The sequence below is a fragment of the Mustela nivalis genome (genome assembly GCF_964662115.1).
Source record: "Mustela nivalis genome assembly, chromosome: X".
NCBI lineage: Eukaryota > Metazoa > Chordata > Mammalia > Carnivora > Mustelidae > Mustela > Mustela nivalis.
The window spans coordinates 34,749,554-34,821,642 of record NC_139040.1 but is presented as its reverse complement, the minus strand read 5'-3'; the positions used below and the strand labels follow the sequence as shown (position 1 = coordinate 34,821,642).

At 38.1% G+C, this 72,089-nt stretch overlaps 1 pseudogene across 1 annotated transcript; it reads left to right on the top strand.

Annotated features, from left to right (window-relative positions):
* The first annotated feature begins 44,664 nt into the window (after positions 1–44,664).
* Positions 44,665–67,807, top strand: LOC309855871 (proteasome subunit beta type-1-like; annotated as a pseudogene). Its single transcript has 4 exons — positions 44,665–44,705; positions 53,545–53,623; positions 54,576–54,697; positions 66,985–67,807. The product of its transcript is annotated as a proteasome subunit beta type-1-like (transcript).
* The last annotated feature ends 4,282 nt before the right edge of the window (positions 67,808–72,089 follow it).

Sequence of the window (72,089 nt, the reverse complement as noted above, 5' to 3'; positions counted from 1 at the left end):
ATGAAGAGGCTGCATACCCCATCTTGCTAATAATAGTATGTCTTCCAGCAAATTAATAACACAGCATCTGGCTCAAAAGGAAGTACTCCCATCAGTTTGCTGGAAGAAAGACATGTCTTCTGCAAAGCATCTGAAGCAATTCTGGGGAAGAAGGTAGCATGACACAGAGGGCTACCCATTTTGGGGGACTGCCTGTAAAGCAGTTGTCACCTGGCATGGCAAGCTTAATAGAAACTAGGCTACTGAATGGCTAGAAAGTAAGAGTTTCTATGAGCACTCAGACATGAGAAGTCGTTGGGTCTTTTCCAGTCCAAACAGTCCCATTCAGATGTACTCTTTTCCCTTTTGCAAGGAGATCCTGCCACCCCATTCACTGCTTGACAGTGGGAAAGGCCCCTGAGATCAGGTCCTATGTGTCTGGGTCTGAGAAGTTTTACATATGACTTGCCTAACAGTGGAAAACTTTTAGCAAGGTTGCTTATTAACAAAATAACAAACAAAAAACAGAACAGTAAACAAAATGTATCTCTTAATGGTGTATCATTTTGTCTTTCCTTAATGCTAAAATTAATGATGATACCGTTTCCTTGAGGATGTTGATGTCAGGTGTGGACACAATCTTTGCCAAATCATTAATCTCTTAGTAATAGTGTGAGGAAACAGTAGCATGCTATCCAGATTGGAAAATCATTTATTTTAAGGTATATTTACAAGTGTGATGAAAATTGCAGGACATCTGGTGCTGTAGACCGAATGTTTGTGTCTCCTTCAAATTCAGATGTTGAAACCATATTCCCAATGGCATTAAGAGGTGGGGACTTTGGGAGGTGATTAGGTCATGAGGGAAGAGCTCTCATGAATGGAGTTATTACTCTTATCAAAGGGACTCTAGAGAGCTCCCTTGCCCTTTCCACCATGTGGGCACACAGCAAAAGGATGGTCATCTATGAACCAGAAAGAAGGCTTTCATCAGACACAGAACCTGTAGACACCCTGATCTTGGATTTCCTAGACTCCAGAACTGTGAGAAGCACATGCTGTTTAAACCACTTGACCTATGGCATTTTTGCTATAGCATCCCGAAAGGACTAAGACATGTGATTTCCAGTCCAGTGTTTAAGGAGCTTAGAAGTTGCCACTACATCTTAGCAAGTGAAATGTAGAATAAACTGAAAAATTATCAACTCTTCTTAGATCTGTCGGAGAAGTAGAGTTAAAAGGCAAACTGCTACCCCCAAAATTGGAGAGACAGACAGGTGGATACAAATAATCATATCTTACCTCAGAGCAGAAGCCTGTAAGCAGAAACCTCTGCAAGAACTAGTGATGGGGTAGGAAACCCTGTATTATAAAGGACAAATTTCAGGATTCTTAATGTAGACAAATCAGAAAGTTAAAAAACTCCAGGAGGACCCAGTCATAGGGAGGGATCCTCGCTTTTGTGAATGTTTGACCTGGTTTTAATAGTAAATATCAGAGAAAAATTCCCTCATGCTTTTGCAGGGGGAGGAGAGAACTAACCATTTTGAAATAAGCCAGAACATTCTATTTTTCTTAATAAGGTCTTCCCTCAGGATAAATTATTTCACCAGAGCCTCAACTATTGTTTTTTTTTTTTTTTTTTTTTTTTTCCTGAGACTAATCGACCACAAGGAAGGAAAATAATGCAATTCCTCTCTGGTCTTCCACATGGTAAAAGGGAAGGACCTAATTCTAGCCCTCTGAATCCATCCTGTGCCACCAAAGGGGTAAAATAAATAGAGAAGCATTTGTGGAAGTTCACAGTCCAGAAGTCTAGGCTCACTAAAAACCAGAAATCTAATCACAGGGCTATAGTACACTTGCACTCTCCCTCCCCCACAAGTTACCACTACATTACTAAAGGCCTATTTAGAGTAGCATCTTTTACCCAGTACATCATGTCCATTTATCAAGGAAAATGTCAAGTTAGCATAACAGGATGCAGATATGGCAGGGACAATGGACATGTTGGACTGGGAATTTAAAACAACTATGATTAATATGCTAAATGCTCTAGTGGGTAAAGTAGACAGCCTGCAAGAACAGTAACAAAAATGAAGAATGCCATTGATAGGCACAGTAGTAGACGGGACATGGCTGAGGAATAAATCACTGAGCTTGAACATATCTTAATAGAAACCCCCAAAATGGAAAAGTAAAGAAAAAAATACTGGGAAAAAAAAAAAAACCAGCGCAGGATATCCAAGAACCATGGAACAACTACAAAAGATGTGTGTATGTGTAAAGTGAATACGAGAAAGAGAAGAAAGAAAGGAACCAAACAAATATTTGAAGCAATAATGACTGAAAATTGCACCAGATTAACCACAGACACCAAACCACAGATCCAAGGAACTCAAAGAACATCAAACAAGATAAATAACAGTGAAAACAACCAAAAAACTACACCTAAGCATATTATATTTGAACTGCAGAAAATCAAAGATAAAGAAAAAATCTTGAAAAAAGCCAGAGGGGGAAAAGCACCATATCTATAGAAGAACAAACATAAGAATTTACATCTGACTTCTCAGAAGCAATAGAAATAGAGAGTGGTGTTAAATATTTAAAGTATTGAGAGAAAAATAAAAACAACCCCGGGTCCCCTAGGTGGCTCAGTTGGTTAAGCATCTGACTCTTAATTTCAACTCAGGTCATGATCTCAGGGTCATGGGATTGAGCCCCACATCAGACTCCATGCTCAGTGGAGAGTCTGCTTGAGATTCTCTCTCTCCTCCCACCACCTGTCCTTCCCCCAACTCAAATGGGGGCATGCATGCACTCTCTCTCCCTAAAAAAATAAATAAATCTTTTAAAAAAGAAAAAAAAAACAACCAACTTAGAATGATGTATCCTGCAAAATGATTCTTCAAAAGTGATGGAAGACTCAATATTGCCAAGATGTGAGTTTTTCCAAACTTCATCAATAGATTTAATGCAATCCTAATCAAAATCCCATTGAGTTCTCTATTCTGTTCCATTGATCTATGTGTCTGTTTTTGTGCCAGTACCATGCTGTCTTGATGATGACAGCTTTGTAATAGAGCTTGAAGTCCGGAATTGTGATGCCACCAACGTTGGCTTTCTTTTTCAATATCCCTTTGGCTATTCGAGGTCTTTTCTGGTTCCATATAAATTTTAGAATTATTTGTTCCATTTCTTTGAAAAAGATGGATGGTACTTTGATAGGAGTCGCATTAAATGTGTAGATTGCTTTAGGTAGCATAGACATATCAGATAAAGGACTAGTGTCCAGAATCTATAAAGAACTTAGCAAACTCAACACCCAAAGAACAAATAATCCAATCAAGAAATGGGCAGAGGACATGAACAGATATTTCTGCAAAGAAGACATCCAGATGGCCAACAGACACATGAAAAAGTGCTCCATATCACTCGGCATCAGGGAAATACAAATCAAAACCACAATGAGATATCACCTCACACCAGTCAGAATGGCTAAAATAAACAAGTCAGGAAATGACAGATGCTGACGAGGATGCGGAGAAAGGGGAACCCTCCTACACTGTTGGTGGGAATGCAAGCTGGTGCAGCCACTCTGGAAAACAGCATGGAGATTCCTCAAAATGTTGAAAATATAACTGCCCTATGACCCAGCAATTGCACTACTGGGTATTTACCCTAAAGATACAAATGTAGTGATCCAAAGGGGCACGTGCACCCGAATGTTTATAGCAGCAATGTCCACAATAGCCAAACTATGGAAAGAACCTAGATGTCCATCAACAGATGAATGGCTCAAGAAAATGTGGTATATATACACAATGGAATACTATGCAGCCATCAAAAGAAATGAAATCTTGCCATTTGCGACAACATGGATGGAACTAGAGTGTATCATGCTTAGCGAAATAAGTCAAGCAGAGAAAGACAACTATCATATGATCTCCCTGATATGAGGAAGTGGTGATGCAACATGGGGGCTTAAGTGGGTACTAGAAGAATAAATGAAACAAGATGGGATTGGAAGGGAGACAAACCATAAGTGACTCTTAATCTCACAAAACAAACTGAGGGTTGCTGGGGGGAGGGGGTTTGGGAGAAGGGGGTGGGATTATGGACATTGGGGAGGGTATGTGCTTTGGTGAGTGCTGTGAAGTGTGTAAACCTGGTGATTCACAGACCTGTACCCCTGGGGATAAAAATATATGTTTATAAAAAATAAAAAACTAAACATGCAAAAAAAAATCCCATTGAGTTATTTTATGGATATTTACAAACTGATTCTGACGTTTATAGAGAAACAGAAATTCCAAAATAGCCAACACAGTATTATAGTACAGAAACAAAGTTGGAAGACTGATACTATCTGATTTCAAGAGCTAATATAAAGTTACAGTAATCAAGAAAATGTGTTATTGGCAAAAGAATAAACAAAAACAGGAAAAGGGTAGAGAGCCCAGAAATAGATTCACATGTATATAATCAACTGATCTTTAACAAAGGAGCAAAGGAAATAAAATGCAGGAAAGATAGTCTTTTTAACAAATGGTGCTAGATCAACTGGACATTTACATGCAAAAATATGAATCTAAGCACAGACTTTATACTCATTACAAAAATTAACTCAAAATGGATCAGAGAGCTACATGCAAAATGCAAAACTATAAAACTCCCAAGACAATAACATAGGTCAAAATCTAGATGACCTTGGGTTTAGTGATGGCTCGTTATATACAACTTCAAAGCAAATTGAATCCAACAATGAGAGTATTCAATTAGTCCAAAGGCACTAACTATGGGACTAAAGGTATGGCCCATGAGAGAAATAATTGGTATGTTGGACTTTCTTAAAATTAAAAACTTATGCTGTGTCAAAGACACTGTCATGGGAATGAGAAGATAAACCACAGATCAAGAGAAAATATTTGTAAAAAACACATTTATTAAAGGATAGTTATCCAAAAAATATATCCTAAAGTTCAACATTAAGGAAAAAAAATCTGATTTAAAAATGGGCTAAAGCCCTTAACAGATACTTCACCAGAGAAGATGTACAGCTCGCAAAGAAGCATATGAAAAGATGCTCCATATCTCTCTCAAAATAAATAAATAAAATCTTTAAAATAAACTTTAAAGTTTTCTATGTTTTAGATTTACAGAAAAATTGTGATGATAACACAGAGTTCCCATATGCTCAACGCTCAGTTTCCCCTATTATTACTGTCTTACAACAATATGGTACATTTGTCACAATTAATGAAACTATACTGATACATTATAATTAACTCAGTCCAGATTTTAGTCATATTACCTTAGTTTTTTTTTAATTGAATGTTCTTTTTTATTCCAGGATTTATGTAGGATACTAAATTATAATTAGTTGTCATATCTTGTGCTCCTCTTGGCTGTGACATGTTCTTAGTCCTTTTGTTTTTGATGACTTTAAAAGTGTTAAAGAGTATTGGTTAGGCATTTTAGAGAATGCACCTCTATTCTGATTTGTCTGATGTTTTTCTCATGATTAGACTGAAGTTATGGGTTTTAGGGAAGAAGATCACGGAGGTAAAATGCCATTCTCGTCACGTTATCTCAGTAATATATAACATCAACATGATTTATCACTGTTGATGTTGACCTTGATTGCCTGGTTGAGGTAACTCAGCCCTCCCCTCCCCCCCGTTTCCATACTGCAGTTTTTGGAAGGAAGTCATTGTGCATAGCCCATACCACCCTTAAAAAATGGGTAGTGCTACTCCCTTTCCTTGAAAGTAGAATATTTACAGAAAGTATTTGGAATTCTTATGCATGTGAGATGTGTTTCCTCTCCCCCATTCATTTATATCCATATGGACTCATGAATTTGTATGTAATCTTTGGGTTACAATCCAACATAATGTTTTTATTCTGTTGCTCAAATTGTTCCAGCTTTGATCATTGGGAGCTCTTTCAGTAGTTTCCTATATCCCTTTGGCATTCCTGATCAGACTGTGTGTGGGGGTGTGTGGGGGTGTGTTTGTGTGTGTATTAGTACTTACTTTCTGGCACCAAAAGATGCTTTAATCTCACCTCTATATTTTCTGCCCCAGGCCTAAAATTAGTCATTTCCTTAAAGATCATTAATTATGGTATTAGAACCCAAGATCTGAGCACTGGGTGTGTTCCCTGGTGTTATTTTATGACTCACTTTTCTCTTCCTACTTTTTAAAAAATATTTTTTTAAATGTTTCTTTCTTTATTTGAGAGAGAGAGAGAGAGAGAGAAAGCAGGGGGGAGGGGAAGAAAGGGTGGGAGAGAGAGTCCTAAGAGGATTCCACGCTGAGCACAGAGCCTGACATGGGACTTGATCTCACGAGTTCGTGACCTGAGTTAAAATCAAGAGTCAGTTGCTTAACTGACTGAGCCACCCAGCATCCCCCAAAAAAGTTTTCTTAACCTTTGCACTACTGACATTTTGAACCCCAAATCTTGTGTGTGTGTGTGTGCTGGATTGTCCAGTGAATTGTAGGGTATTTAACTGCATTCCTAGCCCCTACCCACTAGATGCCAGTAGCTCTCAGTTGTGACAATCAAAAATGTCTCCAGACATTTCCAGATATCTCTGGGAAGCAAATAATCTCCATTTGAGAACCAATGCTCTACATGTACTTGTTTTTCAAGACCTCATATTCCTGGCTCTCTTCTTTTCTCTCTTCTTAGGAAAGAATATTCATTGCTATTCTTGCTATTCTTAAGAAAACTCAGCCATTCTCTTTCTTTTCATTGCCACCTATAAACTAAAATCTTTCAAATATACATCTCTATCTCTGATTTCTTTCCTAGGGGCAGGGATTTATCTCCATTTGGATATCTTATACTCTTATAGGCATGTCAACGAAACATGTTCAAAGTGTATCCTATTGTTAGGAAAGAATCTATCTCATAGAGAACACCAAGGTATAACAAAACTCCAAAAGAGATGACTGAACAAGCAAACATATTGGCTTGCCGTAGTGCCGTATGTGTCAAAAGAAGACAACTTCAGGGGGTGCCTGGGTGGCTCAGTGGGTTAAAGCCTCTGCCTTTGGCTCAGGTCATGATCTCAGGGTCCTGGGATCGAGCCCCGCGTCAGGCTCTCTGCTCCGTGGGGAGCCTGCTTCCTCCTCTCTCTCTGCCTGCCTCTCTGCCTACTTGTGACCTATCAAATAAATAAATAAAATATTTTTAAAAAAATTTTTTTTATTTTTTATAAACATATATTTTTATCCCCCGAATGTTTATAGCAGCAATGTCCACAATAGCCAAACTATGGAAAGAACCTAGATGTCCATCAACAGATGAATGGCTCAAGAAGATGTGGTATATATACACAATGGAATACTATGCAGCCATCAAAAGAAATGAAATCTTGCCATTTGCGACAACATGGATGGAACTAGAGCGTATCATGCTTAGCGAAATAAGTCAAGCAGAGAAAGACAACTATCATATGATCTCCCTGATATGAGGAAGTGGTGATGCAACATGGGAGCTTAAGTGGGTGGAAATAAAATATTTTTTTAAAAAAAAGGACAACTTCAGTTGGTTTTTCAGAGAAGAGTTTGGCAAATTATATCCCCTGGCAAAATCCAGCCTACCATCCGTTTTTATACATTAAAAATTATTTTTTACCCATATTTACATGGGTAAATGGTTAATGGTTAAAAACAAGTCCAAAGGATAAAATTTTATAAAACATGGAAATGATATGATAGGCAACTTTCGATGCCCATAATGAATATTTTTTTGTAACACAACCATACTCCTTTGTTTCTATGTTGTTAATGGCTGCTTTCATAGAACAATGGTAGTATTGAGTAATTGCTATAGACGGCTTACAAAATTATAAATAAGTATTTATTATCTGGCCCTTTACAGGAAAAGTTTTCTGATATCTGGATCAGAGCAAGATAGTTGCAGCACAGCATGCAGAAGTTGCATCCCCATGGTAGTGCTTCTTGTCCTGCCCTAAGTCCCATGCGATGTCACACTGGGCCTACTTGGTGATTATGCATGCAGTGACTTGCACTGCAACCTGAGGAATGGGGGATGAAGGGCTCAGCACCTTTTGTAGCAAGCAGTAAACAAGCCAGACTCTCACTTCAGGGTGCAAGCAATTGTACGGTAGTGACATGGTTGTTAGACCTTGACCTACTTCATCATTTAAGTAACCAGCTACAGAGAAAGCTCAGGGACAGAGGATGGTTAGGACTTGCAGTTTGACATACCGAGCAATGATTTGCAGGAGCACTTGGGCCCATGGCAGACTGTCCTCTACTCCTGTCATTTTGCCTCCATTGCCACTCCTCCTAACCTTCGCTTCCTTCTCATTTTTGCTAACGGTATTACCATCCCCTTTATTGCCTGCTACTTTTGATTCTTCAATCTTCCTGATATCTAATCACTTCCCAAGTCTGTTATCTTTGAAGTCTTTCATATTAATCTCATTCGCCTCCATTGCTGTCAGTTAGTCCAAGGCACCAGCATCTGTCTCCTTGATTACTGCAATAGAGTCTTAGCTAATTTCCCATGTTCATCTTTGTGTACCTATCATTCGTTCTCTATACGACTGTCACACGGATCATTCAATGAGCATATTTGACCATATAACACTCAAGCTAAAAGAATTATAAGGGCTCATTGTTGCTTGTGCTTGGATTGGAAGAAAGAGATATAACCAAGAACCCCATCCTCTATTCCAATTATTTACTCTAAGGTAGCAGTATCAGTAGTCACATCTCTTTATTGAACATTTATTATGCACCAGGTACTATGCTAAGTAATTTGCATGTATATTGCCTCACTGAATACTTACAACCTTTCAGGTCGGTGATACTATTTTATCTGTGCTATAGATGAGGAATCTGAGGGTAGAGAGTTCTGATGACACAGGCCAGAGTACGAAGCTGAAACTGGAGCAGGACCCTCTCTCCCTTCATTACATTCCCTCTGAAGAATGTGGGACAATAGAGTAGAAGAGGAGCCTGGGTTAGCGTTGAGAATGAGAAAGGGCTTCTTTTGAAAAACTACATTAAAAAAAAAAAAACAAAAAACAAAAAACTACATTTTTTACCAGGATCTTCCACTTAGTCTGAACAAAATATGCTATTAACCATTCAGTGCTTTCATTCTTTCTTCTAGGATTAAAGTAGGTTTCAAAAAAGTGATGCCACTCAGGTGGCATATGTTCAGCCTTAATAGAGGAACCTACATAAGCTGGAGGTAAGAAGATCTGGGAAAACAGAGAGAGAGAGAGAGAGAGAGAGACACCTGTATTTTCAACCCAGCAATAGAAAGGAGAGCTTAAACAACTCTTAACTGCAGTTAGCTTTTAAGAGCTGGACAGTAAGGAGTACTTTATATGGAAATTCTCATTTGGGTCTACTTTTTTGACTTTTGGTGAATTCTGTTCTGTGAAATTTGTCTAAGTCAAGTATATTGGGAAATGGACATCCACTACGTGGGCTGAGGTCCCCCCACCTCCCCTCAGTAGTTCTCAAAATGTGATCCTGGGACCAGGAGGAGCAACAGCATCTGGGAACTTCTTAGAAATGCAAATTCTTGGGCCCCAGCTTGAAAATCAGAAACTCTGGATGTGGAACCCAGCCGCCTGTGGTTTAAGAAGTCCTCTGGTGACTTTGGTGCACATTATAGTTTGAGAACCACTGGTCTGAGCAATCTTTGGGGCAAGGTCCTATGTCTTCTCTCCCTGATGTGCTTATGAGGACAACTGTTTTGTATAAGTGAGTTGTTAATAGGTAATTTGTTGCATAATTCTGAGATACAGCAGTCCTCAGAAGGGAGTTTTTTATTGTCTCAATTTCACAGCCCTGCTCTCAAGAAATTTGTAAATCATCCTCCTAGGACTGAGTAAGAAGACAATTAGGTGGTACAACACTGATGCATGTGAAAATTCAAGAATCACTACTTCAAGTCTTTAGCTAACAATTCCAGTAGCTGCCCCAAGTGGATGGTGTTAAATTAGCTTACAGGTCTGGTACAATAGTGAATCTACCCAGAAGAGGCCACCTTAAAACACACAAAAAGTAAGAATTTAGGTTCCTCTCCTTTTCTATAGAAATATGACTGGTTCTAAAATTACTGTGTAGGTATGGAAATAAATCATTTGCTTGGGCGGGGGGAGGGGGAGCAAATTGCAGAAAATCTGTAGAGTATGTTCACATTAAAAAAAAACAACAACAACCTGTGTTTACATGTTTGCATATGCAAAGGAAGAGTCTTAGAGAATACACAACAGACACTTAACAGTGAGTACCTAGGAGGAGTGGGACAGAATGTGTCATCCAGTTTCAAACTTCATGTTACACACTTTACTATTTTTGAATTTGTCACAATGGAGATATATTATTAGCAAAATATTTTTAAATAGGGCAGTTTTTTAAATTGAAAAAGTAATACCCACATGATAATCCAAATAGTACGAAAGAGTAGGCAATGCTAATAAATGTTCTTAAGCTTTCAAACTTAAATATTTAAAACATGCTTATTTCTTTTATAAGCAACAATAGTTCATATGGAGAGAGAATGCTTCTAAATACCAAAATGCATTATGGAAATATATCTTAAATTAGAATGAATAAAGATCTTGTACACAAGAGGAAATAAAGCAGGGTAAACATTGAGCACTCATTATATCAAACCTAGGTATAGAATATGTATGAAATAAAAAGAAATACTACCGCTACTTAGGCTGGCCTTTTTCTATGTTCAACTGTTATTAATCAGCGAAATAAAGCTTGGTGTTTCTTTCTGCGTTCAAGAAAACGTTTACCATTCTCAGCTACAATGCTTCCAAGCACTGAAAAGGTCTGGCACTCTCTATTTTCACAGCATCCTGCCAAGGGCCAGCAGTTTTCTTAAGCTACTACTTTAACTAACAATCCTCAAGCTAACAATGGTCAAATACCCAAGCTCTGCCTCCCTCTCCTGCAGGTTTCAAAAGCTGTTAACTGTCGTTTCTTTCCTTTCTGGAAACAACTTACTTAGTGCTGCTAATTAGATTTGGAGAGCAGTGGCAGTTCTTTGCCTTCTTTTCTTTAATATTCACAGCAAAGAAGGCTTTCTGGTTCTCTCTTCTTTGTGTTTATTTTCCTCCTAAATGCCAAGCCTCTAATCAGAGAAAAGCTCCAGTGGAAACCAAGTTACCAGCTCATTCAATTGACTTCCCCTTCTTTTCGGTGAATGGCTCATATCCATAGAAATAAGGTTCATTACCATAATGCTTCAGGTTTAATATTTTGCAATCTGCTACAGACCTTAACTAGCCCTACTTTTAATTTGGGTTGCTTTTAAAATATACTTTGACCTTTACCTTCAAAATGTTTAAAAAGACTTAAATACAGCAGGCCATTTTTATTTGAAGACGAACGCAGTCCTCTCTTCCACCGCACATGTGCTAAACTTGGAACAATGGGAGAAGAATGGACTTTGAGTTCACAAGGAATAGCACTTATTTTCCTTACAGGGATGGTAGATGTCCATCCTGAAGTAACAGCTAACATCATATGCAGTGGCAAAATACCCTCACGTATTCCTATTAAAATCAGAAACTAGAAGAATGGCTGTCACCATTATGATTTATTTATTTTCTAACCAGAGTAGTAAAGCAGGAAACAAGTAAGAGATAGCACTTCTGGAAATCAGGAGATACGATTAATACCAGCAAATGAGATGATTCCCTAACCCCAGAGAATCTAAATGAAGTGCATTTAGAATGAGCCTTTGAGTTTACCAGTTTCCCTAAAGATTTCAAGAACGAGATATAAAACACAGTGTGGAGTCCATTTCTCATAACACATAAGCAGAAAAGATCTAGGCATAATCTCAAACGGTAACTGTGCTGGACTTAATGGAGAAAAACACAAAACTTTACAAGAAACACTTGAAAATTGGGAAGTGTGGGTGGCTTAGTCAGTTAAGCATCTGCCTTCAGCTCAGGTCAGGATCCCAGGGTCCTGGGATTAAGTCCTGCATTGAGCGGGAACCTGCTTCTCCCTCTCCCTCTGCCTGCTGCTCCCCCTGGGTTGTGCTCTTTCTCTCTGAATAATAAATAAATAAAATCTTAAAAAAAACACTTGAAAATGGATGAAAATGCAAAAAGTTTGTACTTATAAAGTCCTCTCAAATTAATACATAGTTTTAATAAAATTTACAGTAAAAACACCAGAGATTATTTTTGTATCGGGATGAAGCTAACTCCATGCTAAAATATATATAGCTGAGAATAACAAGTATATTCTGCAAATGAACGCTAATGAGGTAGACTTACCCTAACAGATCATAGAAACTGGTTCAAAAACTACCATAACTAAAACAGTACGGTACTTGTACATGGAGTTTTAAAAAACCAGCAAAGAAATGTAGCAGACCGTAGAGCCCCCAGATCATAAAACAGAGCTTAGTATATTTCACCCCAAGTTCAGGTAGGCGCCATTTTGGACCTGTGTTAGTATAGTGATAAAAGAATTTTTGCTGTGGTAGCTGTTGCTTTCCTGCTGGGCTCCTGGATTATTTTGAAGGCAACACTGCCTGAATATCAGAGTCCTTGACAATATGTAAACTCCTAGGGAAAGCTAGTGGGCATAGTTTTCGTGGACAGTTTTCACTTCTCTTTAAGTGAATGTATATGCAACGAGGGTTGAAGTGCTTATTTTGGCAGTTAGCCTTAAATATTTAGGAGGTTAGCGCTACCTCTGGATTTTCCTTTTGTAGGTCATTCACCATTCCTACTCTCTGATCTATAGAATCTTTTAAAATGTAATTCAAGATTTTATTCCCTTGAAGTAGTTACCCACATTAGCACATCTGTTAATGCAACATCATAGTCATCTTTAAGAGCCAAGGAAACAAATAGTTCCTAACTACAGATCCTTAGCTTTAATCTAACTACAATGTATATAGGACCAAATAAGTGCCTTAAAAATAATTTACAATATACACAATTATGTCTATATGGGAAAAAGCAGCTATTTTCAATCAATAAGCACTAAATGGAAGAGAAAGCATTTTTTAAATGATTTTATTTATTTATTTGACAGAGAGAGAGAGAGAGAGAGAGACGGTGAGAGAGGGAGCACAAGCAAGGGGAACAGGAGAGGGAGAAGCAGGCTTCCCGTGGAACAGGGAGCCCGATGTGGGGCTTGATTCCAGGACCCTGGGATCATGACCTGAGCCGAAGGCAAATGCTTAATCCACTGAGGCACCCAGGTGCAGCAAAGAAAGCATTCTTAAAAGCCTCCCATTATATTTCTTTTACATTAATTATCAAGAAATACTTGATGTTAAAAAAAAGAAATACTTGATGCTATCTAAAATTTTATTTGCTTCTTTCTAAAACAGTCTATAGTTGCACTCAAGTTTATAATCATGGTTGAAATCAGGTCCTTATTTTATGCTGGTTAATTTAGTCTTATTTTCCATATATTAAAAAAACTATAAATTTTTGCAACAAATTATCTGCTTATCATTTATTTAATGGAGAAATATTTATTGATTACCTACTAGCTGTCAGGTTCTGTATTAGATAATACATTGTTAGAGGCACCCGGCTGGCTTAGTCAGTAGAGCATGCAACTCTTGATCCAGGGTCGTGGGTTCAAGCCCCACGCTGTGGTAGAGATTACTTAAATAAATAAATAAAAACTTAAAAAAAGAGATAATATACTGTTACAATAAAATAGATACATTCTGTGCCTCATGAAACTTTCAGTCTGAGGGAGACAGACAACAGACATTTAAATGGCCAAATAGATATATAATTTTGCAAATACTGATAAATTCTATGAAAGAAACAGAGTACAAAAAGAGAGAAAATTGGGGGTGCCTGCCTTGGTGGCTCAGTCGTTGAGCATCTGCCTTTGGCTCAGGTCATGATCCCAGGGTCCTGGGATGGAGCCCCTCATTGGGCTCCCTGCTCAGCGGGAAACCTGCTTCTCCCTCTCCCACTCCCTCTGTTGTGTTCCTTCTCTCACTGTGTCTCTCTCTGCGAAATACATAAATAAAATATTTAAAAGAGAGAGAGAGAAAAAATTGTTGGAATTACATTCTTTAATTTGACTTTTAGCTTAAGTGTAAGGGCAGCCTTTCCTGTGAAGGCAATATTTAAGCTGAGATTTGAAGACTGGGGAGCCAGCCCTGGAGATGGTGGGTAGACTAGTGTTCTGTGAGGAAGAAAAATCTCTATGAAGGTGTAAGGCATGCTGCAGTAATGGAACATTTCAGTGTGGCCAGAGCTTAAAGTGATAGTTGGCCAGTAGTACAAGATGAGATGGGAATCGTAGGCAAGGACCACAATATGTAGGGCTCTTAAAATATTTCTAATTTATTTTTAAATGCAAAGGAAAGCTATTATAGGTTCTTAACCAGAGGAGTCATAGGATCAGATTTACATTTTTGAGAGAGAGAGTACATGCTTGCAAGCTGGTAGGGAGACAGAAGGAGAGGGAGAGAATCTTAAGCAGGCTCTGTCCGGAGGCGGCGGTCACTCTCACAAAATCCAGAGTCAGACACTTAACTGACTGAGCCACTCTGGTACCCTCAGATTTACATGTTTTTAAATTAGCAATTTGACTTTAGTGTGGACAATGGATATAAGTGGAAAAGAATGGATATTGGGAGAAGTCAGCTAATAATTTCTGGCTGTTGAGAGGTGTGCAAACATAACCAAATTATCCCTTGAAAGGCAAAACAATTTGATGTCAAACTACCATATTTTGCTGTACCCACACTGCACTCATCATGGTTCTCTTTAAGGAATTATGTTTATGTTTTGATAGGATTACACAAGCTAATAAACTGACAACATGCTTATTTATCTTTGCTTATTTATCTTTCCATATATTATATTAAAATATGTTAAACATACTACTCTACTGAAAGGTGCGTTTCTTAAGTAGCTTCTATTGTGAAAGCTAAGTTCACAAATTATTTAAATTTAGGTTATTTATATTCATGAATAAGTAATGAGGGCTACCATTACTTTTTGACCAAACTACTCTGGATTCAGTTTTGTAGAGTGTTTCCAAGGAAAGGATGAATCAAAGTGTTAAGAAGAAATTTCTGTGATACCCAACCACACTAACCAACTCTCTGGGTGGATTTTCTCCATAGGCCTCTTCTAGCAATCTAGCTATTTATGTGTTAACAAAACAGTCTGAATGAACAAATGCCTAGGTGACTTATAAGTTCAGTAGAGTGACAAATGTGGTTATGAGTAAACATTAGTTTTATTAAGAATTGTTATATTTAATGAGTATGTAGAGAGTTTTGGCTTCATAAAATTGTGATCATGGTTCTGGATGATTGCTCCCTGGGAACACAGAGAAACCCAGTAACCTGGAATGTCCTAACCATCCATCCGGACGAGGGTGTGCCAGTGAGCTCTACTCTGCCAATGAAGAGAGGTCAGATGGAACTTAGTGGGTATTTCCCACTAAGAGCACAGAGTTCTATCTAAAAGAAAGAGGTATATAGTCCCTGATAATTTGAAAGATCTACCGTGACTAAAAACATTAAGAGAGGAATTCAGTGGGTGATGAATCTGTTTTAAAAGAAGTGAGCAGGAATGAGAGAAATGAGTCAGAAAACTGTAGTCAGAGAGATCACCAAAGAGATCTGTGAAAGATCAACAATGGACAACCTGCAGCTTAATGAGAAATCTTTGAGACATAACATGAATTCCTGTTGCTTTGAAGAGCACCAAGAACTAGTATGGCCTTAGCGGGACAGGACTCAAGAGAGTTTGGGCATCTGCCAAGTGGAAGTCTAGGATAAGCAAAGGTCAGAGGGGATAAGATGGAGGACTACTGTCCAGAAAGGAATGTGAAAAAGTTCTAAGAGAAAGTAAGGATCCCACCCATTGGAAAATGGTGTCAACTCAAATCTACTCCAGATTATAAGATAATAGGTTGTTCTAGCATATTCTTTTTTATTTTTCCTAGAAAGAGTAAGGCAAAGAAAATAAACATTTTGTTTTGAAACTGCACTAGCCAAACTGAGCTAAAGTGAACTTTCCGTTAGAATAAAAAGCTTGCTCTGAGAGATTATTTCTTGCTGTATTTCTGTTTTTGCTTTATTTTCCTTTATAAATGTTCTGGTTACAATGAGTAACCTTATCTTAACTGAATCCAAAGTTAAAGGACTTTCCAGACAAAAAGCAGGACAGATGATTAGAGAACTAGGCATCCAGCATGGACAGTAGAAGTAGCAGAAACCACCCAGAATGGAGTAGTACACTGTGGGATAGATGGAGGTCCTAGAGCTAACAAAAATTCTCAGCTAACCGTGGATGTGAATGTCTGCCCTCCTGGGTCATTTGGTCACCTCATTTCACAAATCAAACAGACCTAAAGCAGAAATTCAATGCTGCCTCAAAAAAGGAGAGGGAAAAAACAAACAAACAAACAAACAAACAAACAACCTGGCGCAGAAGAATCACAAACCTGTCTCAGGCTGCCTAGTATTAAATCCCAAACAAAGAAGTTCAGCTTCAAGTGAAAAGTCATTCTTGTGGCTGTGAAACTCCTGACCACAGGCCAACTGAGGGCCATTGAGAAGGAACACATGAGAGTAGAGGTGAAGGCAAAATCAGTCCGATTGATTCTGTGTCTTAAGAGACCATGATTATAAGATCCCGGCAAGGGGAAAAAAAAAACCCCAGCTTTGATCTATTGCTGCCTTTTATGAACAGAGTCTGAAATGAAATGATGAGATTGTTTTGGTCATTGAGATGCCCTAAGGCAAACCTATTCAATTTTTTTTTTCTCTTGAAAACAAAGGTACTAAAATGCAAGACTCTGGGGTTTGCTGTAAATAAAGGCTACAAACTTTACAGGGAGTCACATATTTTTACATAGTTCACAGCTTAGTGTGACCAAATACACAATAAATATTTTGGTAATATTTTTTCTACAAAGACAATTAAGTTCCTAAAAATACCTATGTCATATGTACCCAAAAAAGGCAATGTTTCAGTTGGCATATTATGGATCCTTTCTGAAAATGCCAAGGAATGCCACAGAATGTTAATCAGAAAAAAAGCAAACACAATTTGTTTTATGAGTGGGCTTGCATTGTGCTAGGTAACTGATTTTGCCAGGATATAAAAACAAACTGTATTAAATGTCTTAAGACTGACCCTAGTTGGTTTCTAACATTGTGAACACGTCTCTGAAATAAACATCACTTACATTTATGTATAATCTATATTCCTAAATATTTCTTTACAATAAAGTTTTTCTGATTTGCTGAAGCTGCTCAGTGAATTAGAGATAGCAATGTCAAATGCTTATTTGAGGAAACCAAGGAGGGCCACAAGACATGAGGCAGGTGATGTAGTGATGCATACGCTTAGGAGAAAAATCTAGATTGACCACGGGAGACCTTGGGCTGGATAATATTCTGCTTGGGGATGTCATCATCCAAGGGTGTGGTCCAGAGTCCTGGAATTCCTTACGAATGCCTTAGAGATGAATGTGGTGGTTATGGGTAATCAGAGGGGAGTTCTAGATAGCCCCCTTAATCAAAATGGGTTTCTCTGACTTCAAATACTGATCTTCTGCATAGGATTCAATTTGAAGCTAGGCCATGGGCAAAACAATAAAAAATAAAAAATAAAATATAAATTACGGGATGAAATGTCTCTCCCATCAAGATCCCTTAAGGATTTCCCATATTTTGACATACTGGATTTCAGGTCTTTCTTTTGGACTGCAATCATTTGAATATTGGGACTATTCATTTCCCCTGAGGCGAGTGGAACATTCCCCCCCTAGCCTTCTGAGTCAGGAATGTGTCAGCCATCGGGGTGACAAATGGGTAGTTCAGGTGCATCTTGCTTGTTCGCCATGTAGTGATTTAACTCCTGCCATCTTCTTTTCCACAATCATCTTTCCCTCTCCTTTCCTGTCACTGTGAGTGACACGCCAGCTGACAGTGTTATGAATAGGAAGGTTTGGGCAGAGTGACTGTCAGAAATATTTTTACCGCGTGAAAGGACATTTGTGGAATGTTATGGCATCGTCGCCTCCTGCCCCTCCGAGAATGTGGCATTGGATATTGGGCTCTTGCCACTGTCCCCAGCATACCAAAGTGAGTTCCTGGCCTCACCGTACATTGCAAAGTATTTACATAATATCCTCACCTCATATATCCAAATGTATTGATTTTCATGTTCTCCCTTAATGCCCTTAGATTTTACACTTTGACTTAGATATGATTTAGCTGAAGTCCTCAGAACACTTCAGTAAATGTTATTACCAGAATTAGAACACGCCCCCTGAGTTGCAGTGAGATTTGTGCTAAAGTTCACAATGCGAATTTGATAGCTCTAAACATGAGATATGTACTTGCTGCGTTTACTGAAATCCCTCAGTCCCCTATCACTTTCCTTCGATTTCAAAGTTATGGAATTGTCCAGTATGTTTGCTCAGAATGACCTGATATGACTTAAGTGTTATTCTGGGCATGATTCTGTTGCCAATTATCTTGGTCTACATGTTTTAATGTGATTTCGGTTACCACTATAAATGACTTGATTGCATTCAATTCCTTTGTATGTACTATTATAATAATATTATATTTCTTTTCAGACACTTCACTGTATCAGATTACAATATAACATCTTGATACAAGGCAGTTTTAAGTGGACTTGATCATCTCTCAGTGCTTTAATTCTAAACATACAAGATTTTAAATTTGGAGCATGTTTTAGTGGCACATTCATTAACCTCTAACATTTCTTGGATCGTGTTTATAATTATTTCAAGGCTTCCTTCACTCCAAGCCAGGACAACCACGTGATAATTTGAAAAACGTTTCTACTTTTTGGAGCTATTCATTATTTGGGGAGGGCGGTGATTTATGGCTCACCATGACTATGTGATTAACCAGATCTCAGAAAATACATTGTTTCAGACACAGATTTCCAGCTAGTTTTGTCCATTGGTGAATTAGGTGGTTGTGTCTATTGTGAGACTTGAGGATTCCTACTTTTAAAAAATATTTCTCGGGGCACCTGAGTGACTCAGTGGGTTAAGCCTCTGCCTTTGGCTCAGGTCATGTTCTCAGGGTCCTGGGATCAAGTCCCACACTGGACTCTCTGCTCAGTGGGGAGCCTGCTTCCCCCCCCCCCCTTCTCTGCCTGCCTCTCTGTCTACTTGTGATCTCTCTCTCTCTCTCCTTCTCTGTCAAATAAATAAATAAAATCTCTAAAAAACAATATTTCCTTCACTAGCTCATTTGAAATTAGAAGGTCTTTGGTCTCTATGAATGGTCCATTGAAATGAAAATAACTCTGGGTGGGTAGTATATGGATCTGCCATCTGTCATTAGCATGTTAGCATGGATTTATTTAGCAGACCTCTGATAATTAGCTGGAAGGGACTGCCAAGATCAAGATTGGATATTGGTTACGGTGGATGGCACATTTTCAGGATTTGATATTGGTTTAGGTTGGGGAGAAATCTGTTTACAGGAATAGTTAAGTTTTGGATAGGCAAGGGAAGCATGATGGCATCAGGTGTCTGAGTGCAGGCAGAGAAAAGAGAAGTAGCACATTTCAGAAAACAAACTGAGAATTGCTGGAGGGGAGTGGGGTGGGAGGGATGGGGTGTCCGGGTGATGGACACTGGGGAGAGTGTGTACTATGGTGAGTACTGTGAATTGCACAAGACTGATGAATCACACACTTGTACCCCCAAAACAAATAATATATTATATGTTAATTATTAAAAAATGAATTCTTATACCAGCTTTACCAGATTGCTCCATTTTCCCGAAAGTTAGCCTTTACCTGTTGATTTCTAGATAAGGTTAGACTGCCTGGTTGCCATTCTGCCATCCATCCACCAGAGTAACTCTCAAGACTGCCTTGGGTGGGATGATCTGTACACAAGTGGCATAAATATAATTCTGACATCTTGCTCGGTTCACAACTTTCTTGGGTGTCTTTTTGTCATTTTTGGAAAAGCTTTCCTTAAAAAACTCCTTGTTGCCTAGCATTCTTAGTGCTTTATCCTTTAATCAAGACAGCCCTATTCAACCTTTTTTCCTACCAAATGTTCTTTAAAGTAGTTTATATCTGGTTTAGCCATGGGTGGGAGGGAGCTTTGTGCAGGTTCCACAGCTTCTTAGGGAAAGCCCTGAAAACCTTTCTCGATACTATTTGCCACATATTCTTCCTCTTTTGTGGTTTGCTCCTTTATTTTGATTGAACACACCTCCAAGAGCTTCCTGTGCAAGGCTATTTGAGAGAGAAAATATTCAGTGAGAACTTTTATGTCTGCAAATCTTTTTATTCTACCATCAAGTTTGGTGGGGTATAGAGTTCTAGTTTGCAAATAACTTTCCTTCAAACTTTTGAAAACATTGATTCATTGCTTTTTAGCTTCTGGTGCTGCTGTTGAGTCAACCCTGCCATTTTGATTACATGGTAGTCTAAAATTTCATTATGGTGTGTCCTTTGTGATCTATTTTTATTTATTATACTAGGTTCTAGGTAGTATTTTAGTCAGGAAATTAATGTCCTTTAGTTTTAGGAAACTTTCTTGCATTATTTCTTGGATAATTTCCTTTTTCTACATTTCTCTGTTCTTTCTATAAACATTATTATCCAGATGTCAGACATCCTAGATTGATCCCCAAATTGTCTTTTCTCCTTATTCTCTTTTTATTCTAGCTTTCAGAAGGATTCCTTCAATGTATATCCCAATACTTCTATATTTTATCATTTTTAATTTCCAAAATATTTTTCTTATCCTCTGAATGTTATTTTTTATACCCAATCATTAATGAATTCTGTTTATTCTCATCTTTCTGAAAAAGAAGTCTTTTAAAAATTTTCTTCTATTCCTTCATTTGTCTGTTTCCCACAAGCTCACTTATTCTGTTTTATTGTTTTTATGATCTTTTTTTGAAGATTTTTTTTTAAGTAAACTCTACACCCAACATGGGCTTAAAGTCACAACCTCAAGAATGAGTCAGCCAGGCACCTCTGCTTTACTGATTTTATCTCTCTTGCTGGATGGCACATTTATATATAATAGTAAGAGACTAACGCTGATTAGAAGTTCTTTGTATATGAATAGGCACTGTGTTGTGTGGTACATTTCCCTTTAGGTTGAGAAGGCTGCAACTCAGCTTTTTCACTAGTCCAAAATGTCAGTATTTTTAGGTCTTTTCCGCCAGACAATTTAGTTTCCACAGAAAAGAATAGTCCAATTTCCTGTAAGGTGTTAATAAGCCTGGATGCAGGTGTTCTGGGATATATGAAAGGAGTGGGGACAGACGGAAGATGATGCTATTTAATATGCAGATTTTTTATCTTCGCTTTCAGTGTGGCAACTCACCCCAGTTCTTAGGCATGTAAATTTGTCCAGCAAGAAGAAATCCCCAGTCTTCTACATGAATTGTCAAAGAGAAATTACTCCATGGTGTGCATGACTGAACATAGGAGGGGCTGCATACTCCTCCTAGTAACTGTCCACCTTTCCATTTTCAGTCCTGCCCACACCCCTGCCTCTAGAGGTGCTTGGTGTTCCCAAATGCCATGTCTTTCTCTGGTTCTGCAGTATGGATTGCCTTGCTTTCTTTGTTGTTGTTGTTGGGTTCTCCCCAGTTTCAGGCTTAGGTTTCGGTATTATCTACTCTGCTAAATCAGTTACCACCTGTCCATCTGCTTTCCAGCTTCCAAAACTTGTGTTGACATTTCTCTTCTGCTGTCATCTCTTGTGTTCTCTTTGTCCTTTTGGGTTTTATGACTTTTAAAATTCTTTGCTGTCATTTTAGTGAGGTTTCAGGAATGAATGAAGATAAATGTCTTTGTTCAATCTGCCATGCTTACTTGGAGGTCCGTTTATTCATTTTCAATAGCTGTATGGTATTCTGTGATATGTACAGACCAAGGAGTGATATAAAAAGTATTTAACATCTGATAGAACATGAGTTCTGACCAATCAGAATGGGCACCAGTCATAGTGGTAAACCATGGCCCCCGAAGCCTCCTGCTATGCAAATGTTAAATTTGTTAAAAATGTTAAATTTAGTTGTTAGATTGTGTAGTGCTTCAAGGTGTCCTAGAGAAAGGGCTAAGATGGCCAGAGTGCTGGAGGGCTGTACTTGGTACGGGAGTCAAGGCAGAAATTATTAACAGGCTATTTAGGAATTATTTCAATATTTTACCAACCGGTTTATTTGCATTTGCTCATGCTGGCTAAATATCAACCAGGTATGGGCCATAAACTATTTAATCGATCCTTTACTGATGCACATTTAGATTATTTCTCATCTTTGTTGAAATTTACAATATCTGCATGACAACCTTGAACATACTTCTTTCTGTAGCTTTTGGAGTATTCCTGTAGCATTGTTTTTTGCAGTAGTAGATTTTTTTCATCAGTCACTTTGAATAAAACCAATACTGATTTTATTTTGAGATAACCTATAATTCAAGTTAATTCAACCTATTCATGTTTAAAAGTAAGTTTTGAGGCTTCTATTCCAGGGACAAGGATTAGACAGACTTCTCCCTGTTCCTTCTGCTAAGAACAACTAACAGTTCTGCAAATTATATATAAAAAAGATAAGCACTACATCATACTAAAAAGATCAATATGCCAGGGAGTTATAATGATCTTAAATGTGTACAAACCAAACAACATAACTTCAAATTACATGACACAATAGATGACAGAGCTGAGAAGACATAGACAGATCTATAGTTGTAGTTCAGAAAATCAAAACTCAAGTCTCAGCAACTAATAGAACTACATTTAGTAGTTTTCTAAATTTAGCCGATTTTCTGTTTAAGAAAATCATCAAAGATATAGAAGATCTAAACAAAACAACCTCAGGTATCTAACTGACATATATAGAACACTTCACCCTAAAACAGCAGAGTGCACATTCTTTTCAAGCACTCATTGAATATTCACCATGATATGCAAAACCCTGGGTTATAAAACAAATCTCAAGAAATGTTAAAGAATTTCAATTATAGAGTATGTTCTCTGACCACCACAAATCTGAATAAGAAATAAATAACAGGAAGGCAAGGGAAGATCATTCAACACTTGGAAATTAAATAGCACAAATATAAATAATTCATTAATCATAGAGGAAATCTCCAGTGGAATTTAAAACAGATATAGAGCTGAACAAAAAGAAGGAAAAATTTCAAATTAATAATGTAGGTCCCTACCTCAAGAATCTAGAAGAGTAAAATAAACCAAAAGCAAGAAGAAAGAAATAGTAAAGAGCAGAAATCAATGAAATTAAAAATCGAAAAACAATAGAGAGAAATCAATGAAACTAAAAGTTGGTTCTTTGAAAATAATCAAAACCATGGCTAAATCTCTAGCTAGGCTGACAATAATAAAAAAGGACATATGCAAATCATCAATATCAGAAATGAGGTGAGGATATCAGTAAAGATCCTATAGCCATTCAAAGGCCAATAAAAGACTAGGAACAACTTTGTGTTCATAGATTTGACAGAAAATACACCCATTTCTTGAAAACTCACTAGCTATAAAATCTCAACTAAGATAAAACAGATAATCTAAACTGTCCTGTAACTATTTAGTACATTAAATTCATGATTTAAAAAAAGAACTCTTCAAAAGGAAAACTTCTGTTATGGTTTCACTGGAGAATTCTATTAAATATTTAAAGAATTCAGACTAATTTCACATTATCCTTACCAGAAAACAGGACAGAATGCTTCCCCATCTATGCTATGATGCTAAAATTTGGCAAAGATATCATGAGAAAAGAAAATGAGAATAATAGAATAAAGGACAAAAACACATCATCCCAATAGACATAGAAAAATCTTTTGACAAAATTGAACACCTGTTCACGATAAAAACTCTGAGAAAAATAGAATAGAGGGCAATTTCCTCAACTTGATGAAGAACATCTGCAAAATACTATAGCAAACATTATACTTAATGATGAAAGACTGAATGTTCTTGCCCTAAGCAGAAACAAAGCTAGGGTTTGTTTGGAACGATCTCATCATGCTTATTCAACATTGTTCTGGAAATTCTAGCCAGTGCAATAAGGCAAGGCAAGGAAATAAAAGTTATTCAGACCAGAAAGGAAGAAATATAACTTTCCTTAGTTGAAGATGACATATTTGTCTATGTTGAAAATCCCAGAGTGTCGGCAAAAGAAATCCTACAACTGATGAGTTCAGCAAAGTCTCAGGATATAAGATGATAAATGTACAAAAATTAATTGTATTCCTATATACTGGCAACAGACAAATGGAACCCAAAATTAAAATATTGAAATTAAAAGTTAAACTCACAATTGCTTAAAAAATGAAATACTTAGGGGGAAATCTTATAAAACATATACAGGACTTCTATGCTGAAAACTACAAGACATTGATGGAAGAAATCAGATTCTAAATAAATAAAGACATTCTTTCTTCATGGATTGAAAGACTCAGTACACAGAGGTATCAATTCTTTCCAAATTAATATTCAACTTCAACTTAATCCTTTTCAAAATCCCTCCAAGGTTTTTATAGATATAGACAAGATTATTCAAAACTTTACATGGCAGAGTGCCTGGGTGACTCAGTTGGTTAAGTGTCTGCCTTTGGTTCAGGTCATGATCTCAAAGCCCTGAAATCAAGCCCTGCATTATACTCCCTGCTCAGTGGGGAGTCTGCCTCTCCTCCTCCCCTCCCACTGCTTGTGCTCTCTCTTGCTATCTCTCAAATGAAGAAATAAAATCTTTTAAAAAATTTGCATGGAGGGGTGTCTGGGTGGCTCAGTGGGTTAAGCCTCTGCCTTCAGCTCAGGTCATGATCTCAAGGTCCTGAGATCGAGCCCTGCATGGGGCTCTATGCTCGGCGGGGAGCCTGCTTCCCCCCCTCTCTCTGCCTGCCTCTCTGACTACTTGTGATCTCTCTCTCTCTCTCTCTCTGTCAAATAAATAAAATCTTTTAAAAAAAGTGCATGGATAGTGATTTGAATGGGCATATATACCCCATTGTTTGTAGCTTCAATGTCCACAACAGCCAAAATATGAAAAGAGCCCAGATGTTCATCAACAAATGAATGGACTATTACTCAACCATCAAAAAGAATGAAATCTTACTATTTTGAACCATGTGGATGGAACTAGAGGACATTATTCTAAGTGATATAAGTCAGTCAGAAAAAGACAAATACCATATAATTTCACTCATTTGTGGAATTTAAGAAACAAAACAGAGTGACATGAGGAAGGGAAGGAAAAATAAAATAAGATGCAAATTGAGAGGGAGGCAAACCATAAGAGACTCTGAACTCTAGGAAACAAACTGAGAGTTACTGGAAGGAGGTGGGGGGATAGGGTAACTGGGTGATGGGCATGAAGGAGGGCTCTTGATGGAATGAGCACTGGGTGTGATACACAACTGATGAATCACTAAACCCTACCCTTGAAGCTAATTAAAAAATTTACATGGAGAAGAACAGGATCTAGAATAACTTAATACATAAAAGAGAATAAAACAATCTTGGAAATAAAATAGAGAGGAATTAGTCTACCTAGTTTTTAGACTTAAATAATTGAGATGAAAGCTGTGTAGTATTAGTGGAGGCATAAACACATAGATCAGCAGACAGAATAGAGAACCCAGAAATAGATCCACATAAATATTCTCACCTGATATTTGACAAAAAGGCGAAAGCAATTAAACAGAGAAAAGGGAACCATTTAAACGTATGGTATTGGAGAAACTGGACACCCAGAGGTAAAAAAAAAAAAAAAAAGAACCTTGATCTAAGTTTGACAACTTATTAAAAATTAACTCAAAATTGATTATAGACTTACAGGTAAATTGTAGACTTTAAAGCTTCTTTAAAAATAAAGGAGAAAAATATTTGACTTCTATGGGTAGACAGGGTTCTTAGATTTGTCACCAAATGCACAGTTCATAAAAGGGAATATTGATATTGATAAAGTGGACTTGAGCAAAGTATAGAGCTTATCTTTTACCAATTGTCCTGTTAAGAGTATGAAAACCAAAGCTGTATTCCGTGAAGAAATATTTGCAAACCATATAATTGCAAAGGACTAGTACCTACAATACATATAGTACCTACAACTCACAAAATTCAATAGTAAAAAAAGAAAACAACAACTAGGAAATGGGCAAAAAAACGCATGGAGACATTTTGTCAAAGAGGATATACAGATGGCAAATAAACACATGAAGAAAGTGTTCAACATCATTGGCCATTAGGGAAATGCAAGTAAAACCACAGTGAGCTATAATGACACACCTATCAGAATGTATTAAAACAAGTGACAACACCAAACGCTGGTAAGGGCATGGAGAAACTAGACCACACATACATTGATAACGGGAATGTAAAATGGTACAGATATTCTGGAAAATAGGTTAGCAGTTTAAAAACAAACAAACATGATTCAGCAGTTGCCCTTCTGGCACTTCTCCCAGAGAAATGAAAACTTTATACAAAAACATGTATATGAATGTTGACAACTGCTTTATGTGTAATAGCCCCACTCTGGAAACAACAATCCTTTAATAGGCACAAGGTTGAACAAACTGTGGTACGTTCGTACCATGGATACTTCTCAGTGGTAAAACTGAGCTCTTGATACACGGAGCAACCTGCATTAATCTTCAGAAGATTATGTTGAATGAAGAAGCCAGTTCTGAAAGGTTATATATACCATGTGATTCTGTTTACAAATTTTTGAAATGACAAAATTGTGGAAATGGAGAAGGGAGGAATGGTTGCCAGTATTTAAGGAGGGAACTGGAGGAGAAGGAAGTGGGTCTGGCTATTAAATGGCAACATGGAGGGACGCCTGGGTGGCTCAGTCTGTTAGGCATCTGCCTTTGGCTCAGGTCAGGATCCCTGGGTCCCCTGCTCACCAGAGAGCTTGCTTCTCCCTCTCCCTCAACCCCTTCCCCTTGTTCATTCTCTCTCTCTCTCTCCTTCAAATAAATAAAATCTTTTTAAAAATAAAATGGCAATATGGAGAATCCTTGGGGTGATGGGACTATTCTGTATCTTGACTGTATCAACGGAATGGCAATATCCTTGTGATATCCTCGTGATAACTGTGGTTTTGCCAGATGCGACTCTCTGCACTGTTTCTTGCAACTGTTTGTGAATCTACAATTATCTCAAAATAGAAAGTTTAATTAAAAATCAAGAATTTGGGATAAAGTCCCCCAAAGTAGATTTTTGTCTGTAAAAGGTAGGCAATCTAAACTAATGCATTTTTATTTACTCAACTTCAAAAGAACAGTAACATTGCTCTCTTTGATGGGATTCAACAGTACCAACTGCTCCAAGTGAAGTTTAGAGTACTATAATTTAAATAATTTAGAGTACCATAATTTAAGATATGAAACACTGGAACAAACCCCCTCCGAAAAGAAGGATTTTGTTAAATAAACTAGGGAACATTATTTGATGAATAATTTACAATCATAACAAATTGCATTTTCAAAAAATATTTTATGCAATATGGACATTGATAATGAATTTGTTAACAAAAATTAAGTAATAGTACTAAATAATAAAACATGCTCGCAACTTGTAAAACCAAAATGTGAATAAAATTACTTAGGCATGATTGAAAAATTAGTTTTAAAAGTGCTAAAATTAAAAAAAAAGTGCTAAAATTCTGTCTTTTCCAAATGTTATGCAATAATAACCTAATAACGTATGACTTCTATAAATGATTTTAAAAAACCTATTTAAAAAATTTTTAAAGATTTTATTCATTTATTTGGCAGACAGAAATCACAAGTAGGCAGAGAGGCAGGCAGAGAGAGGGGGAGAAGCAGGCTCCCTGCTGAGCAGAAAGCCGGATGCGGGGGGGCTCAGTTCCCAGGACTCTGGGATCACAACCTGAGCAGAAGGCAGAGGCTTTAACCCACTGAGCCATCCAGGCGCCCCCATTTAATTTTTTTTAAAGATTTTATTTATTTATTTGACAGACAGAGATCACAAGTAGGCAGAGAGGCAGGCAGAGACAGAGGGGAAAGCAGGCTCCCTGCTGAGCAGAGAGCCCAATGTGGGGTTCGATCCCAGGACTCTGGGATCATGACCTGAGCTGAAGGCAGAGACTTTAACCCACTGAGCCACCCAGGCGCCCCCCCTATTTAAATTTTTTTATATTTAATTCTATTTTTCCAGTGTTGCAAGTTTCCTTGTTTATGCACCACACCCAGACCTATTTAAATTAAAAAAACTGTTTTTTAAAAAGAGTACTTTCAATTTAGGTTAAAAGTGATGAAGCCTTCTATATACCCAAAGCCTCCAAGAAATCAGTTATGTAAAAAGTTATACTTTTCATGCTAACGGAATATAAACTGAATTCCTTGGCATTGTTGTTGAAATAAAAACAATGCAAAATTAAATTATAGCTACAGCCTGTTATGTCTTAGAATGAACAGAGTTCTAACAGTTATATATTTTAAATATATCAATTTCCGTGAAATACACACAGAAGTAAAATCAGGCTCACTTTTCTCAATTACATGGCAGCACATTCATTCTCAAAGGAGGCAGCAAAGAACAAGCATGGTCTTTGGAGCAAGAAGCCGTGGCTTCTAGTTTTCTGGGCCACAACCTATTAGCCGTCTGACTCAGGTCAATTATTTTTTCCTACCTCTCATTTTCTCTTCTGTAAAATGGAGAAAATAAGAATTTCTCCTTTAAACTTCTCATGTGGATCAGATTAAATGATGCACAGGAAAGCACTATGCAAATTGTTAAAAGCTATCTACACTGTTCTCTATGATTCCTATTTCAAAGAAGACAAAGAGCACCTTTTGCATTGCTTAGTGAATTCCTGCATGCGTGTTACAAACTAGAAATCTGCAATCGGACAGTACTCAGCTTGCAGAATGTTTTTTATGCTTCAAATGTATAAATATTTTACAGTGGTCTCTCCTTTCTTCCCATTAAAAAAAAAAAAGTCCCTTTAAAATAATGCATCAGAGAGCTGCTTGTGTGATGACATTGGTTTATGCAGACACCACAACCTTCCCTCCTTTTTTATGAGGATCATTTCCAGTTTCACAGGCAGAATTGCATTTTTGAGAGTTTCCCAAGCTAGGTACGGTGTTCATTTCACATCTGAGTTAATGCCCAACTTAGAACCTTGCTCAAATCTGATTGACGGCCTCTCCAGTGGCCTTTCAGTCTGAGGGAAGAAAGGAGTTAAAACAACCACTATTACGTTGTGTGTGTGTGTGTCTGTTTTATAGACCTATTGAATTGATTTGTGTTAAAATGCTCAGAAAGGACCTCAACTAGATCTAACCAAGGGTACAATTTTTGCAGATTTGGATAGGTAACTGTAAAACTCTTGCCAATATAAAAAATAGGAAGTAAAGGGTTTTGTAAAATTGTTCCAAAAAATCAGCCATTTCACATAATAGCTTCTGGTTCCCAGCTTTCTTTGGCAATGCAGTATTTATGTTTTTTGTTTCATTTTCTGCTTGGGGCTAAAATGGCCTGGTCTTCACCTTGATATAATGACAAATAAGGCATTTTACTCTCCAAGCGCCCCAAAGCAAACTCTGCCTATGGGACATACTATGAAATGCAGAAAGAGAATGACTCTATAGCAAGCACCAAACAGTGAGTGGATTCGTTCTGTTGCTCTGAGATTCGTTTCCTCATAGCCATCTTGTCATCCTGTGTACCAGTGCCCTCTTGTGAAAGATACTGTTATGGGTGCACACTTCGAACTATTTTCCCTATTCTCAGAAAACAAAAGAAAATGTATATTAAGCAGTGATAGAAACATCTTTGGTCCAACCCTTTATTTTTCTTCCTATTCCTTTTTTAAAAAATTTATTTAGCTATTTTTTTTTTTATTTGAGAGAGAGAGAGAATAGTCTTTTTGTTTTTATTTGGTTTTTCTTTCCATTTCTTCTCCTCTTCACATACTCTCTCCTCCTTTGTGTTATGAAATATAAAGGAGCATGGAGTTGGTTAGGGTTAGTCTTTCTTTCCCAGCTGCCACCAAGAATACAGAGATATTGGAAAATACAGAACCATTTGGGTCTTTAGACATTTCTCAAATTGTTCTCCATGGCATGAAGTTATCCAGAGCTGAGAAGAAGCAGTATTATCTGGGGACTAAAATCAAGTTACTGTCTGTGCTTAGCTTCAAGGCTTATTAGAAGTTGCTGAGCCAGAAGTAAAGCCGTAAAGCTCTTTTCACAGCGTGATGTTTTTCTTTTTCTTTTTTTTTTTTAAAGATTTTATTTATTTATTTGACAGACAGATCACAAGTAGGCAGAGAGGCAGGCAGAGAGAGAGGAAGGGAAGCCGGCTCCCTGCTGAGCAGAGAGCCTGATGCGGGGCTCAATCCCTGGATCCTGAGATCATGACCTGAGCCAAAGGCAGAGGCTTTAACCCACTGAGCCACCAGGTGCCCATGTGATATTTTTCTTAACTGCATGAGCCTTAGTTTCCTTGTCTGTAGAATGGGGAGTGATCCTACTAATACCAAATGAGTATTAATTATAGGAGAGAGGTCACCAAAGAAGAGGCAGGATTTCATCCCAGACTGTGTGGTTCCAGAACCCTCATGCTTAAACACGGTGGTATACGGTCTTTAATGTGTCAGTCAGGAACTCTCTTAAGTGCCATCCATGTTCACCCATTAGCAAAGAATAGTTGACAGATTGGGGATTTTCTATGTAGAACAATTAGTCAGTTGTCTTACATGATCTGAGTATTAAGTGTCTTGGATTTGTGATTTTTTTTTTTTTCACAGAGAACTGAAGCTTTATCCCCCAAGCATTTTTTTAAACAAGATTGTTTACAGTGGAAATCTCACTAAAATACACTGTAAACTTCACTGCATTTATAAAGAGATTTTTCAACTATGATTGACTCAGGGTTTTCATTACAATTCTTTTTTTTTTTTAAAGATTTTATTTTATTTTATTTGACAAAGATTACAAGTAGGCAGAGAGGCAGGCAGAGAAAGAGAGGAGGAAGCAGGCTCCCTGCTGAGCAAAGAGCCCGATGCGGGGCTCGATCCCAGGACCCTGGGATCATGACCTGAGCCGAAGGCAGAGGCTTTAACCCACTGAGCCACCCAGGCGCCCCATTACAATTCTTTTTTGTTTCTTTTTCAAGTTTTTAGTTAAATTCCAGTTAGTTAACATGTAGCGTAGTACTAAGTTCAGGAGAAGAATTTAGTGATTCATCCCTTACATACAACATCCAGCGCTCCTCACAGTAAGAGCCTTCCTCATTTAACCCCCCCCCCCACCTCCTCTCTTCTGAAAACTAGAGAATGCATAAAAAAGAAATGTCGACTCTTTTACTTTGGAAAAGAAACCTTTGGAAACTATTAAGTTTTGGAATATGGTGTGAAGCCATAGTGAGTGACTATCTTCAGATTCATTGGCTCTTTCTTTCTTTCTCCCTTCCTCGTTCCTCCCTTTTCCCTCCCTTCCCTCCCTCCCTCCCTTCCTTCCTTCCTTCCTTCCTTCCTTCCTTCTTTCCTTCCTTCCTTCCTTTCTTTCTTTCCATTCCCCAGCTCGGTGATTTTTCTCAGCTTTAGTGAGTGCTTTTTTTCCCCTTTGGCTGGTAAGTCCCCGGACAACTAGGAGATGCTTCTTTTATCTTTGTGATCTGCTGCCTCTGATCACAGATACCAGTGGATCTGCTGCTTGCTACCCTTTTTGGTTTTTGCAGCATACATCCTTTGTTCCCTCTGCTTTTATCTCTTTCCATTGTTTTTCTCCGATCTCTCTCTTTCCCTTCCTACCCTTCTCGGTTTTGCTGTAATGGAACTAGATATTGCCATGCAGGCTAATCCATCAGCCATTTCTTTTCCCTGGGCAAGGAGTGGGGTGTGAAATTGTGCTCCTTTTCTCAGGCCAGTGAAATAATCATTAACAACAACATCTATAAACTGCACTTTTGCTTCTTTATTATTTTCATGATTTTCTCATTTGGAGGATTCTTGTTTGCTTTTAAAAGCTAAGATTATGAGACATCTGAATCTGGAAAACCTCAGCTCTATTTTATTTCTTAATAAATAAATCATGCATTTAACTGAAAAATCTAAGTTGTATTACCTTTGAGTTAATTGTTTCAATAGAAGTATAATAGTGATGTGGCAGATGTATTTAAAATATTTGTAAGTTGAATAGCCTAGTCCTTCAGCTATTTTCTGTTTTAAAATTATGTAAATTCTGAAAAACTTATGTCCCCACAATAACCTGTGCATGGTTGTATATAGCAGCTTTATTCATAATGGCCAAAACTTAACAGCAGCCAAGATGTCTTTCAGTAGGGTGGATGGATAAACTGGTACCTCCAGACAATAGAATTTCATCCAGTGCCAGAAACAAATGAGCTATAAAGCTATGAAAAGACAGGGAGAACTTTAAATGGATGTTGCTGAGGGAAAGTAGCCAATCTGAAAAGGCTACATCGTGTATGACTCCAACTATGTAACATTCTGGAAAAGGCAAAACTATGGATACAGTTAAAAGATCACTGGTTCCCAGGGGTTGGGGATGAAGAGGAGGTATGAATAGGTAAAACACAGGGGATTTATAGGGCGGTGAAAATATTCAGTATATCATTGTAATGGATACATATCATTTATACATTATCCAAACCCACAGATTGTACAATACCAAGAGGGAACCCTAATGTAAAATACGAACTGTGAGTGATTATGATGTGTCAGTGTAGGTTCATCCATTGTAACAAATATATTGCTCTGGCTGGGGGAGGGTGTTGATATTCAAGGAAGGCTATGTATATAAGGGGGCCGGGAGTATATGAGGAATTTTTGTATCTTCCCCTTAGTTTTGCTGTGAACCTAAAACTGCTTAAAACAATAAAGTCTGTTTATAAAATTGAGATATAATTGATATGTAACGTTGTGTAAATTTAGGGTATAAAATGGGTTGACTTGAGACATTTATATATTGTAATATGATTATCACCATAGTGTTAACTAGTACTTCCATCATGTCACATAATTATTATTTCATTTTCTGGTGAGACTAAGATGTATTTTCTTAGCAACTTTGAAGTTTATAATACAGTTATTGCTGACTATAATTACAAGGTTGTACATTAGATCTCCAGAACTTATTCATCATCTAACTGCAACTTTGTACCCTTTGGCCAACATCTCCCCAATTCCTTCACCCCCCCAGTCCTTGGTAATTACCATTCTATGCTCTTTCTAGGAATTTGGATTTTTTAGATTCCACAAGGAAGTGAGATCATTTTTCTTTGTCTTTCTCTTTCTCACTTATCTCAGTCAGCAAAAAGCCCTCAGGGTCCATCCATATTGTCAAAATGGCAGGAATTCCTTCTTTCTCATGACTGAATAATATACCATTGTATAGTTATATCGCATCTGTTCATCCATTCATATATTGATGGACACTTAGGTTGTTTGCATATCATGGCTATTGTGAATGAGGCTGCAATAAACATGAGAATGCAGATATCTTTTGGATTCCCTGTTTTCATTTCTTTTGGATATATACTGAGAAGTGGGATTGCTGGATCATGTGGTTGGTCTATTTTTAACTTTTTAAGGGGTGTTGATACTGTTTTCCAGAGTAGCTTCACCAATTCCCATTTACATCAACAGTGTACAAGGATTTCCTTTACTCCACCTCCTTGCCAACACTTGTATTTTTTACATATTTTGGATATTAACCCTTTAGCAGATATATGGTTTGCAAATCTTTTCTCCTGTTCTATAAGTTATGCTTTCATTTTGTTGATTATTTCTTTTGCTCTGCAGAAACTTTTTAGTTTGATGTTGTACCACTTGCCTATTTTTGCTTTTGTTGCTTGTATGTTTAGTGTCATAGCCAAAAAAACAGTTGCCAAGACGAATGTCAAGGAATTTTTTCCCTATTTTTTTTCTAGGATATTTATGGCTTCAGGTCATATGTTAGAATCTTTGATTGATACTGAGTTTTTATAAGTGGTGTATAACCAACTTAATTTCCTACTTGTGATTATCTAGTTGTCCCAACACCATTATTGAAGAGATTACCCTTTCTGCATTGAGTAGTCTTAGCCTCCTTGTCCTATAATAGTTGACTGCATCTATAGATTCAATGTGGCTCCTATCAAAATTCCAATGGCATTTTTTTCACAAAAAGAAAAAAGAAAAAGCTAAAATGTGTACCAAACCACAAAAGACCCAGAATATCCACAGCAGTCCCGAGAAAGAAGAACAAAGCTGGCATTACCCTTCCTGGTTTCAGACTGTATTACAAAGCTCTAGTAATCAAAACAGTATGGTACTGGCATAAAAATACACATCAACCAACAAAACAGCATAGAGAGCCCCCAAATAAACTCCTGCATAAAGTCTTAATAAAAAATTATGTAAATTCATAATTATCAGATGATATTTTTTAAATTGTTAGTTACTCTAGATACTTAAAAAGTGCAGCTCAAAACTCTCAACAGTTCTAGTATTGTTGAATATGCTCCAGTTAATGCTCACTGTAGTTGTTTAGAAAATATTTGAATCATACTCAAGATCTGTAAGGACCATTAACTTTTGAAGAGAGTTCATTAGCACTCAGGATGTATTTGGGAAGTAGAGGGACTTCTTTTTAATAATAAAACAACAAAATGAAACAGTAACTCTAATTCTTTGAAAGAGGCTTCTTTTCCATAAAGTAAAACTGCTTATATTTATAGATGCAAATACTTCCTAATAAAATCATCTCCCTTTAAAACTGTTTTCCAAATACTAAAATTTACAATCTTTTTTCCTAGATTAAAAAGAAATACATATCTTTCTGAGGACCTCTCTACTTTTTGTTTAATTTCAAATTGATAAATGTTATCAAGGTTCATCTAAATTAAAGGTAGGAAAAATAGATGCTTCCTGTGCCTTAAACTTGTATAGAAAACATTAGGCTGTCTTATCATTAATGGATTTTCTTCAGCACAATCATGCAAAATGGCCTATCACTGCTCTACTTAACAAGTTGTTTTCATTTATTTGAGAATCTTCAAATGAGAAAGGGGGTATATTCCAGTCTGTTTACATGGCTTGTAAATCAGGCAAGGAGACTGGAAGCAAATATTCTCCAAAAGAAGAGTTTAACTTAATAGAAGGAACTCTTTTAAGTAAGGCGAACCTTCTGATTCATACATTCCATTGGAAAGGTGCCACTGCAACCAGCTTCTGGAACTCTTTTGCCTGAAGAATTACTAAGAAGGTAATAACTTTTCAAGAATGATTTCTTTAGGAAATTGGATCGCTCTAGAAAAATGGAAAATGTTATGAATAGCATGTGGAATGGCCCTGCAGAATTAAAACCTAAGACTCTATCCATTGTGCCTGGGCCAGCAGGGCAGCGGTGCTGGCTGCGTGTTACGTTACATGAAGGTCAGCATTACAGGTCATGAGAGGTTAACCACAAAGTGCAAGGCAGAAGCATGGTTGGGTAGACATTGCCATTAACTGTGAATCTAGGTAGCCAGCTTACATGAGTCAGATGATTTTGTCCTTAATCCCAGCACACCCCTGTACTCCCCCTGTAGCATCTGTGGCCTATACAGTGGCACTGGGGATTGAGGCTAAAAGGTCAACACAGAAAAAGTTCTCTGAGGCTTCATGGAGTCTGAGACTATAGTTTCTCTACCAATTGCAATACAGATGGAAAATATGCTTAAATTTCAGATGACAACATTGATGATTGGTTAATTATTAGTGAGCTTTCTGCTGAGAAGGATCCCCGGGCTCATCTGGAAGGAATGTTGAGATTAGATAGCAATGTGTGCCATAAACCTGGAAGTGGGTGCAAATTTGCCAAGTGATTGCCATTCCTGGACTGGGAGTTGCTGCTATCTCTCAGACTCAGTTCCTATCAGCTTAGTCTGATCTTGCTTGGCCAACTCCTTGTGGATGTTCTCCCAGGTTCTCTCACCTTTTAAGCTATGACCAGGGTAAATATTTCCTATCACTTTTAGGGTGCCTTGGAGGGGAATCTGGCCTTAGATACCAGTGTGCCTAATTTTCTACTTCCTGATGGGATCACCGCTTGAAAGTTAGATGGGAATGTGATCATATCGCACTTTTTTTCCCTAGGGTCCCTGTATTGTGAGGCTGGTTTCTGACACCATGGTGCCACAGGTTACCATAAGCCAGGTGCATAGTCAGTCTCTACCTTTCTTTTATATTTAAAAGCAGGCTTCACACTCAGCGTGGAGCCCAACATGCGGCCTGAACCCACGACCCTGAGATCAAGACCTGTGCAGAGACCAAGAGTCTGATGCCCAGCGAGGAACCCTGTCAGACTCTACCTTTAACAGTTAGGTACTTTTAACTCCCCAGAATAGACAGATGTCTTCACTCATCTACTTGCCCGTGCATGCTCTGGAATGACTTTTTCCCTAGCAGTAGATATCTGCTTATATTACAATCAAGATTTCTTGGACACTCAAAAACTCTTATCTGTTCTGTCTGCCTTGTCCTATGCTCTTGATTCTGCAGGATCTCTTAGGCCAGAACCATTGGCCCAGAGCTTTACCAGCGATTCTGTCAGTTGGAATTTGACGACATCAGGCTCTTTTCTATCTGCTCAAATTTTGACTTTTGATTTTCTTTCCTTAAGCATTGGTATATATGCTTTCAAGGTTTCTATTTCCAAGTCTACCTAGTTTCTGGCCCACTACTCTCTACTGATAACTATAAATCCTTCACTTATGACTCATTGCCTCCTGCAACCTTTGACCTATTAGTTTTTTTTAGACTGAATTTCACATCTTAGGCCAACCTTCAGTTCCAGTTTCCCACCCTCACTCCATAATGTAATTTCCCAATGTTGACAGAAAACCCAGTCAGGTGAGTTAGAAGGTGGGAATGGGGTCAGGTGAATGACGGATGTGGCCTGTCCCATAGGATCAACACAGTGGCATATTCACAGGAAATTACGGTCTTCAGAAGCTAGTCTGGGGCATTTAGAATGCAGTAGCAAGGCTGCAGTCTCTAGCAGACCGAAAGTATCATACTTGAATTTGGATCACATGTTTTAAACTTGCATCCAACCAGAAAAAACAGATACATGGAACAGTGAAAATAGGCTTATAGGTATATACCTAGAGTGAATCAGTAATTCTTTAAAGTGTAGGGCTCTGTCCTGTGGTGAAACCATTTTGCATCCATGCTTATGTGTTCAAGACATAATTGAAGAGCAAAAAGGGACTTTAGGGATCATATAGCCCAATCTTCTAATTTTACAGATGAAGAAACCAAAGCCTAGAGAGGTTAAGTGGCTTATCCAAGGTCACATAGTTGGCTAGTGGTACAGCTACGACTAGAAAGAACCCAGGTCATCTTGCATGCATTCCTTTCCAGGCACTACTCTGTCTCTCTCTACAGTTGCATTGTTTTCAGATTATGAGTGACTCACCTCACTTCAAAGGGCAAAGAACTAATTTCCTTCTGATTGAAATGAGGCAGTCACAGCGTTTCACACAAGAAAATTGAAAAATGGTATGTGTGGCTTATTTCTTCGCTCCTTTCTGTTTTTGTCTCTGGATCAAGAGGCAAGGGAATCTGGGGAATAGTTGGAAGCGACACAAGACAATCCAAATGCTGCATGGAGCAGGGGGCACATACATTAGAGAAAACAAACATCTGCTCATTGGTGAAGTGTAAACAGGCGATTGGATCTGCCTCTTTTAGTAGAGATGGACTAATCTAGCTTCAGGAACTCTGTTTCCAAATTGCTCTGGGTCTAGAAGATGTGGATGCTGACACTAAAGGGAGTAGACCACTCCTTATTGAGTACCCTAACTTCAGTACTAAAGGAGAAGGGTAATTTGGAAGTGATCCGAGTCCATTTGGAGGATATGGCTCTTCTTTAACAGAGAGAGAATGAAGACTCCTGGTTTAATGGAACATTCCCTGTTTTATTGTAAAATTGTGCATCTGAGTTGTTTTCCGCAGGCTCACATGCAATCTGTCTGCCTATTACTAAACTGGACCTGCCTGCCTCTTTTGTTCATTCTGTTGTTTTTGTTGCTATTTGTTTATCCATTCGTTCTTTGAGGATTTATAAGTGCTTACTAAATTCTAGGCACTATCTTGGATGTTAGAGATAGAATGTGAAGACAAGTCAAAATTCTTGCTTTGGGGAGGTTCTAGTTTAGCGTGGAGAGAGAGGGTGAGTAAAACAATACAGTCTGATAAAGGATGTGATGTAAGGTATCCTCAAGGGACTGTGGAATAGCAGAGGCAAGGCTGCTATGGATCTGAGATAAACAAGAAAGACTTTCGGGAAAAGTCAGGCTTTGCTTGATCTTGAAGGAAAAGTAGGAAGTAAGCAAAGGAAGAAACCAGGGATAGCAGAAGGTATCAGGCTTCTCAGCCTCCTTGCCTTTGTCTGTCTGGCCTGTAATTTGGGGGGCAGGGTAATGGAAGAAGTATCCAGAGAAGTAATCAGGGGCGAGGACCTGGTATGCTGAAGAAGGTTGAAAGTCAGTGAAGGATACTAGGTTTTATGCCCCTGAAATAGTCTTAACACTTTGTAGGGGGCAATGTGCCGTAGTGAAAAGATCATCATTTTAGAGTCAGATCCACGTTCAGTCATTTCTTTATTGTGGACATGGGGCAAGCTCCTTAACTGCTTTAAGTATGCTACCTTACCATTAAGAGTGAGGATGATTATTTCTGCTTCCTGTTTGTGTGAACAAGTTAACGGTATACATGAAGTTATCGAGCACAGAACTAATAAATAATCAGTGTATGTTCATCTTATACTCTTCCCCCATTTCTTCCTTCCTTCCTTCCATTTGTATTCTGACTAATCTTTTCTTCCTTCTCTCCCTCTGGAGATTTGCTGGGTTTACAGAAATTATGGGTGTCTTATGTGGCTTGATGTCCTTGTTTATTTAGAGGCTGTCATTTAGAAAACATTTTGTGCAAGTTCTGTCCTCAAGGTAGTAAATGTACCAGAGCACAGCAATGTCCACAATTGATTGGATCTCCTAGTTGTTGCTGGGTGACATATTTAAATGACCCTGTCATAGATATGAAACATGAAACATTTTTGCAATTTGTAATCAGAACTTTACCTAACAAAATTGTTGCAGCTGTGGTAGGATTGAATTCACTCTTTGACTCCCCTTCTCCCCAAATCTATCAAACTGTCAGCAGCCTGCCTTTTGGAAAAAACTAGACATTGTTTTGCTATATATATTTTTTCCAATGTGACCATAAGCAATCCTTCTGCTTGTGCTATGAAGATATCTGAACACTTTTTTGAGGTGTAATTGGCCTACAACATTATATTAGTTTTGTACGTACAATGTAACGGTTCAACACTTGTATACACTGTGAAATGACCACCACATTAAGTCTTGTCACCATCCATCACCATAAAAAGTTACGGAAAATTTTTTTTTCTTGTGATGAGAACCTTCAAGATCCACTTTCCTAGCAACTGTTGCATATGCGCTACAATACCGTTGGCTATAATCACCATACTGCATACCACAGTTCTAGGAGAACATTTTTCATATGTTTATAAGGAAAGGTCATTTCCATTATAATGTGTTTGGGGAAAAAACTCAAGAAGTCAAGGAGCTTAATAGGCTTGAGGAGAGTGAGTTTCCATAATATTCTAAATTAGAGTGACTTTTGGATCCTCACTGCTCCTGAAGGGTTGGGTATGGAGTTCACATACATACATACCTCCTGTTTTATGCTTGAGTCCCCTGTCTAGCTCTGCTGTCAATTAACTATGGAGCCTCCACTTTAGCAGATGCAGTGATATGACAGGACAGTCTCTATTGCTTAAGGCAGAACATTCCATCTTTGAACTTTTGCTATTTAGAAGGTGCTTCCTGAATTAAACTAAAGTGTCTTTTTATAGTCTTTGGTCCTAGATTTATGATTTACAGCCAAAAGGAATAGGCTTAATCACTTTTTTCACCTTAAGACTTCTCAAATGTTTGGAACCAAACTCAAGCTTGACAGAGTCTCTCTTCCACTACTCTTTCCTCTCAGCACAATGTTTCCATTTCAGTCAGTGGTTCCTTATAAGAACTGATTTCATGTTTCTCTACCATTCCTGTCAAGTGCATCTGAATGTATTTGTCTGTTTACTTCTTAAAGCGTACCACCCAGAATGCTGTGTGTACTCACAGTATGCTGCAGCCAATGCAGGACAGTTCTACTGTGCTTTTGGCGGCCATACCACAGTGTTCTTTCATATCAAACTTACTATTGACTAAAACTCTAAACTTTCTATTATATACGACCCATCACAATCAGTCCCTTCATGCTCTTAAAATTTTGGGTTATGCTTTTTATGTGTCTTCTGTCCTTTCCAGCTCTGCCATCTCCAACCATGGCAGATCAGCCTTTTGGTTCTTCATCTAAAAAATTGATAAAATTGTACAACATCAAAGAACCAGCTCCCCAGAAAGAACCAACCCTACTGATATCATGATTTCTGACTTCTTTCCTTCTGAATTATGAGGAAATAAATTTAAGCAAGGGAATAAATGTAAGGAAGGAAGAAAAGAAGGGAGAGAGAGAAAGAAGGAAGGAAGAGATGAACAAAGTAAGAAAAAAAGAAAGGAGACAGAAAGAAAGAACAAATGAATGAATCAGGAAGTATTTTTATTGGAAATATGCTAGTATAGAAGTTCTTTACTTTCTTTATTTTATTTGAAGGGGGAGGGGCAGAGGGAGAGAGAGAGAATCTCAAGCAGACTCTGAGCTCAGTGTAGAGACAGCACAAGGTTCTATCTTATGACCCTGAGAGCATGACCTGAACTGAAACCAGGTGTTGGATGCTCAATAAACTGAGCCACCGAGGTGCCCTTAGTAGTCCTGGGATTCATGAACCAATAGAAGTTTGATGAATTTTATGCAAATGTGTGCATATAGGTATTTTTGTCTGGGACAAAACTCCATAACTTTTATCATATTCTTAAAGGTGCACATGGTCCAAAGAAATTAAGAAGTCATGTTCTAGAATGGCATAGAAATCAATACTCTGGCTGCACATTCATTCAATCAGTTAAAAAATCTATTTGAAAGGTTTCTAGCCAATGGTTCTCCATCTTGAACACATGAATGGCATGAAGGGCCATGTTAAATGTTTTCATGTATGTATACTTTGCATTTCATGTATCTCTGATTTTCAAGGCTATTGGCCATGTCAGAGAATGAAAAAAAAAAAAAGAAATGAAACTAATTTAAGCTAATCACTACTTATATTTTTAGTTGCTCATGAAAAATTCTTTTAATGGTTTATTTTAGAATTTTTCCCATGACTCAAGTAGTCTATCATTTATTCAACACATAGTTATTTAGCTTTGGCTCTGTGGTGGGAACTACTCTAAACACTAGGGCTAAAAGAGTGAGAAAGACAAGTCTTTGCTTATTTGGAGCTTATGTACTAGGGAAGGAGGCAGACAATAAACAAACACACAAGATAATTTGAGGTAGTGGTGAATGGTCTGAATAAAATAAAAAATAAAATAAGGACATTGGATAAAAAGGTCATGAAATGGGGTAAGGGCAGTAACTAGATGGATCAGGGAAGTCTTCTATTAGAGAATATTTTAGCTTAGATCTAGGTGACAAGGATTTAGTACATACCTATATAGAGGAAGAATAGTACAGGCAAAGATAACAACAATGCAAAAGCCCTGGGGCAGGAATGATCTTGTAGTGTTCAAGAAACAGAAAGATGATCAATTCAACTGAAGCATAGTGAACAGTGGGGCAATAATAACTGATGGAATTTAAAAGGGAGGGAACAAGTCATGGCCATGGTAAAAAGTGTAGACTTTGTTCTAACTTCAGTGAGGGTTGTTGGATGACAATGATAAAGAATGTATACTTTGTTCTAAGTACAGTGAAGGCTGTAGGAAGCCACAGGGTTTCATGGTCTGATTTATGTTATTCAGAGTCTAACTGCTGTGTGTGGAGAATGAATTGTAAAGAAGCAAGAGTAGAATGGAGACAGTTTACCTGTATTTAATTGTGGAATCTGCTTTCTTTCTTACCATTTTTTTTGGGGGGGGTAGTAGCAAAAGTAGAGGGAGGGAGAGAATCTTAAGCAGGCTCCATGCCCAGCATGGAGTGTGATGTGAAGCTCAATTTGACAACCCTGAGATCATGACCTGAGCCAAAATCAAGAGTCCAATGCTTAACTGACTGCCTTCTGTCTCATCTTAAAAAAGAGAGAGAAAAAAGAAAGGAGTACCTCTTAAGCAGTCTTCCACAATTTCTTCTCTTCATGATTGCTCAAAGGTAATTAAGATAGGTTCACCAATTGTATACATTCATGGATTTAATTCATTAGCCACAGGAAATTGGGCATGGATTTATACACTTTAAACCATTTGTCCCATGTGAAGAGGCAAAAGTCAGTCATTGAGTAACCCATGAAGAGCCAGTAGATGATCTGCTGCACCAAATAATAGAAGGGTTGTAGGACAGAAATGGAAGCTAGGTTGCTTACGGTTGGGCTCTCCTGAATTAGTTTCACAACCTGTCTTTCCACAGTAACAATGAGGAATTCCAACTGAAAGCAGACCCAGTGGTCACGAGTGTAAGGTATGCCAGAGGCCAACAATAGCAATGAGAGTCCCTGGGATAGTTTCTTATCTCCAAGGAATTTGAGTCATTTGAAGAAGTAATGGGCCACCCAGACATTGGTATTGTCATAGAATGAGCCAGGAAGTTTTTTATTGAAAATATTCCAAATATTGGAAATATCTTGAGCCTGCTATTCATATTGCCTTATGTCCACAAGCCATGGAGCAAAGGAAAGTGAAGTTAAAGAAAATGGAATACTCTGGGGTGCGTTGGTGGCTCAGTGAAGCATCAGACTCTTGATTTTGGCTGAGGTCATGATCTCCAGGTTGTGAGACAGAGCCTTGCATTGGACTCCATGCTCTGTGTGGAGGCTGCTTAAGAGTCTCTCTCTACCTGTCCCTCTGCCCCACCCTCACCCCACACATCCACATGTGCTCTCTGTCTCTCTCTCTTGGAAAGGAAGGAAGGAAGGAAGGAAGGAAGGAAGGAAGGAAGGAAGGAAGGAAGGAAGTTAGAAAGGTGGAAGAATCTATTTCCCTGGTGGCCTAGAGCAGGGTTGATGCAGAAACATGTCTCTTTCCACTGCACTCCTTTGCCTCAGAGCACAGAGAACACGGAAGCTAGGGAGTGGGAAGACATGGTATTCTTAGCCTCTACTGCCGGCCACGTCTTCATCTGTGGCCAAAGGGGAAACTTTCACGGGAAGAGTAGAGGGCCCATGTTTCCCTTCTGGGATCCCCTATGCATGTTGCCTTATCCCTCTCCCTCTAGCCAGGAATCTGTTGTGTTTTTCTTCTGCCAATGTACTATGATTGTATATGTGCCTCTACCACCCACCCCATGGTGGGGAGTGGAGGGGTACAAGGCCCTCTCTGCTCTGCTTTTTCTACCTTGGAATTAGGCCAGATAAAATAATTTCTCTTTGTTCAGTTTTTTTTTTTTTTTAAGAAATGCCTTTAAAACACCAGAATGCTAGGGTTTTGTGCACATGCACACATGTGTGTGTGTGTGTGTGTGTGTGTGTGTGTGTGTCTTATAATCTTTTCAACCACCTCCAGCTTAAGTTTTTTCTCAGCAATGGTTGTTTTTTACACTTTTCAGCCTGAAAATAATTCTCTTTGACAGGGAAGACAGAAACGAAATAGGATTTAAAAGAGTCTACTTTCCTCATGTCATCCATCACCCTGGACAGCTCTCTGGTTTATTTAGGTATTCACTTCTATTTTTTTCTGCTATATCAGTATAATTTACAATGGTATCATTAGAATTGTCTTTTTGAGAGTTTCCTTGAAGCACATCTTGAATTCCAGTATCCCATTCTAGCTCTGCCATTTACTACCTCGGACAAAGTATTTAACCTTTCTGTGTCTGTTCATGCAACTGTATAAAGGAGACAATAGTATCTACGACATAGAGTTGTTGTGAGGATTTAATGAATTAAACACGTAAAATGCGGGACACTTGGGTGGCTCAGTGGGTTGGGCATCTGCCTTCAGCTTGGGTCATGATCCTGGGATCCTGGGACGAGCCCCACATCCAGCTTCTTGCTCAGCAGGGAGCCTGCTTTTTCTTCTGCCTGCTGCTCCCCCTGCTTGTGCACTCTCTCTCTTTCTCTCTCTGACAAGTGAATAAATAAAGTCTTTTAAAAAAACATGTAAAGTGCTTTTAACAATGCCTGGCACATACATGGAAAATGCTCAATAAATGCTATTATTACTGCTGGTGTTACTATATCTGGGACATGAGCTTCAGGTACCATAACTTCTTCATATTACTTCAGGTTACCACCAGCCTTACAATGTCTGTTATTGGATTCAGTGTTAGACTCTCTTAGTTTCTCCTTCTTTTTTTTTTTTTTTTAAAGATTTTATTTTTTTGAGAGAGAGTGTGGAAGTGTGGGGAGGAACAGAGCGGAGAGGATGAAGGATAAGCATACTCTGCTGAGCACAGAGCCTGATGTGGGTCTCAATTCCAGGACCCTGAAATCATGACCTGGGGCTGAAACCAAGAGTCTGATGCTTCACCGACTGAGCCACTTGACTCCTTTTTTTTCACCGCATGCACTTTTTCAGCATCGATTTCCGGAGCAACATTTTGAGGTAAGTTATACTGACTTGAGTTTGAGTTCTGGCTCTGACATTTGCCAGCTCTGTATCTTTGGAATAATAGGGATTTCTTTAGCTTCTTCTTTAGTACAACAGGAATAATATCATCTTCCCTTGTTGGTGGGGGGTTGCAATATATGTAAGGCTAGTAAAGAGTATAACATATGATAAAAGCTCAATAATTTCAAATATGCTTCACTTTTCAGTGTTTTTTGCTGCCCCAAAGTTGTTGTACTATCTGTAGGGAAAAAGAGAACTCTTCTTGGAGTACGATGCTCAGAATGGGATCTCTTGTCCAATCTGACCTTCTGGAAGTTTTCAACCTTGTACCCATTCCTTGCCAGTTCTTGGCCCTTTGCTGCCCTTGAATAGCCACTAGTTATGTTTAATTACTTGATACTTGGTGATTTCTCATGGTAGTGCCATCTTGAGCTGAATTCCATGTATAATTTATATCATAATCAATGTAGTTTTAAGGAAACAAATCCATATGGAATGCAAACTTTTCCAAATGATGTCATTCAGTAGTACTGAATCTAATACTGTCAGTCTGATCTAGTTCTTCCCCTTGTTTTAGTTGGTCCTACATTAGCTTCTGTTTCCTGCTTGGTAAAGTGAGGATGATTACTGTACTTAACTCACAGGGTATTGGTGAAATTATTAAGATATTCTGTTACAGTGCTTCACACAGTGCCTGACTCACAGTAAGTACTCAATAAATGGTAGATACATAGACATAGGTACATGGGAATACATCATAACAGATGTCTGAATCATCAACATGGACCCATGCTCAAATCCCAATGTTGTTGCTGATACCAGGGATCCCCATTTCTCCTGATTTTCATGGAAAATCTATCGCTCTTATATTCTCTCCATTCAACGCCTTTCTTCCTTGTTACATAACTGTCTTCATAATGGCATGTACTGAAAGAGTTAGTTATTTACCTCTGCTGTGGGGGTGGGGTAAGTCCCCTTAACTCTGCAAATAGGAAACTGTATTATCCCCTTTCTACAGATGAGAAAAATTAAAACTCAGGGAGGCACATCTGATGTCATTGGCATACCTGTTGAATTCCAATCTCTCCTGATCAGCAGAGCTGAGCTTCTGTTTCAAGGCACCCAACTCCTACAGTCCAGCATCCTGACCCCACATCCAGGTTATATTATCACAAAGCTCTGATGCTCTGCCTGGCTGTGGTCAGTTCTTGCTAGTCTCTTCCCACAAAGTATCAAATCCTGTCCCTTAGGCCCACCATTTGCTGGTTCAAGAGGTCTGTTCAGATGAATCACTAATGCTAGACTATGATGTTTCTACCTTCCTGGCTTCAAGTATCCCATGCTTGGAACTTCCTGTTGCTGCTATGCTCCGCAGGAGAAACTTGCTCTCCCCTGCCTAATAAGGATAGTTAGAACCAAGGATGAGGTACCACCCTGCCCTGGTGTTTGTTCCTCATACTCCCTTGGGCCCGTACTGTTATGATCCTATCAGGCTTTATGCTGGAACCCACGGGGAATGAGAAAAGAATACTTTCAGTCTGTGTGGATGAATCTTCTTCAGATAAAGGCCTTCCTTGAGTTTTTAAATTTCACTATCCATTTCTCCACTTAGTAAATCTGTTACGCACCCTGGAAAAGCATTATAGAACCTTCTTTAATTATTTGTCAATGTGGAGAAATAAATTTGCCCAAACTAATAATAATTGTGCATGGTGCTCTTACCTGCAAAATTTGTCAATAAATAAATCAATACGTTAAAACTAGAGTCATTTCCTTTTAGACTTGAACCCATCTGGCGTGGGGGTCGGGGCTTGAAAAAACAAATGTTATGGCCGTTGTAATGATTAATCACATACCTTTTTATTTTTTTTAAAGGTCTTCTTATAGGAGCAAATGTTATTGTTCTGTCCTGTAGTTTCGGACTTGGTGGTGAAAATGAGCTTACCTAATGTGAAAGATACCATCAAATGCTGATGTGCCAGGAAGTCTCACTTTAGATATGAGCATTTAGAAATTGAAAAGAGTGCCAGTTTTGAGGGAGAAAAAAACGAGACAGAAGATCAATAGTGAAGAAAGAGTGAAGCCATCTTTCCGTCTTTGTATGTGATGGAATTAAAGTAACTTCTAACTCTGAGGATTTCTGCGATGTCTCTTGCTATGGCAACTAACACCATAGAATTTATATAGATGATGAAAGAAGAGAATAAACTTTTATGTTCTGATCTATTAAATTGATCTAGATTTTGTAGATATATATATCAAGGGATCAGGAGAGTGAGGTTCTCAGCTTCTTGATGGGCTTTATTTATGGTTTGAAGTTTATCTTGGTACTGAAGAGAGCTTAAATTCAAAGAATGTAATTTTTTTAAAAAAAATCTCTAAATCTTAATGGAGATAAATTGCCTTAGTTTTGTGAAACCCTACTCTCTGAGAGTCAGTAATTTATTGTGAAATGTTGGAACAAAGGTAATTAAAGGTATAAAAGTTAGTGATCAATCATTTAACAAGTGACCAAGTGCCTTTAATGTGCCCAGCAGCGTGCTTGCAATCAGGCTAAATACATTTTGCAGTTTGTTCAGGTGAAACAAAATTGAGGGAGATGTCCCTTTACATCTCCTGTTAAGTATTCTTGGATAGGTGTGTCTTCAAACTTTCTGCTCTAAGTTAGACCTAAAGCGAGTGAATCAAGTCAAGTCTGAAAGTGAGCTAGGAGTTTGCTTAATTAAAAACAACAACAACAACAACAACAACACACAAAACATAAGGTTTGGTGTCATGACTTAAAAATTGTCAAGAAAGCCAGGGATAGGAAAAAATAACCAAGCCAGGGCTCAGATATCCTCCTAAATCAGGAAAACCAAGTATCAAGTGATGCTAAAGAGAATGATGGGACTCAATACACTGACATGCCTTCCTTCCTTCCTAAGAAGCCTTCTCTTTCCTGATATCTGACAGCACCTCACATGTAAGGCTGCGCCTACTCCTGTTTCTCGAAACTGTTGGAGTGACCACCACTCAGTTTGAAACGGTTAACAGTCCTCAGCCACTGCTTTATTGCTTTGTTTCCCCCTGTGCTTTGCACATGGTAGACGATCAGATATTTTTTTGATGGATGTAAGAGCTCACGTAATGGTTGTTGAGAAAGAATCCAAGACTGGAAGTAAACTGCCCTGTTACATTTACTCCCCCCTAGAAAAAAAGAAAAAAAAACCTCAATTGTATCTTTTGTGTTTCATGTTAGAAATTGTATGCAGTTCATTTTAAACCACCCAAAGAGCTCAGAAAATACAAAGAACAAAGTATAAATCACCTGAAGTCCAGATATTTATGAGGCCCGAGGTCTCTGCGTTTGTCAGATGGGAATAATAATAGTGCTCGAGTCATGTGCTTGAGGCCGGGTTAAATAAGGCAGTGCTGGGTACAAATAAAGTGTTGGGTAAATGTTAGTTATAATCCTCATTAGTGTCATTGCCATCATCATCAGAATTAACAGTCAAAGGAGGATGGAAAGAACTAAAATTTAGTATTAGAGATGTTTCAGCAGTAGAAAAAAAGTGAAGTTGTGCCTGTCCCTTTGAGAATCATAGGAAGGGAGAAAAAAGAACTATAGAAATAAATATGATATGTGAAGAGTAGATCAGGGAGAACATTTTAGGGGGATTTCACTTTAAGAAAATAGATCATTTCCTGACAGCAAGAATGTAGGGAGTAGTAGGGGGAATTGGGGTTTGGATGAGAGGAGAAGGTCTAGTCCCCAAGGTACCATTCAACAATAAATTGTATGAATCTGTGCCTTGTTGCTGTAGGGAATGAAACAAGAAAGTATAGTTTCTCTTTCCCCAGCTTTCTCAACTATCTAGAACACTGAAGATAAATTCAGAGAGCCTTGAGTGAAAATGTCAACTTCTAAAAGAAAGAAAATGGTGTGTGGGGGCAAATAGTACAGATAAGCAAGTGGATGTCTGAACTATGGCTTAATTTAAAATTCTACCATAATGGCTTTTTACCGCAGCAATTAGAACAAAAATAAAGCTGGTAGTTTGAGATAAACAAAGCTGAGTGCTGATGGGGCTCCTAAAGAAACAGAAGCTACTGATAAAAATGGAAGTTCGGCAAGCACTCCAGGGATGAAGGGCAGCCAGGGTAGTCAAAGTGATAGGCTGTTACCAGGCCTCTCAGAAGAGCATATTGCCAGGCAAAAGGAATTGCATATGGGCACCATTTCCAAGGATTAATGAGTGAGAGGAAGGATAAGTTATTTTTGATATTTTTGTTTACCTTGTTGAAGAAAGAAAAACGAGCGGCTGGCAAACACAAATCCTGAGAAGTTAATAAATTAGATGCTGAGTCTCGTGTTTGAAGATGAGGCTGGATAAACAGGGAGCTAGGAAAGAGCTTTTATTAATTCTAGCTTGGTGAGGGACAAATCAATATGTCTTCTGCGGGTATTTTACAGATACCTTAGGCTCGTACCTCAGTTGGCTGGCTTAGTGGGAGATCAGGGCATTTTGGTTAGCTGGACTTGTTATTGTTTTAAGTGCTATTAACTCATCTATGCAGCAAAGCTTCCTGACATGTGGACACCTCTACAAGCATAATACTTCTCCAGTTTTATTCATGTGTGTGCAATTGTATTAGTGCAAGTCGAGATTATGCACTGTTAAGAAATAGTAGCAACCAAATCTTATTTTTTAAATAGTGAATGATGGCACTCTCCTACACTATCAGAACTAGACCTGTTGGTCTCCTTTTAGTTCCTTGAATGTATCGTGATCTCTCATGCCTCTGAGCCTTCACATGAGCTAGTCCTTCTGCTGGGAGTGCTCTGCCTCCCTCCCTTTTCCTTTGCTTACCCGAGCTTCTATCTAACTTTTAGGTGTCAGTCAAATGGCACTCCCTCAGGAAGTCTTCCCTCATCTAGTTGGCCTTGTAGCATTCTGAACTTGTCTTTTATAGCACTAAATATGAGTGTAGTTCATCATTCTTTAGTTATTAGTTTGATTCCATTTTTCCTACTAGGCTGGCTTGTGGGGATAATCATCATTCACCCCCTATCCTCCTGGGTTCTAACCAGTTAAACCTGTACACAAAGAATGGAAAACAGTGGTCAATACCCCAGAGATACAGGGAAAATTGTTAGAGGGTACCGACTGGGCTTAAGGCTAAAATGGCCTTTCTCGTCTCCAGCCCCCTGGGTCCTGGGAGCTTATATGACCCATCTACCCTTCCTGGTGAGCAGCAGGAAAGAGCAGAGTCTGTTGACACAGGCAAATCCAAAAGTCATGAGGGTGCTGCCTTTCTTACAGTTGAGGCAGGTAATAGAAGAGACAAAGTAAATCCTCTTTCCTGCTTTTGGAGGCAAAGGGACCTCAGCCACTGGGATAACATGGCTCAGTGAGTGATTGAATCCAACCAATCAGATTAGTCATTCCTCCTCCTGTGGAAGAAGTGAATGTCTTAGTAAAGAGAGACGTTAGTAAAAATAAGAATTAGGGCTGGGGTAGGGGAAAGAAGAAATACATCTTTCTGCACTTCCATCAGACTGTAGGCAACGGAACTTGTCTGCTTTATTTACCCACTGTATCCACTGTGTGTTAAAGAGTAGTTGCAAAGTTTAAAAATAAAAATGAAAATATGTTCTTAGCATGGTATCTGGCACATTGTAAGCGTTCAATATAGATTTGTTGAATCATGAATCAGCCTTTACTGGATTACTGACTCATGGCTAAATGGCCGACCAACCTTTGCAAAAGACATGGTTATTTAGTGGAAAATGTGAGACAGGAAATCTGGTTTGCTACTTGGTGTTTGACCTTGATTAAGACACTTAGGATCTCCCTTGAATCTCAATTTTTCTCATATGAAATATAAGGTGGTTGAACAAGCTTAATTGTAATTGGTCCTGTCTAGCTCTAGACTGTGATTCTAAAATGCAAAGTTCAAATGCCCTTTGCTTTAACTAAGCAGAAAAAACCTCAGGTCAAAAAGTAAATTCTTCTTCTTAAGAGTTATATAGCTGAAAAGTTTCTTTTTTTAAGATTTATTTATTTATTTGAGAGAGAGAGACTGAGCATGGAGCCCAACATGAGACTTGATCCCACAACCCTGAAATCACGACCTGAGCCCAAATCAAGAGCCAGTTGCTCAGGCAGCTAAGCCACCCAGGTGCCCCGTGACTGAAAAGTTTTCTAAAATCAATCAGAAACGGCAAGTTTTGAAGAGTAAAATCTAATTAGAAATATAAGAAACTACGGGTGATTCTGAAAAGAACCCAAAACAAATGCAAAAACAATATTTTTTTTTTTAAAGTAGGCTCTGAGCTCAGTACAAAGTTCAACATGGGACCTGAACGCACAACCCTGAGATCAAGACCTGAGCTAAGATCAAGAGTTGGGTGCTTAACCGATTGAGCCACCCATGTACCTTGCAAAAACAGTTTCTTTAAAAAGGGCAATTAGAAAGTGTTATTAAATGTAATTAGCAAAATGATTTAATCTTGGGTTTTTGCCTTGTACAATTTAGTAACCAAGGATAAATCTCTATCAATTATTTCCCCCCGCTTCAGTTAAACCACTGAGGTTAAAAGCAGTAAGCTCTAGAGTTATTAAAGGGTTATAGGGAAAGCTATTAGTTATGTGGCTTCTCTTTATTCAATCTGGAACTCAGGTTTACATTTAATATATGTGACTCATCAATTTCTGAATTAAGGTCCTTAATTAATATCTGGCATTTTTCCTTCTATCTGAAAGCTTTACACACAATTGCAGAGAGTGTGTATATTTAGAGTCTTTTCTTGACTTACCCTTAGTTACGAATAATGATTTTCCATTTTATAATTGTTGAGGCTTCTGTTAGCTGAGATGTTAGTAGTCAGGCAGGACTTTCCTGAAGTTCTGAATTTATGATTATTCACAGAAAAATATTTTGGTTTTTTAATTTTTTATTATTAAACATGTTCTTTTATAAGCCCAAATTAATGCTTTTAGCAAAATATTTTACAGATACTACTATATTTCAGGAATAATGATAGACATGGAAAATACAAAAATGATTAAATCCGTCTTTGGTTTTAAGGAGTTGACAATCTAATGGAGGATAAAGTCATGCAAAAACATAATTCCACTAGAAATAAAAACATTAAGTTCTTGAAGTTGACACGTATACAAGGTGCTATGGGGGTATAGAGAAAGGATTGAATAATTATTTCCCAGGAAGTCATGGGGCAAATGCCATTTGAATGGGTATTAAATAATGCATAGGGAGTGAGTATATTCCTAACAGAGAGAACAGCACATACAGAGTAAAGGAGCTAGTAAAAGGAATTATTTGTTCAGGAAACGTGAGAAGAATAGTTTCTTTGGTATGGAAATATTTACAACAAAATGACAGAAGATTGACATCTGTCATATATAAAGAGCTTTTATAATTCAGTGAGAAAAGATGAACACCTCATTAGAAAAATGGAGAAACATTAATATAAAATATTTCTTGGACACTTAGTATATTTACAAAATATTAACAATGATATACTCCCCGACATCTTGGAGCTTGCCATCTAGTGGGAGACACATGTAAGTAAATATAACAATTACAATTTAGTGTGTTGAGATTATAAACAGAACACAGAAGAGGCATCTAATTCATAGTTGGGGAGCCAGAAGAAGCTTCCCGAAGAAGTCAAACTTCTAGTTTTAAAGGCAAAAATTGGGTAGTATATAGACAGACACAGAAGTGGGCTGGGGGTAAAGGGGGTGAAGGTGAAGTGTGGCTGCAGCAGAGTATGAAGAGAGAAGTCAGATAATGTAAGTTTTGAAAACTATGTGCATACGTTTGGGTTTTCTTTTTTTCTTAAAGATTTATTTATTTATTTGAGAGAGAGAGTATGTGTGAGTGGGTGGAGGGGCAAAGGGAGAGAATCTCTAGCAGAAGCCACGTTGAGGGCAGAGCCGGACATGGGGCTTGATCTCACGGCCCAAGAGATCATGACCTGGATCAAAACCAAGTGTCTGACACACTCAGCCACCCAGGTGCCCCAGATGTTTGCATTTTCTTCCTTTTTTTTTCTTTAAAGATTTTAAAAATAATTTATTTGACAGAGAGAGAGAGAGGGACAAAGCACACAAGCAGGAGGAACGACAGGCAGAGAGAGAGGGAGAAGCCAGCTCCCTGCTGAGCAGGGAGACGCATGTGGGGCTCCATCCCTGGACCCTGGGATCACAACCCAAACCAAAGGCAGACACCTAACCGACTGAGCCCACCCAGGTGCCCCAATGTGTTTTCTTTCTTTCTTTTTTAAGATTTTATTTATTTATTTGACAGACAGAGATCACAAGCAGGCAGAGATGCAGGCAGAGAGAGAGGAACGGAAGCAGGCTCCCTGCTGAGCAGAGAGCCCGATGTGGGACTCGATCCCAGGACCCTGGGGTCATGACCTGAGCCGAAAACAGAGGATTTAACCCACTGAGCCACTCAGGGTGCCCCAAATTTGTGTTTTCTTAAGGAATCCATTGAAATGTTCTTAGTAGGAAGGCAATACTTTGATAGATTTGGGCTTTAGCCAATCTGACTGACTATAGTACGGAGAATGGATTGGAGTGGGCAACATGTCCATTTAAGAGGCTTTTTCTGTAACCTAGTAGAAAGATGATGGTGGAATGATAAGGAGGGCATCAGTGGTAATAGAGAAAAGTGGATGGATTTGAAATTTATTTAGAAGGTAGAACTGGTAGAATTTAGTGATTGATATGATGTATCAGGAGTGGTGATAAAAAGAAGTAAGAACAGCTTTGGAAATTAAGATGATGAATAATGTTCAGGACATGTTGATTTGTAGGTGTCTAAAGGAAATGGAAATTTCTGGAATTTACTTTTATGAGTCTGGAACTCAGGTGGGAGGACTTGTGGAGATAGAGGTATGGGAATCATCAGTCCTGAGTTCATCCGGAGACAGTTGAGTATTGTAAGAAGATAAGAGGGATAAGACAGAACCCTGGGATAGAACTCTGCCACATACAAAGGAAGAAAAATTCTCAACATGAAAAGGAATGGTTGAGAGGGTAAGTAAGAGGAAGGGCAAGATATTGTTGCGTTATGGAAATAAAGGGTGAATAGCATTAAAAAAAAAAAGTAAATGGTTAACTCTATCAAATGTTGCTAAGAGGGATGCCTGGGTAGCTCAGTCAGTTAAGCATCTGACTCTTGATTTCAGCTCAGGTCATGATCTGAGGGTCGTGAGATCGAGTTCTACATTGGGGCTCCATACTCTGCTTATCCTAATTCCTCTCCCTACTTGTTCTCTCTCTCTCTCTATTGTAAATAAATAAAATCTTTAAAAAATGTTGCTGAGAGGTTGTATAAGATAGTAGCACTGAAGCGAGTCCTTTAGGTTTAGTAACAAGGAGGTTGACTGTAGTCTTGTGGAGAACAGTTTCAGTGGAGTGTTGGGGGAGGCATTTAATGTGTCCGCCAGTGGGTGGGAAGTGAAATGATCACAGGAATCAGACAAAATAGCATTAACACATCATTCACATAACAAGAAATACAAAGGGTCAAGAAACATAAAGAAATTCTATCTCTTTAGTAAAAATAAAAATAAAAACAAAATACCCCCCACACAAAATAAAATGAGACACTATTTTTGGCCAGTCAAGTTGGCAAAGATAGAAAATTAATATACTGTCATTCACCACTTGGTTGAAGTGTCACTTGATACAATTTTTGAAGGTCATTTGGAGACATCAGAAATTTTTAAAATGTGAACACCTTTTCAGGTCACAATTCTGTTTCCTCCTTGGTATAGAGAAGGATACATGCTCCTCATCATGCCTTTTCGTTCTTGTGTTCTCTACTGTCACCACATAATAGCTGTTTGGAGTTGAGAACGACAATAATTCCAAAGAGGGAAATTTTTCTCCTGTTGTTACTGCTGGTGTTTTGTATGTTCATACTCGAGTGAATGGTTTATTTGGGGTGTGCTGGGATGCCAGGTGAGATTATTAGGAGTGTTATCTGCTGGAGGACATGCCACCTCAGGCTTTTTAAAATCCAGAGTTAAGAGGGGCGCCTGGCTGGCTCATTTGGTAGAACATGCGACTCTTGATCATGAGTTCAAGCCCCACATTGGGCGTGGAGCCTACTTAATTAAAAAGTAAAATTAAGGGGTGCCTGGGTGGTGCAGTCTGTTAAGCATCTGACTCTTAGTTTCGGCCTCAGGTCGTGATCTCAGGGTCGTGAGATCAAGTCCCAGATCAAGCTCCACACTCAGCATGGAGTCTGCTTAAGATTCTCTCTCTCTCCCTCTGCACCCCCTTCCCCACACACTCTCTCTCTCAAATAAATAAATAAATAAATAAATAAATAAATAAATCTTTTTAAAAAAGTAAAAATAATAAAGTACAGAGTAATAACAGAGAAAGAAGGATAAAAGTCATGCAGAGAGGCAGGCCACCCAAATAATTTTCTGCCACAATTTCTAAAGGACTCGGGATGTGTTTCTTGGCAGCAAGAGCAATAAAGGAGAAAGGAAAGCGAACAGTTCTTGAGGAATTTTTTTCTTCCAATTATCCAAATCTCACATAAGTAAAGAGATAAACTAGTTAGCAAGAGGTGTTTGTTGAAGTTAGCCTCACAAAATCAAAATAAAGCCAAAGATAAGCTCCATCAGGACAAGGATTTATGTCTGTTTCACGACTTCATTGTTACCACCTAAAGGAAAGCCTGGAAATAGTAGGTCCCCAGTTTATAATGGTTGAAAGGAGAAAGAACACTGAATGGGAAATTTGATAAGCTACAAAACCAGAGGAGTGAAGTGTGGATTGTTGACAGTTTGTTGAAGTTTATCTTTTTCATCTTGCTCTTATTTAACAACAAACACAAAATCTCGAGGCATCTGACTGCGGTTGTTTCTTTGTTTTCTTCTTTCCTTCTTCCAGAATGAGAAAGCATTAACTAGAAATCAAAATGGCTTTGCAGATAGATGGTGATTTTAAACTAATTTTTTCATTTGCTGTTTGGAGAGAGGAGAAGGGAGAACATTATCCAGTCACGAAGCTTGTGTTAACATTAATTGGTGATTATTGCAATGTGCACTGCAGTTTTTACTTTTTCTAAAATGCAACCATCTGATTAGTTAGCTCCATTTGGAGGAGAGGCAGTCACAATTACAGAAATAGGAGAAATGAAAGTGTTTTCAACAAGTTGCGTAAGAATACAGTTTCTTAAGGGTTGTTTTTTGTTTTTGTTTAAAAAATATTTTTTTCATAGCAAAATTGGATATAGGAACCCTTCAAGTATACATGGAGGAAATTACAGTACTTTTTGATTATCTCTTGGCTCTCACCTTTTTCTCCTATACCTCATAATTCTATTTAAATAATAATAGTTTCCATACGAAAACTTTCACTGTTGTAAAGCCAAGAAGACGGGGACTTGATGCAACGGTTAGCAATGCGGTTGTATGATTAACAGCAAAAAGAAAAAAGCTATGCTGACTTTTTGGACTCTGACTGCCAGCATTCTATAGTTCAAACTGTTGACTTCTTGAAATGATTGATGGTTTGAATTTTCTTGATGCTAGACTCTAGTGGTTTTCTGCCTACACCTTTGGCTTCTTTCCTTTTCTCTTGTGTGTAGATTCATCTTATGCTACTACCTAGCCAGTTTTAGAATCTCTTCTCCTCTCACTCTGTGCTCTTTCTTTTGGAGATCTTATTTGAATTGCCACCTTACTCCGATGACCTAAAATTTTATCTCTAACACAGGTTATTCTCTTCGAGCTACCTACATAATGTATCTTCTTATTCTAAAGGCAGTCAAACTCACCATGTTCAAAAATAAGATTAAAATTTACCTCTCCAAATAATGGTCTCTACCAAACATGTCAAGCCAAAGTCATCTCTGATACCTGTCTCCTCTCCTTTCCTTGCCCCATCCAATCTGTCACTAACTCTCCCCATTTCTTCTCTTACTATCTCTCAGCTCTGTTTCTCTTTGGCCCTACCACCAGTAGTCTAGTGCAGTTTACACTCACTCACCTTCAAAGCCTTCTAAATTATCTTCCTGCATCCACCTTTGCCCCATTTCAATCCGTTTTCTGCAGTGCAGCCATTTCAAAATACAGATATGAACATGTAATTCTCTGATCTTGAGAAAAGTTTAGAAGTTTTAACAAGACCTAGAAAGCTTTGAATGATCTGAACTGTTCTCACCCTCTTCAGTGTCCTCTCACCTGGCGCTTGCTTTAGCTCTTTGTGCCCCAACTGCACTGGCCTTCCTTTAAGAGACCTGCCTGGTCTCTCTATGCTACATCCTGCCACAGGACCTTTGAACATGCTTTTGTCTTGGCTAGGAATGCACTTGCTTCATTTTGTCTGGTCAGCTCACACTTATCATTCACATCCAAACTTATTTTTCTTTAAGAAAGATATTTATGACTTCCTTGACTTGTCAGTTCTCCGTAGCTTACATTGTCCTATTCCACTGTGTGTCTCTTTATTATGCTTGTCACATGGGTGTGTGGCTGGTAAGGGTGGGAGCTCCCAGCTGGCCAGGACAGTGGCAGGGTGGAAGGTGCTGTCATCTGGATGGGGGGGGGCAAGCTTTTGCTTTTCCTTTGTGTCCTCACACGTTGTCTCTGGGAAGGAATTCCCTCGGCTTTAGGAAGCACCAGGCTGCTGCTTTTACTTATGATTCAACCCCATTTTGTACTTACTGTTCCTTGACTATGTCTATGCTTTTCCAACTTGATGCTCACTCTGCAGTGAGCATCCTTTTCCATCTGTAAAGATGCTACTTTCTCAATAATAATAATAATCAGAATGTTTTGCTAGTCACTTACTTTGTGCAAGGCTACCTCTATTTTGCCACTCAATTCTCACAACAATCCTGTTTTGTACATGCTAGTATTAACTCCATTTTACAGATGAGGTAACTGAGGCTCCAAGAGGCTAAGCAACAGCATCCACCACAAAGTGTGGAACTGTAGGAGCTAGAGTTTGTGCGGAGACACCTGACAAAACTGGTTTCTCATGATATTTTCTACTTGGTGAAAAGACACCTCAATCATAAAGGCTTTTTTGATGCACTCAACAAGATGTGATCTCTTTTTGCAACTTTCTCTGCCTTGTGTGTATACTTCTTTTATGGTGATTATCATATTCTGTGCTTTATTATGAATATGTGTATTCCCATGAAGCAGATAATAAGGCCTTTGAGGACAAAGACTATATCTACTCACCATGCTCTACCCTTGAAAGACTTTAGGATAAAAAGTTAGTCAACCTCTATTATGTAAGAAGGTTGAACCAATCAGTAGTTGCAAATTTTTTAAATAAAGATTTTATTTATTTATTTATTTATTTGAGAGAGAGAGCATGAGCAGGGTAAGGGAGAGGGTGAGGGAGAAGCAGACTCCCCGCTGAACAGGGTTACCGATGCAGGCTCCATCCCAGGAACCTGGAATCATGACCTGAGCTGAAGAGGGTTATGACCTGAGCTGAAGGCAGACACTTAACTGACTGAGCCATCCAGGTGGCCCAGTAGTTGCAAATTCAAATGAGTATAGGGTTAAGAATGTAACAAATGACTGAGATGGCCCATTTGGCTGTGATATGCTGAAGAACACAGCCCTATATGGAGGGAATAGCAGCTGTTTGGTTCCTCTTGATTGTGATCACACTGAATTGTGTGTTGCCTTGTGTTGCCAGTTCTTTTGATTTTTCAAGAGAATTCAGAAATCTGGATTTTTCTTTTTTAAAAGGTTTTATTTTTAAGTAATCTCCACACCCATCGTGGGGCTTGAACTCACAACCCCAAGATCAAGAGTCACATGTTTCACCAACTGAGCCAGCCAGGTGCCCTAGAAATCAGGATTTTTAGATAAATAAAGTGATATCTCCTGCTTTTTAAGTGTTGGGAAAATTAAAACATAGACTAGACCAATACAGGGTAGCTGAAGGCCAATGACTTGTAGATAATGTTTCTGCTCTTCCTTTGAGCTCTTTTTTTTTTTTTAAGTTTTTATTTATTTATCTGACAGAGAAGGAGAGAGCACAAGCAGGGGGAGCACCAGACAGAGGAAGAGAGAGAAGTGGGCTCCTAGCTAAGCAAGGAGCCCAACACGGGACTTGATCCCAGGACCCTGGGATCATGACCTAAGCCAAAGGCAGTCTCCTAACCAACTGAGATACCAAGGTGTCCCTCTCTTCAAGCTCTTATTGTATACAATAATGATTCTATGTAAATGAATATTCTAATACTATCAAATGTCTTCTAGAAATCATTGCTATTGTGAGAAGTATCTTCTACAATGTTTGAGAGTAGGAAGAAAGAGAGAGAAGAAATATCAAACCCCCAAGGTTTCACTAATGTTTTGGAAGAACATACATATATTTGAAAGAACAGTATCTGAGTGCCCGTTCTATAATTATCTGTGTGTGTATTTATAAGCATAGATGAGATGTAATTTGCATATGTATCATTGAATATGCATATATTTATTTTATATACAGAATCTACAGATTTACATTACATTTTATATTTATGCAAATTTACAGTTGGATTTACCAAATATGTAGATTCATGTTAGAGATTTTTGAAAAATTAAAAAAGGCTCAGATTCAATTTTAGCTGAAAAGGGTTGAAAACTGGACAGTGATCTCATCACTTTGATAATCCAATTCCCTAAACTAGCCAGACCTTGGAAAATGAGCAGCTTAACCATGCTTGTGCCTGTGCTAGAATTTGAAATGACTGTTTAATCTGTTTTGGTCCTAACTTGTATAGTAAGAATATTTTTGAGAAGCTACATGTTGATGGGAATGAAAATGAACTAGATCAGTCACCTTCAGTACATGCAAACTAGAAACTCTTTTCAAGTTAAGCTCAATTGCAAGAGTTGAGTTTCTCTGGTCACCAGAGTCTTATACTGAAAAACAGTCTAGATCAACATCTAAAAATAGGTGTAAAAAGCCCATTGTGGACGTGGCCCAGCATGAAATACTGTGGGAATATTGAAGAAAGGTAACATGTTCAAGGAGTCAAAGTTTGGTCAGTCTTGAGCAAGAATGTAAATATTTGGCACTATTTTGTTAGGTTTTAGTGATTTCCTTCCTGGATTGGTTTTAGAAATAGGCTAGACATTAATCAAGAAGATGCTCAGTTTCTTTCCAATTTGTTGATGCTTTATGTTACAATTTCTTTGGGGGTAAGAGTATTGTCTTAAAAGCACATAACTTCAAACTTCCTTCTTTTAGAGTTTCTTCTAGGTTGCAGGTTGCATTTTTAGCACAAAAGTAAATAGAGTTGGTTATATATTAGCCGGAGGAATGACTACAGGAAAAGAACATAATATAATCCCCTTGACGTTCTGTAGATTAGAGAATGTTGGAGCTGGAAAGGACTTTAGCAGTTCCTTAGCAGTTGTCTTACCCTCTTGGGGAGTTAGATTAGATATCTCCAAGACCCTTCATAGCTCATTTGTCAAATGGGGCAGCGGAGGCCCAGGGTCAGAGTTTATATTTACTGTGGATCAATCTTTCAGGGGAAAGGGAGTTGACTCTTAAAATACCAAAATGAGTTCATCTGAACCCATGAAAAATTTGCAACAATTTATGTGGTATTCCAAATAAATGGGGCAGAATAGGTCTAGTATTTGAGATTCTAGAAATAAAAATTTTCTAGCACATCTCTTTCTTTAATCATAAATTCTAACATATTTTGTGCATCTCTGTAGAAAGAAGCAAACCAATTAAACAGAAGCGCCTAGCTCAGTGCTAAGTTCATTGCAGGCTTTCAACCCATATGTGTTCAGTGACCAGAGGCAGTGACGCTCACCATAGATTTCTATTTAGTTTTCCTTGTTTCTAATCTAGATGTCTCACTACTAGCAGTGGAAGTAACTTTGTGATATTCAGAGTATATTTTCTTTGACCTAAGGCTATAACTCTTTTTTGAGGCACAAACTAATTGAACAATTCATTTTGGTATTTTTTTAAATCATGAAACTGCGGCATAAGGGATATTTGACTGCTATATAATTTTGTCAGATATATGAAGAGAAAAAGCAATTATTTGCCTGGATTTTATGTCCTATTAAAATTAAATAAATGCATAAAATACATAAATAAAACCTCATTGAATGTTGGAATGTCAGGGAAGGGAATGAAATTTGTGTCTATTATTCTCATTTGTTCAGCACAGCTGAGAATAGGAAACTGGTGCTATTAAGTTTTAATCTTTCTCCTTTCACATCAGAACACTCATATATATGATTTTTTAAAAATTCAGTGGGGAAACTGTATGTACTTTAATATTAATTGCTACTAAATTGATAGTATTTCATATGAGCCATTTACAAATTATGAACTTTGCTTTTATGTTCATCTTTCCCATAACTGCTGGGATAATCTCTTACCAATAGTATTTTCATTATATTCGTCTCTTACTCAAAAACCTATAGAGAATGCCTATAGCTTTAGTGTTGTAAGTAGGAGTTGTGGAGACAGAAGTTCTGGGTCTGATTCTCTACTTTTTGCTGGCCGTGTGGCTTTGGGAATGCCATTTTTTCCCTCTGAGGCTCAGTTTTCTTATAAACAAAGTGGGGAAATATTTACAAACGATAATATTGTTGTGAGGGATACGTGAGAAAATGTTTGAAGCTCTTCGCAGAGCACCTAGCCTGAGGTAAGCCCTGGTGTATACTAGGTATTCAGTAACTATTGATTTAATTAGCTCATAGCTATCTAATGCTTAGAAGATAACCTGCAAATTTTTCACCCTACCCTGTAAGAACTGGCTCCCATATTTATCCCAGGCACCAACACTCTTAGTTTGTTATGGCTTAGTTAGGATAGGTCCCTTTGTTTTGGCCAGACTGATTTCCTTTCTGCCCTTATACACTACTCAGCTTCTCGGTCCCATGCTTGCACTGTTTTCATTACCCCACAGAAAGTGCCCTTCACTCTTCAATGCCACCGTATTTCAATTACTTTTGTAATCTTGCACGAAACTCACCTTTTCCAGGAAATTGCCTAATTAACCCCATTTGACTTAGGTCTCACCATTATTCTGGTTCATCTCAGCACTCACGTAATCAGTCTGTATAATCCTCTGCACCTGCAAGCATACAGTTTTGCCTTGTTCTTAACTCATTTTCTGTGTATTTTGCTCCTTCTCCAGCCAGTTTGAAAGCTCTTCAGTGGCAATAAGGAATGCATCTCCTATTTTGTTTGCAACAACACCCTTTCCCATATTACCCTTGGCCTCTAGTTTCAAGAAAGTTGCAAATTTTGCTGAATAAATGAATCAGTGGTATTTCATGAAATTGCATTTTGCAGCTATGGAAAGCCAAACATCAAGTGGATGCAATTTCATGCTTATGATCTAAAGCAGCCAACCGGGTGTTCTGACAATGAACAGATATTTGTGATTATTTTTATATTTTCTGCAATGAGGTAGAAAGAGCACACTTCATTATGTGACCGCAGGACAGTGGTTAGCCTAGCATATGACATCACAAAATGTTCTACTGGTACAGAATGAGTCTACAATTTAAAATAATGATATAGCTGTGTGACCTTGGGCGATTAACCTTTCAGGTGCTTTGTAAAAGCATTTGTAAAATAAATGAGGGGTTAGATTCTGTTATCTCTGTCTGCTCTCAGCTCTATCATTTTCAGGTTTTTAAATCATATACTATGGCCTCAGTTGGTAGTGTGGCAGTGTGTATATGATGTGAATGGTTACTAAGTGATATCTATCTCAGTGGTCATCGACTGGTGCCCTTTGAGGGTGCCCAAGTATATATTAAATATATATAGCTTTTGTCTTGGGCAGATGACATTTGTGATCTATTTCCTAAGAAACCACATGGTCCTAGGGCTAAGATAAACAAGATTCAGTATTTTCTAGCAGGCTATGGACTCTGAAAAACAATCTGAGGGGTTTGAAGGGGCGGGGGGTGGGAGGTCGGGGTACCAGGTGGTGGGTATTAGAGAGGGCACGGATTGCATGGAGCACTGGGTGTGGTGAAAAAATAATGAATACTGTTTTTCTGAAAATAAATAAATTAATTTAATTAAAAAAGAAGAAGAAGAAGAAAAAGAATGAAGAGGGAAAGAGAACCAGAAAAGATTTTAATTCAAGAATAGATGGAGGCTTAGGGAAAACAGGGTCAGAATTTGCTTAACAATAAGGAGAAGTTATCTTTCCCCATTCTCTCGCTCCCATTCACTCACTATACCCCAGAGAACCACCCTCCCCAAGGAAGAATTTACCATTCACTAGAATTCAAAATATCCTAAAAATTCCTATTTTTAAAAGATTTTATTTATTTATTTATTTGACAGAGAAAGATCACAAGTAGGCAGAGAGAGAGAGTGAGAGAGAGGAGGAAGCAGGCTCCCTGCTGAGCAGAGAGCCCGATGCGGGTGGGGCTCAATCCCAGGACCCTGAGATCATGACCTGAGCCACCCAGGAGCCCCAAATTCCTATTTTTAAGCACATAATCTTTTTTTAAACATGTAAAGGGGTGTCTGGGTGGCTCAGTGAATTAAGTGTCTGCCTTTGGCTCATGTCATGATTCTGGAGTCCCAGGATTGAGTCCCACGTCTGGCTCCCTGCTCAGTGGGGAGCCTGCTTCTCCTTCTGTCCTTCCCTCTGCTCATGATCTCTCTCTCTCTCTCTCTCATCTCTCTCAAATAAATAAATACAATCTTTTCTTAAAAAAGAGAAAGCATGTAAAAATTTTATTAACACAGGAAAGTACTGAAGGACATGTAAATTTATCCCAATGAATATAAATCCTTTGCAAAACTGCCAGTGCCCTAGGTTAAGGAGATTAAAGAACCAGAAGAGAATTGTGAGGAATTTATTCCCCAACACCAACCCAGAACTAAAAGATAGGTTATATTGACCAGCTTAGTTTCATTAAAACATTTGTTTCTAATGACTGGGTGAAAATTACTTATTTGAAAACATTGTCTTTCAAACCAAGCACTTTTAAAAAAAAAAAAAAAACAAGAAGTCTATGTAATTACAAAATTATGTTTTTCTCGAAAATAGATATCATTTCAATGAGTAATGAGTAGACAGAGAATATATATTGAATAAGAGTAAACCTTCCATAATGAGAATCAGTTTTGGAGTTTTGTCATGTTACAATAACCTAACCTGGCTTCTCAGAGCTTGGCCGTTTATGCAGCACACCAAGCATCTAGTTCTTCAAGATATGATATGAATGATCTAAATGGATTATATTTATGTATCCCTCACACATAAAATAACCACAGAGACATGTTGTTGTACCCACATGACTTGACAAATGGGGCCCAAAGGAAACCGAGAAGCAACCTGAGAAATTTGTCTAAGGGTGTTTTACAGCATCAAAGGGGCTACATAAGCCTTCTACCAAGACTGGAAAAAAAAGAACAAGTCACTGTGAGGTCAAGAGTATGTATAGTGAGAGGGAAGCTGGAAGGTAAAGGGTTGCTGGAAGCATAAGGGATAGAGGTCAGATAATAGGATATTGGAGTTAAGGATTTCTGATGCAGAGCAGTTCTGGTGATGGCTAGGTCTAGATGGGCTTCCACGGCTGTGAGTGGGTAGAGAGAAGTGAAGGTCAATGTCACAGGTGTTGAGGTTAAGACTTATACATGTAGGGTGTTAGTGGACTGACTGTCCATAGGGATCTTTATTTATCTTTTATTAAGTATCTTTTCAGAAACAGAAGAGATACATTTATGCAAGGGGGGGTTGGTTCTCTGGTAGCTAATGATAAGGGAATTATCTTTAGGAAGCCTTCCCTTCCTCATTTTTCTATCATTTTTTGGAGTAAGAATAGGCTTCCAGTTATAGATGAAAATAAAATAGACTCAGAAATTCAATAATTTGTCTGCTGTCATAGAGCTAGTGAGTGGTAAAGCTAGGATTCAAAACAAGCTCTGTCATAGTTGTAGTTCTGCTACGGCTGTGTAAGTTGACTACAGCCCATCCTTCTGGCTGATCGTGACAGAAAAATATGGAAAAATACAAAACCTGCTATTTGAGGACTCTAAAAAGTTAATAGAAGCCGTAAGGTTATGGAGTGGGGTCAAAACTTGGAGAAGTGACCTGCATGGGGGTGAGTTTCCATTTTTTCCCCTGGTGCTCCTTTGTGCCTAGAGTGAATCGCAGTAACGTAGTGGTGTTGGAAATAAAACTCTGATAGAGAGATCATGAACTTTCTGGCCGGAAGAACAAAGGATAGGAGCACCACAAATCTGGATAGTGTGGGAGGAATCACAGTAGGAGAGAGCTGGAGAAGAGGCCTCTTAATTGTGTATAAGTCTCAGCCAGACTCCTGAGCATAGGATGGACCATAATTAGCCGAGCAAAGGCTTTGAGGATTGGAGTGAGATTACAATCATCCACACAAGTCTCACATCAACCCTGAACAATATACCTGCATAGTACAAATCCAAATAAGCAGAGCACCTTCTTTTTTTTTTTAAATATTTTTTTAAAGATTTTTATTTATTTATCAGAGAGAGAGAGGGGGAGAGAGTGAGCACAGGCAGACAGAATGGCAGGCAGAGGGAGAAGCAGGCTCCCTGCTGAGCAAGGAGCCTGATGTGGGACTCGATCCCAGGACGCTGGGATCATGACCTGAGCCGAAGGCAGCTGCTTAACTAACTGAGCCACCCAGGCGTCCCAGCAGAGCACCTTCTTAAAGAAAGAAAACAAGATTTAATTTTTGACAACTTTATTGAGGTATACTTTACATACGCACGATTTATCTGTTTTAAGTTTAAAATTCAGTGATTTTTTTTTAATTGAAATCAAGGACCATTTCTATCACCCCAGTAAGATGTCTTGTTTCTGTTTACTGTTAAACTCTGTTCTCAACTCCAGCCCCTGAAAACCACTAATCTATTTTTTTTTTTGGTCTCTGTAGGTTTCCATTTTCTGGACATTTCATATAAATGGAATCATACAATATGTGGTCTTTTGCATCTGGCTATTTTCACTTAACATGTTTTTGATGTCCATCCATATTATAGCATGTATGCATATTTTGTTTCTTTTTTAAGGATGAAAAGAATTCATTGTATGGTTATTCCACATTCAAAACTAAGATTTGAGCTACTACCCATGTAAGGCAAGACAGAATATATGGTCTAAACCTAACAGGGTGATTACCCAAGAAAACAAAACAAAACAAAACAAAACAAAAGTTAACATTCTCCAAAAAGCCCAGAAGTCTCAGGACTTTGAGTCTAAACAACTTAGTAGTCAAAATATCTGAGTGACTATGTATACTAGATGTATTAAGAGCCTGGAAAATATGACCAATCCTCAAAGGAAAAGACAATCAACAAATGCAAACCTTGAGAAAACCCAGATGTTGGAATTATCAGACAAAGTATTTAAAACATCAGTTATACCTCGGCTCCATGAAGTTAATTGAATGGATAAATATTCTCAGCAGAGAAATAAAACGTACATAAAAAAGAACCATAATGGAAAATTTAGAACTAAAAACCACAACATTTGAAATGAAAAAATTACCATCTGGACTCAATAGTAGACTAGAGATGACAGAGGATAGAACTAGTAACTAGAAAAATAGGTCAATAAAAGAAATACTGTATGATTTCATTTATGTTTTTTTTTTTTTTTAAGATTTTACTTATGCGGCCCCTGGGTGGCTCAGTCGGTTAAGTGCCTGCCTTCTGTGTAGGTTATGATCCTGGAGTCCCAGGATCCAGCATGGCATTGGTGTCCCTGTTCAGCAGGGAGTCTGCTTCTTCCTCTGTCCCTCACCCCACTCGTGCTCTCTCTCGCTCTCTCTCTCTCTCAAAAAAATAAATAAAAAACATCTTTTTAAAAAGTGGCAAAATACTAACACTAAACAGATTGCGAAAGTTTAGTGTATATATTGTAATTTCTACTGAAGTCATGAAAAATATAATTCAAGGGAAAACAGCAAACAAGCGAATATATTAACGGAAATAGAATAGTAAGAAAAATGTCCAGCCAATTTAAAAGAAAGCAGGAAAGGGGTTAGAGAAGGGTACAGACAGTGGGGACAAGCAACAACAAATACTGTCATAGATCTAAGTCCAATCATGACAACAATTACATGGAGTGTTAAAACTCTAAACACAAATTAAAAGGCAGAAATTGAAATTAAATTATAAAAGACCCAATTACATGCTGTCTGTAAGAAATATACTTTAAATATAAAGGCATATATAGGCTAAAAGTAAAATGATGGAGCCATCTGACTGTGAGACAGCAGCAGCTGGAGCCACGTGATCCTGTGCTGGGGACCAGGCCGAGACCTGGCAATGGAGCCTTGCCAGGCCCTGTGCCCTTTGCCGCTGTGCTTCTCGCCCTGTGCTTTCAGTGGAGGTACTGTATTGGTAATCGCAGGAGGAGATTTTTCAGTTGTTGCTTCTGACACTTGATTGAGTGATGGGCTTTTAATTTGCACCTGGGATGGCCCCAGGTATTACAAATTAGCAGACAAAACAGTCCCTGGATGCAGCGGGTTTTCATGGAGACTGTCTTACCTTGACCAAGATTACTGAAGCAAGACTAAAGACATGTAAGCATTCTAATAGCAAGACCAGGACTACAGGGGCAGTTGCTGCAATGCTGTCCACCACCCTCCATTCAAGACCATTCTTTCTATATTATGTTTACAACATCATATGGGAACTCGATGAAGAAGGGAAAGGAGCTGTGTACAACTTTGACCTGGTCTGATTCTACCACTGAGACTCTTTCAAGGCTGGAGGCTCAGCAAATGCCATGCTACAGCCCCTGCTTGACCACCAGGTTGGTTTTAAGAGCAGGCAGAATATGGACCATGTCCCACTGTCCTTGGACAGAGTCACACATCTTGTGAAAGATGTCTTCACTTCTGTGGTGGAGAGGGATGGTTTTACTGAGGATGCGCTCATATCTGCATCATGACTAAGGAGGGCAGCAGGGAGGGGACTGTTCCCCTGCAGAAGGATTGAGCTGCGTGTTATTATCATTAATCACTTTAAAACTGGTTAGTTTTGGGGCGCCTGGGTGGCTCAGTGGGTTAAGCCTCTGCCTTCAGCTCAGGTCATGATCCCAGGGTCCTGGAACCAAGCCCTGCATCAGACTCTGCTCAGTGGAGAGCCTGCTTCCCCTCTCTCTCTGCCTGCCTCTCTGCCTACTTGTGATCTCTCTCTGTCAAATAAATAAATAAAATCTTTTTAAAAAACTGGTTAATTTTGTATCTTGGAACTATCCAACTCATTTCTTTTATTAAAAAGTAAAGCCTAAAGTAATAAATAAAGTAAAATGATGAAAAAATATACAGGGCAAATAATAATTGAAAAACTGCCGTGGTGGCTATGTTAATATCAGACAAAGGAAACTTCAGAGCAATACCTATTACCAGGAATGAAGAAAGAGCTAATTATGAAAGAATTAGTTCACCAAGACATAACAATCCTAAATGCATATGCAGCTTACAAAAGATCTTCAAAAGACACCTGATAGAAAGTAATATAAATGAAAGAGGAAATAGACAAATACACAAATGTATATGGTGACTTCAATACAGGTATTTCAGTAATTTATAGAAGAATTAGAACGGAGATGAATATGAATATAGAAAGCCTAAACGATACCGTCACCAGCTTGAATTAATTTTATCAAGTACCCATGGGACATATTCTGGGCCGTAAACAAACCTTAAAATCATTAATGGAAGTCGTACAAAGTACTTTTGCTGACCATAATGATATTAAACTAGATAGTAATAATAGAGACAAAATAATATATGGAAAATCCTCTAATATTTGGAGAAAATTACTAAATAACCAGTGAATTATTAGTAAAGACCAAGGGAAATTAGAACATATTTTAACTGAAATTAAATGTAAATTGTAACATTTGTGAGACTCATCTAATGTAGTTGTTCAAGGGAAGTGTGTGACACTAAATGCATGTTTTAGAATAGAAAAAGGTTTTAAAGTGGGGGTGTAAGCATTCACCGTAAGAAATTAGTAAAGCAAATTAAATTCAAAGAAAACAGAAGGAAGGAAATGGTAAAGATAAGAGCAGAAATTAATGAAATTGAAAACACAAACAATTGAGAAAATCAATGAAACTAAAAGGCCTATCCTAGAAAATTTTCAGTAAAACTGATAAATCTGTAACAACACTAACAAAAAATTGAGTGAAGACTGATTTCCAAAATGAAGAACGAAAGAGAGAATATCACTACAGAACATACAGGCATAAAAGGATATGAAGGGAATACTAAAGGCAATTATATGCATGTAAATCTGAAAACTTAAATTGAACCAATTATTTTTTTCTCTATCTATTGATTTATTTGTTCATTTATTTATTTTTAATTTAATTTTTTCATGTTCCAAGATTCATTGTTTATGCACCACACCCAGTGCTCCATGCAACATGGGTGTTCCTTAATATCCACCACCAGGCTCACCCGTCCCCCCACCATCCCCTCCAAAAACCTCGGTTTGTTTCTGAGTCCACAGTCTCTCATCATTCATCTCCCCTTTCTATTTTCCCCAATTCCCTTTCTGTTTCCTTCTCCTAATGTCCTTCATGCTATTCCTTATGCTCCACAAGTAAGTGAAACCATATGATAATTGACTTTCTCTGCTTGACTTATTTCACTCAGCATAATCTCCTCCAGTCCCATCCATGTTGATACAAAAGTTGGGTATTCATCCTTTCTGAATGTTGTGTAATATTCCATTGTATATATGGACCATATCTTTATTCATTTGTCTGTCAAAGGGCATCTTGGCTCTTTCCACAGTTTGGTACCAGATTGTGGACATTGCTGCTATGAACATTGGGGTACAGATGGCCCTTCTTTTCACTACATCTGTATCTTTGGAGTAAATACCCCATAGTGCAAAAATGTTCATCATTATTAGCCTTCAGGGAAATTGAAACAATTCTTAACAGATACAAACTACTAAAGTACACTCAAGAGGAAATAAGAAATTAGATAGTCCTGTATCTATTAAAGAATTTGAATTCATAGTTAAAATAACTTCCAGAAAGAAGACTCTAGGTCCAGGTGGCTCCAATGGAGGACCCTGTCAATCATTTAAGGAAGGGCTGGTACTAAATCTATACCATCTCTTTCAATATCATCCTGATATCAAAATAAAAAAAAATCAAAGAAAATTAGAATCCTAGTATCCATCATGAATATAGTTGTGAAACCCTAAACAAAATATTAACAAGTAAATATCAATAATATATGAAAATGATAATATATGAGAACCAAATGAAAATTATCTCTGGAATGTAAAGATGAGTTATTACTGAAATTTAATTCACCATAATAATAGATTAAAGAAGAAAAAATATGCAATCATATAAAAAAAGGCAGGAAGAAAACTTTGATAAAATTCAAAATTAGTTGGTGATTTTAAGAACTGTATATAAACAAGGAATCAGAGGGGACCTTATCCAACCTGATAAGGAGAATATGTTTTTAAAAAAGACACCTAAAAACAAAACAAGAAAAAATCCCTTAGGTGATAACATATTTAATGGTGAAGGACGATACTTTTTACTTAAGATAAGGAATCAGGGAATAATGTCCACTTATCTCTTATGTAACTTCATACTTGATGTCCTCTTGAGTGAAATGAGAAATAAAAAAGAATAAAAAAGAAATAAAATGTATACAAATTGGAAAAGAAGACAATCTGTCTTTATCCATAGATGTCATGATATTCTAAATAGAAAATACCAAGGAATCTACAAACAAGGTCCATATACAAAAATCATTTATTTTCCCAAATGCTGACAGTGAACAACTGGAGAACAAAATTTTGAATTCCATGCCATTTATAATAGTACACACAGCATGAAACTCTTATGCATAAATTTAACAAAATACACATATCTGTTTGCTGAAAATTACTGAGCATGGATAAAAAGACACAATATTGTTACATTTCATTTCTCTCCAAACAAATCTATAGATTCAATTCAATCACAATAAAATCACAGCAGGATATTTGTAGATATAGAAAAGCTGGCTCAGAAATGTATGTAGAAATGCAAAGGAACTTAAATAGACTAAACAACTTGGAAAAAGAAGAGTAAGTTGGAAGACTCATACAATCTGATTTCAAGATTTACTATAAAGCTACAGTAATCAAGACATGATGGTATTGGTGAAAGGATAAACACACAGATTATTGCTACAGAATCTAAAGTACAGAAATAGAGCCACAAAGATATAGACAATTTTTTTGTTACATCTACTTGATCTTGATTTCTTGTCGTTCCTGCATTTTTAAAAATTTATTTATTTTTTTCAGCATAACAGTATTCATTGTTTTTGCACCACACCCAGTGCTCCATGCAATCCGTGCCCTCTTTAATACCCACCACCTGGATCCCCCAACCTCCCACCCCCCCGCCACTTCAAAACCCTCAGATTGTTTTTCAGAGTCCATAGTCTCTCATGGTTCACCTCCCCTTTCAATTTCCCTCAATTCCCTTCTCCTCTCCATCTCCCCTTGTCTTCCATGCTATTTGTTATGCTCCACAAATAAGTGAAACCATATGATAATTGACTCTCTCTGCTTGACTTATTTCACTCAGCATAATCTCTTCCAGTCCCGTCCATGTTGCTACAAAAGTTGGGTATTCATCCTTTCTGATGGAGGCATAATACTCCATAGTGTATATGGACCACATCTTCCTTATCCATTCGTCTGTTGAAGGGCATCTTGGTTCTTTCCACAGTTTGGTGACCGTGGCCATTGCTGCTATAAATATCGGGGTACAGATGGCCCTTCTTTTCACTACACCTGTATCTTTGGGGTAAATACCCATTAGTGCAATTGCAGGGTCATAGGGAAGCTCTATTTTTAATTTCTTGAGGAATCTCCACTTTGTTCTCTAAAATGGCTGCACCAACTTGCATTCCCACCAACAGTGTAAGAGGGTTCCCCTTTCTCCACATCCTCTCCAACACATGTTGTTCTCCTGTCTTGCTAATTTTGGCTATTCTAACTGGTGTAAGGTGATATCTCAATGTGGTTTTAATTTGAATCTCCCTGATGGCTAGTGATGATGAACATTTTTTCATGTCTGACAGCCATTTGTATGTCTTCATTGGAGAAATGTCTGTTCATATCTTCTGCCCATTTTTTAATATGATTGTCTGTTCTGTGTGTGTTGAGTTTGAGGAGTTCTTTATAGATCCCGGATATCAACCTTTTGTCTGTACTGTCATTTGCAAATATCTTCTCCAATTCCGTGGGTTGCCTCTTTGTTTTCTTGACTGTTTCCTTTGCTGCGCAGAAGCTTTTGATCTTGATAAAGTCCCAAAAGATTATTTTGGCTTTT